This window comes from Liolophura sinensis, chromosome 7 (assembly GCF_032854445.1).
Source record: "Liolophura sinensis isolate JHLJ2023 chromosome 7, CUHK_Ljap_v2, whole genome shotgun sequence".
NCBI lineage: Eukaryota > Metazoa > Mollusca > Polyplacophora > Chitonida > Chitonidae > Liolophura > Liolophura sinensis.
Genome location: NC_088301.1, coordinates 42,682,960 through 42,755,048, shown reverse-complemented (window position 1 = coordinate 42,755,048; position 72,089 = coordinate 42,682,960). Strand labels below are relative to the sequence as shown.

The following is a 72,089-nucleotide window of genomic DNA, read 5'->3' as shown; positions in this document are numbered from 1 at the left end:
TTGACACCGAGTAAAATGTGAGAGCAGTAATGCAGCCCAGTGTAATTTATTACTAATTCTAAGCAGGACCTTCCATGGCCTAGTGGCGAGCGTGCTGGTGCACAGAGCAATCATGGATGACCCAGGAGCATTTCACCAATTATATGTGATCGCTGATAGTTCAAGTCCATGCGGCTCATGCTGGTTTCCTCTTAAGTGAGAAAGTCTTCCAGCAACTTGCTGATGGTCATGGGTTCCCCCCGTGTTCCACCGGATTTCCTCCAACCACAATGCTAGCCACTCTGGTGTAATTGAAGATTTATTTTGTACGGCGTACATCTCCATTCAAATAAATAAATACATAAGTAGCGTTTGGCGATGTATTTTACGTTAACTGACTGAAGCTTATTCTGTTTCTCAGAAGGCAGACTGTGGATGGAGTGATACGAGTGTCTAAGTGTTTCTAATCTTTCTTCAGTCGAAAATTTTTACATTTTATCATAAATGAGACTGCCTTGTATAATGTCTGTCGATGTTCCACTCTATACAGATGAAAAATCCCTCCATATTCAGGTCTATATATATATATATATATATATATATATATATATATATATATATATATATATATATATATATATATATATATATATATTACATCCACTGAAATTTCAAATCTCGCCCTTTCCGCTCATGCATAGGATATTAATTGTAATGTAGGGTTTCACACTTTCACTCATTCCTGGCATTCTCTATCGCTTGCACTTACACAAAGAATATAGCCTTGCATTCTTTTCACGAAAGCGTTCCACTGCATGGTAAGTATAAGCTGATGATCCATTAAATTTAACAAGTATCCATTCACTACCACAGCCGTCTATCTTTACGTCGCTATAGCCTGTATAATGTGTAATTCCCACAAACACAATACCACCATTCGCGGTGATACATCCGCCTTTTGAAAGGTAGCTCAGGTTTTCTGGATTGGCTCCGAAATTTCCATTTCAGATTGAACAGTTGATGGATCATTTTCTTTTTATTTGTAGGCATATATTATATTCATTTCGAAGGCCTATAACCATCATGGTGAAGAATACGTTCTGTATATAAACAAGTGTAAATTTGCCATAGCTGTAGGCGACTTTTCCGCGAGAAGTTGATGTTGTCTTATGTAGGATGTAGGATGATCGACAAACGGACCGACAGTTAGAACAATACAAAGACAGCGCGACTTGAATCGCCGTTTGTTGCATCTGAACATATATTAACTTTCGTTTCGATAAGAGCCTTTTTGTAGGTGAATATGCGTGATCTAAAACATATTTTTGTATTGTCTCTTCAATAAGTTAATGAGGTTAAATGGTGTTGTAAAATAGGAGTTTGTCCTGTTTTATATAAGTTCTTGTCATGTCCCTCCATGCATGAGAGCTTTAGTGCGGGGAGAACAGCTGCGGACTCTCGCCTTGACTCTGATTTCTTACTGATGTTGATTAGATAGTGTCCTATATAATGTGACTCAAGAGGATATATAAATATTTTCAATGATATCAGGTTCATTGTAAATTGAATGGGAGCCAAAGGACAGAACTGGCCTTGTCTCATAAAATAAGCCTCGACATCTTCAAATTAATCGATGCATTCTAATTTTCTATGACAGGCCGGTGATGTCAATTTTTTTTAAAATAGAAAAAATGAATAAAAATTAATAAATAAACTTTTTTAAGAAGAAATAACTTTTTATTCACTGTGAGGAATTTATATGTAAGGGTAGAAGTCACCGCCGATGATACAGATTACATGGCTACGCTGACCCTTTTAGTGATCAGGTGGTTAAGGTACATATGTACTTGCTAGAACCCACCCAGCGCGGGTTCATTCTCGGACTTAGGCAAAGAATTTGATAGAGACAAAAAGCGATCAAGGGCTCTCGTTTGGGTATTTGCAAAGTCTTGAAAACCGCTTGTCTTCAAGCAACTGTGTGGTGTGTATATTTGATCGTCACACGTTTGCCAGTAACTTGCCAGTTTTAAAGTTGGTCGTTTGTCTTGGCCATGTACTTAATCGGTTTTTTTTCAGCTATGAAACTGACTGCCATCTTCTAAGTGATAAACATCCAAAGTATACCTATGGCGTTTAACAACACTCAGATATAAGGTAATCAATCAAACCACACGAAACGCAAACTACTATGAAATCCTTGCGCCATTATTCAAACAAAAGTTTCACCACATACCTTATGTGTATAGACCTATGAAGGCTTTATTTCCAAAATCATGACCTGTGGCTAATCCAGTCATCTTCTGGGTATTCAGTCGTCATGTGGACAATGATACATAGCGCAGACACTCCATGCAGAATCAGCGGGGGCCAGTGATGTGTCCAGACGTGACAGAAGACTCACAAAAGTATACAGTACTCAGAAAACATTTCGTTTTCGCAAACAAATAATGCCAGCGTTTTCCCAGTTCCTTTGCAAGCTGCTAAGTACATGTTCCATATAAAAAGATCGAAAGGCCAACAGTATATAGTGGGACTTTTGGAAAACTAAACCCACATTAAAGGATGTACAGACTACATGGAATGCGTCAAGCCAGTACCATTCAATGCACTATTTATTTTTCCGTTAACACGTTGTTGTTTTGTTTTTCTAGGAAAATAGAGTAAACTATTTTATACATGTGCTGTCGTTAATGCCACATGATAGAGCTATTTTTTATTTATAATTTATGGTGTTTCGATGTGATGGGCCAAATGCCATCTTCTATAGAAACATGAGTAGAGAATATAAGCTTGATGGCGAGAATATAGGATTATCGTTGATTCAAGTGATTTATTGATTTAATGTATTTATTTGTTTAATTGAGATTTAAAAAAATACTAGCACTCCAGAATATACAACTGATTCGAGTATATACATGTATAGGGTCCGCCTCCTCACCTATATCAAAGAGCAATAGGGTGCGGTGAGAGCAATGCTAGCTTTGTCGCTGTCCCTCAAATCAGTGAGCGAAACAAGCATCTGTTCCTGTATCATACTGTTTCATCATAAACATACTTTGCTTTGCCTTAAAACGTCAACTTTTCCAAAATGCAAATTTTGCCGTTCAGGGTTCGATACTGCACCAATTACTCCCTAAATATTTGCGTAGTGAACTGAAACATTTTTATATATGAGAATGGAAATTCTTCTATTACAAACTCTGTGATAACAATCGCAGGGTCGAAAGTGACGGTGCTTTCACAACGTTTATTCCTTTATTGTCTACATCCTGGTTGTAAGAGATACTTCACTGTTGAAGCATTTCAGCATTTCACTGTTGAACACAGCCGCGCACGGACACAAAGGCCAATAGTTGAATGATGAAGTTAAAGCTGAATAAGACCACGTGTATTGCACGAGGTTAAAAGGTGAATCATTTAAAAGGCAATAGTGTTGGGAGGGAAGCGTGCCTTGCGAAGAGTACGACGGTCAGTGGTTCACTCATACACCTGAACATTCGGGGTCATGTAGGAGATAGGCAAACATTTTTCCTTGAAAGATAAAAAGGCAAAAGGCTACCTCGATCGACCTTGTTTGACAAAAACAAAAACTATCGACCAGATGGTCGTCGTTTTTGGACACTTAAAAGCGACAAACACTATTTAGTTAGGAAGGTTCGGGTACCGCGAGATAATTTTTTTCACCTTAGTAAACAGTTTTTTGGTAGGTTCGTTTTACGGATCCGCATTACCAAGATCATGTATAAATCAAATATTCTGGATGCAGAGTACATTCTGAATGAAAGAAACAAATTGCTCTTGGACTATAATAGCAGCTTTTCCAGTGTATAACACGAGTCTAGAGTTCCACTACATCACTTAGTCATTTTGTTAAATTCCTTTCAGAATTACACCTTTTCAAAATAGCACACCTACTCACATCACAGGAGTTATTTCATCACTGCATGGTGACTAAATAATTATCAGCGCTCCCTGTTCACCCATCTCCTCATACACGGTAGACTGACCCTTCTACCAACATAGTGTAAACTTGTTTGAAAGGTGATAATCCCGATTCAGAAAGACTCTCCCTTTTCAAAGAGAGTCCGGTAGAGTGACAGTTCGACTTGAAATCAATAATGGTTTACCTCAAGCTACATGCTTTTGTGTATGACAAGTTGAAATCTGAGACTTTGGACACGGTCACTGGTTATATTTTAGTAAAAACAAAGTTGGACTTGAGTTGGACTTATTAGATTATAAAAACTGTGAAAAAGCACATCTGTTATTGTACACCAAGGAAACAACTGTGATAATGACTAGGACCATATGAGGCGCTTTTATATATACATATGCATGTGTATGCTTATGTTACAAGACAGAAAGTGTAACCTGATTAGTTAGGTTACACTTTCTATCTTGTTACACTGAAACTATTTAGTATGGCCATCATAAGTCACCGCGCACTTTATCTGCTAACATCCTGTAGTATTATCAAATCACAATCGTGCTTTAGGCGCGTTTATATTGATTATTAACTTACTGACTGGTTGGACTGGTTTAACACAATTCTCTAGAATTTTCAGTTATATGATCATCAAACTATCAATCTTCGTCAGGCACCTGAAAATCCTTCTAACGTAAATCCGCAGCCTAAAAACCGAGCTGCATTCGTCTAGGCGACCTCTTTGGCAAAGCACTAAATTCTTACCACTCCATTGATACACACCATACTATGTACTTCATCTGTGATGTATTCATTCGGACAGTTTTTTTCCAGAGATATGAGACGAAATGGTTGAGAAAGCCTCGTAAAACATACACCTTTTTTAATACACTTAAAACTCTCCATAAGGAGAGACGTAGTAAAGCAGCAATACGCTGCAATGATTAACTTAGAGAATACTATAAACTTTGCATAGATAAGCTTGAGTGGCCACACATTGATCTTTCACCAAGTAAATAAGTGGGTCCACCGGTGCTTTGTCCTCTATACCCGAAATCGAACGTCGATTTTATCCAGTCTTAGAAACATTTTTTGAACACCGGGGTCTCAAGTTTTCGCTTGGATGGCATTGAACTTGGATGTGAAAAAGTCGCAGTCTGGACACTTACTTTGTGTGCGTTAAATGAAATCGAACCACGGACAAAAGATCACTAGTTACTGACGAAGGAATAGCTCGAGTACAATGACAAGAAAGCGGGGATTGAGACACTCAGAAGTGTAGAGTTCAGCGTTGTATTAGGCATATTGGTTGAGTTTTCGCGTTTCGCTTACAACCAGTAAATGTAAGCCAACTCGTACATACAGGTGGTCTGAGATAAACGTGCTTTAACTGCGAAAAGAGAAATATCTGTAATCTTCCAAAACAGAAAAGCACGCAAAATATATAGCAGCTTTGCAGATCTGTCTGAAGGGTCAGAGTGCAAGCGACCTCGACTTTCTGCAGCATGCCGCAGCTGCTGTGAATTTGCACGTATGTGCATGCTTATGCATACAGCGCATAAATCTTCATTTTATGCACTTTGTAATCATTCGCACAATGAATACGTTCAGGCCAGGGTCGGGTCTTTCAAATTCGATGCATTGATTGGGATTTTTGCATGACCTCATTCTGCTTTTGTTATTGACTTTGAAATTTAGCTTTCTGTGAAGAAATGGGTTAGTGCTGGCCATCGGCCAATATCCCTTCCCCTAATTAATTTGGGTACCACTCTCAGTTTATGACTTAAAAAGCAATGTTTTATAAGATTATTTTAAATGAGTGTTTTGTGTCAAAAAGCCTGCAGACAGGTTTTGGCTTCGCCATTGACAGTTTTTAGGACTTAAGAATTTGAAATCTCATGGATACCGTCCAGAAACCGTAATGACACATGTAGGTTTCTAGTTTTTTGGTATTCAATGACATGAGCCACTTTTTTAATGACAGACAGATCAGGTCGAAATGTCACAATGACATAGTAGAATTTTGTATAAAATGTCCGAAAGAGAGACATACGTGGTTTGTAAAAAATGTGATAGTGACATAATACACGGTTTCTATAAAATGTCATGACATACATACATGGTATAAAATGTCAAAATGACATACATACGCGGTTTGTATAAAATGTCATAGTGACAGACACACGTGGTTTGTATAAAATGTCGTAATGACAGAATACGCGGTTTGTATAAAATGTCATAATGTCATACATACGAGGTTTGTATAAAAACGACGAGGGCTCAGTGATGAGTGTACATATATTGTGTATCCTTGTGGCAGGACGAGTCCATGCCGGCAAAGAGCAGCCGCCACTGAAGCATCATGTCGAAGACATCAGTCATGACACCCCACCGAGTAACACCGAGTACTGACCAGCTCTAACCTCTCAGTGCTGAGCGCTAAGCAGCAACAAATACCAGTTTTTTAAAGTCTTGGTATGATTTCGAGGCGAACACTTTAACGATTAGGCCACCAAAGCGGTCCGTGGTTTGTATTAAGTGATATGCTAATCTGATGAGCACAACAGAATTGAAGCCTTTATAGTTGAAGTACAAAATCCAGAATTCGGTGCAGTTCGGATGGCATCATACTATATGTTAAAAGAGACGACATTCGAGTAATTCTAGGCCTGTGACATCTAATATATTGTAATTAACATCACTGCATGTTTTAACTAATTCTCATCAATTCTGGTGCTAAGCGATTGTCGAAGTTACTACGAATTAAGCTTTTACATGAACAGTTAAAATAAACCCTAAGATAAATGACGATAAACAACATATTCGTATGTCGTATTCTAAACTTCTATGGCCCAAATGGTGATGAGAAAGGTGTCGGTATCCACCGTTTTCAAATTAGTAAAACATGAAAGAAGCACAGAACTCAGACATGTTGGCCTATATTTGGGGTCCATGCGACAGCTAGACCGTGTGCTACCCCTTTTTCGTCTTTGAAATAATATCTGTTTCAAGGTATAATAAAGGTTATCAACTGCTCTTGATCACCCATTATGCTGTAATGACATTTGACGTAGCACACTCGTGGGATACTTATGACAACTATATACTGATAGCAATTCGTAGCCTAAATATCCAGGTTATCATAATGACATACACGTCCAGTCTAAACTGGAGGCTATGTGGCAACAAACACTGGTCAGAAAATTTATCTGAGCATGTTGTCATTTTTTTCTTCTCCAGAAAGGCTCAAGACAAAAAAATATATTCATAATGTAGATATAGGAACATTGGCAGCCATGCCGGTTACCATGTAGCTCGGACACAAAGTAATTATATCCATAATGCAGAATTATGGGAAATACCAATGAGGTTACCTTGACCAGCTTGGAAATAGGTAAACGTGAGGCGCGACATATCTTTCCTATGTATTTACATCTACAAAAAATTAAAAATCCACCTTTATAGCAAATGTGGTCAATATTGGAACCCCTGAAACAGGGAAATTTGGGGCGAGACACATCATCACCTCTGCATTTATTTAAAACGGAACATGGACTGTTAGCAGACAGTTGAACACACAGACAAAACCGTGGTCTGGTAATACGACGAGCATATGTATGGTAACAAGCATTTATGAAAAATATGTACCATTCCTATTTTTTCAATATGGTACATGACTATGGTACACAGACGAAGTAACATCACTCCAAGCTGATCTGAATGCATTTCGTAAATCTGATATTTCGCGTATTTGCGTTGTCATATAACTTAATGTCTGGAACTGAGGGTGGGGGTTTTGCTCGCCATACTTTGGCTTCACGCCTGCATATACCTGTCGACGTTGATGTTAAAATTAAAAAATAAGCGGATGAAATCCATCAAAATGGATGGACATTCTGAGAATATTTTTTTATTACTCACAATACAAATTTCACGCTGAATATTTGCGTCTTGTACCCTAGATTACCCTGCTTGACTGTACCCTGCTACTAAATTACGGCTATAACTTGTATGAGTATGTACAATTGTACTATTCACTTTGCCTTGTTCACGTCTCCTCATTCTTCTGGGATTCCACCCAGTCTGCTGAGAAAAATTTGAATGATTTTCAGACCTGTTCGTCTGGTTTAGCCGTATTGGGCTGGGTTGTAGGAAAAAGGTGATACGCTCCAGTAGCACTAAAAATAAATAGCTCACAAACTGTAGCTCAGGGTATTTGCTGACTCTTAACCAAATCAAGCAACTTAGTGAATTATACTAATTGCTGAAACCAAATTACAACGCCACTCGTTTGTTAACTTTACCGAGATGTAATGTGTAATTCTGTTACGAATAAGCACTTAAACAAACAAAGATTAATGTGCATACACTGTACAATAGGAACGCAGGAATACAGTTAGCAATAAAACATTACATTGGTAATATACATACTGATCCAATTTTTTGCACAGGGTTATGGCAAGATGTAGGAATGCCAGATATACTTTGGCACAGTATAAACGGAAAGAACAGATCCACATATTTTGTCGATACCTATGCTCTATGTATATCCACAAGAAATATTTCTTCAGTATAAAGGCGCTGATTCAATAACAACGTCAGTAGTTAACATGCAATTTTGAAAATCGACAGATTTTTATTGACAACAAATTTTAACTGTATATAATTTAGTATTCCTGAAGATTATCTGCAATCTGAGTTATTATATTTGCATCGTGAAGAAAATCATCTTTTCGGTGCTACATTTTAAAATTTGGCTTTGAAAAATTAACTGCCTTAAACGTTAAAATGTGACATTCATCTATCTTTTTTTTAATAAACTGCATTAGGAACGCTATACACATTCTACACAATTTTATAGTGCACGAAGTTCAGTTTCTCTGTGTCATTCCAGTGAAAAGTCTTGATTTCATGCACTATATGCTTGTAACACTCAGTAACAATAGGTCAATGTATGACTCATGTATGATTTTATTGTTCTTCTTCATCATTTTACAAATTGCAGCAAGTACAAGTCTATATCTCCAATACAAAAATGTTATGTATCAATGTATGCCACAGAGATGTCATTACATGCAGTTCATATATTATAAATATATATCATCTTATAGGATGAGAAAATATTACCGATTATATATGATCGAAGCAACATTCTGTTGTATGCTTCACATAATGTTGTTTTCTCGTGCATTCCACAAGTTATATACTTCCACCACAAGCTATACCTGAGTGTATTTTTGAGCCGGTACCGCTTTTTCGTGTTCGTGGCTTGTCCACTTTTTGGTGCAGCATTTCGCTGTTATGTCCAATGCGCCAGCATGTCCAGGCGGCATTCCTTTCCTGACAACGGGTTTGTGGACAATGGAGTCGAAGTGCAATGGTCCGTGTCTTATTACATCTCTATAGAGAATCACTGACCACTCAGATCCTGAGGCCAACAAAGGAAATTCATAATTGTTTTCGATATATTCAGTAGTCTCTTTGACCATTGGTTCGACGCGATTGCCTCATGGCCTGGGCAATGTACATAAAGACCGTCAAATTGTCACTGCTCAAATAGGACACTGAGAAATCTTGACAGCGAACCCGCAGTGCTAATCCAGAAGGATTATACTACACATCAGCAGGTAAAGGATGATTTTCAAGTCTCCATGACATTTTGTTTGCTTACTGATACTGACTCTTCATTTGGTTTCTTAGTATATTCTTATACTATAATCTTGAATGCCTTTAACTCGGTTGCCTCAGTTATATGTTTTTTCCCCAAATACCTAAACTAACGCACGTTGCATGCAGCGTATTGGAGATTTGTTACATGAATTACGAGGGTTTAGGGTTAATCCAAATTTATGTTTTCGATTGCTTAGTTAAAAAGATGTTTTTATAATCGTATAATTAATATACATAACGAGATATACTTAGACCATATTTTCGTCTCAATGCCAGTAGAATAAGCCAACATTATTAATATCTAAAAAGAAACTACACAGTTGTGCAGCTAAGCGTCAATTTCAACCTTTGGCTTCATTCAAGCTGCGCAATAGCTATATGTGAGAAGTGCGTTTGGCATACGTACTGCTCACTGTCGTGGTTCTTGGTCACCAGTGTGCCTTTGCCTAATACAATATGACCGAAATATTGCCTAGGTGTAACGTTCAGCATTTATTCACGTATTTATGCCTTACTGTTTTCTTTTGATTTATACCTCAGAAGCTGTTTTGACAGCTGAAAGGTTTGTTGTTTTAACTATAAATGAGGAGAAATTTTGGAAGCCGGATAAAGTCATTATGGTACCATTGCCCGACGATGACACGAAGCGATGGCACGATGATGCAAAGAGATGGCACGATGGCACGAAGCGATAACACGATGGCACGAAGCGATGGTATGATGCTAACATCGTGTCCTCGCTTCGTGCCTTCGTGTCAACGCATCGTGCCATCGCCCTCCCAAGTCTTTATATTCATTTTGCTCTACTGACCAATTATTTTTATTTAGCGTCGAGCATTTACCCCTTAACAAGCTGGAAGCGGAACTAAAGTCTGTTTCTTTTAGCCAGTCGCTTATATTCGGCTATTTTGTAAAAGAAGTCATTCTCGCAACCAAAATTGTCTAGTCAGAGACACGTAACAACACGAGTTCTACACATGGACATATTGGAAATCCCTATTCTTGAACAGAAAATGAAGTTAAAACACTTTCTCTAATCCATGGTGTTAAACTGTATAAGCTCGGTTTCGACGGCAAGAACGCATTGCCTCATTGACGTCATAATTATTCAATATGTTTTCACATATGGTGATACCAGTTACTTAAACTGCTATCGACTTTAAAGGAGAAGAAAACTTAAATATCAAACAAATATTTAAAAGAGTAGTATGCATTTTCACGCTGGTGCATGCCATAACAAAATTCTAATGCGTACTTCAAGTTGATAAATTATAATTTGATTTATAGTTGATTAATTCGCGGTTTACGACTCCATTTTGCCTAAGAACTAGTCTCGAAGTCTTCTGTGTTAGGAGGAGAATTGCCGTCGGAAACCGCCAAAGTGCAGTTCGTAAATTTCCAGTAGAACTCTTCTTCCCAGAAGGTAGCGAACAGTACAGTTCGTTTTCCGATTGACGATCGGGAAACCGGAATGTTGGATGTAGGTTCCGAATTTACACGAACAAGCGGGCAGTTTTAACGACTCTCATGGGCTGAGAGGCAACACACCCCCAACATAAATTACAGGATGTTAAAGATCGAGGACGCGATGGACTCAGCGGTTCATATACTCTTGAAGTATATGATCGCTTATATATCTACTGTATGTAATCTATTCTCTGCGACAGTGGTGTAGGCTGTGTCACTGCGTGGAATTTGTACAAACCGCATGTTGGTGGAGCTATTATGAAGTAAATTACCCACCACGCCCATTACCCAGCATGCGTGTTGTTCTTGAATAATTATGACGTCATCTGAGGCAATGAGTTCTTGGTGTTGAAAACAGACTTGTAGAGTTTAACATTATCAATTAGAAAAAGTATTCTACCTGTGTTTTCCTTTTAATAATACAAAGGTACAACATATCAGTGTGTAGAGTTCGTGGTGTTACGTTTCACTAACGTAAAGCAATTTTGGTAGCGAGTATGACGGATTCTACAGATGGCTGAATATAGGCGACTGGCTAAAAGAAATAGACTATAGTAACAAAATGTATGTAACATGTGCACTACGTCACTTGTTTAAATATAGACACGATACTTGACACTTGATACTTGATCGAACGAAGCAATGACACAATGGTACGAAGCGATGATACGAAGCTACTAGCATCACGTCATCGTGCCATCGCTTCGTGCCATAGTGCCATCGCTTCGTAAGAGCGATGGAACGATGTTACGATGGTTCCTTTAAAGAATAGCATAAACTGCAGGTTATTAATTCATATTTATGTAACTTTCAGAATGATGTACATCGCGCTAGTATTATTTCTGGTGGTTGGGACATATGGTCAGGTGACGGACACTAGCCGATATGTTCTCCCCAGTGCCGCATTGACCAAAGTGGGAGGATGCGAAAGTAAGAAAGCCATTTTGTTTTGTTTCATTTGTCATTCATGCAAATTTACTGTAATTTTTTCTAGTACGAAGCAGTGTACTTCCGATTGATACAATTTTGTCTTGGTATGAACATACTGTTTGACTTTTTTTTTATAAATCTATTGAGAATAACCGCCTACATCATATCGACTGATACATTCTAACATTCATTTTCTTTTGCTTCATTTGGTGCTGGGCCCCAAATTTATCAAACGTCTTAAGATTTAAGTCAAAAATTCACAACCACAATTAAAATTCTTTGCACTAGGAAGTTAAAAATTTGTACCCTGATTCTGTACTGTAGAACAAAGAACTGATCACAGTTTACTTGTCCTGGGGTTTGCTTTTTAAGGACTTGCAATTTGTGATTTATGTCTTTTTTATTTGTTTATTTGATTGGTGTTTTACCCCATGCTCAAGAATATTTCATTTATACGAGGGCGGCCAGAATTATGGTGTGAGGAAACCGGGCAGAACCCGGGGGAAACCCACGACCACGTGCAAGTTGGTGGCAGACTTTCCCACGTGACCACAGTAGTGAGAGGCTCCGCTAAACACCTCCGCCACGGATTCCCCAACTTAAGATACTTTATTTATACTGGCCTTGGTCCCTTTGTCTGAATGGTCCCTTGGTCTGAATGCAAACACAAAATATATTATTCACTGACAATATTTTTAACAGTACATAAACGTCCATAGCTATGCTGAATTCCTGGTAAGATAATAAACGATACTGATATGGATTAAGAGAGAGATTAAAAAAAGTTTATGGCCTGAAATTCTTCATTTTTTTGTGTGATGAACACCTTGAGCTTTATTATTTTCAGACTATGATTTCGTCCAAAAGACACCAGAACTCAATGGGACCCGATTCGTGGACCGAGCTTTTTTTAAGTTAGGTGGAATTACAATTCCATGTGCCACTGGTACACTGTTTTCTCTCAATCCCAAAGTATGCGTGTGTGATCAACGAGACTCCGCCATCCAGTTTTTGAGTAAGTATCTTTATTTATGGCATCTGCTGAAACGTTGCATTTAACTGTACGACAACCTATTTAAATTTAACGAAGTAATTATCATACAGGCTTCAGTTATCAATGATCTATAGGCACCCTGGGCTTGGGCCGTTGTACGCACCTGTTCGGAAGCTGACAAACAGACATCGCTAAGTCTACTTTATGATATGAGTTTTGTCGGGTAGCTGGCAAAGGATTGTGATCTGCATCGAGTGATGCGATTTTCCCTAAACCCATAAACCTGAGGATTTTTGGATACATCGATAAATGCCAATAAAATATATCATTAATAAATAAGTAAATGAGACCGTGTCTTCTGTATTTTTATTGATCTCCGTTGGACTATACTATATTAGAGATTTCATTCATTTTGTTTAATGACGATCTTCTGATTTACGATTTTTTCTGCATAATGTAAACATATCTTAGGATCTATATGAGAAAAAAGTTAATGCCATTACGAAATACACTTTTCTTCTTTAGTATTTACTTCTTTTAGTTTTTACCACAACAATCTGTAAATTTATTATTGTAGGCAATTCCGAACGATGTGTAACGATTAGCGGAAACATGCAGATCGACCAAAACTTTAACATTATCCAGCGTGGGGATCCCAGCACTCACTCTATCTGGGTTGGCGGTTATGAATCAATGGTTGTTGGGGTTAATCAGTGCTTCGCTTCTAACGCCAACAACTTTAGACATATTGACTTCCTAAAGGGAACCAGCATCGCAAGAGAGTCGATGAGTCTTACTTTCGGATTCAGCATCCCCAACGATGCAAATGTCGGACGGCAATATACATTAGCTGGTACAGGTCCATGTGAAGATGACCTAAAACAAGGATCCTTTACTGTCAACTACATCGTCCAAGGGGGCCAAGGAGGCCTGCTTTCGGTTGAAGCTCTCTTGTCGGACAGATTCTCCCGGACTGGAACAGAAAGCTCTCTAACTCTTACTTGCGTTGTCTCCACCACGGTTGCCCCTATCAACCCTGGTCAACCAGTACATGTGTGGGTATGTACCGCTAAAGCTGTAATTTTGCACGGCACGTATTATCGACTTTTTTTGTCTTTCTTCTGGTTTTTCTTCAACACTTGTTTGTATTACAAAACCTGAGGGTGAGCCCTGAGCACTTGAGCAAATCCCACCTTTTATAGCTTTATAGAGTGATCTGGTTTATACACTGGCCACGTGGTAAATATTGAACCTTTAAATATTTATATCTATGTGTATTAATAACCTGTTGGTCTAGAATGCCTAGTTTTGCATCAACATGCCTTCAGTGCCGGATTTCACAGGTAATACATGTGCCCATTTGCCAATCACACTGTCGTCGCTACTCTGGTTTTACTCTGATGTAGTCTGTTTAAATAGAATTTTTAAACCGTGTGTTAAGCCATTAACCACATGTTAGTCAAGTCATGTTACGACTTTACCAGAAGAGATTCGATCGGTAGTTGTCTAAGAGATACAGTTTCCATTCTATCCTGTCCTAAATGTGATAGGTGAATTGTTCGAGTGCCTTTTTGGTCTTGAGGGCGACAATTTAATACTGTAAACTGTAAAGGCCCGATTTCACCGGTGACATGTCCCTATTTGTCAATTATCACACTGTTGATGCTGCCCTGGTTTTACCCTCCGTGATGTATGCTCTTACTTTGTCATCTCTTGCAGGATAGCACCGACTCCACGAATCAACTGACAATTTCGCTGAATTTACTCTCGAACATTGCTATCAGCGTATCACTTACCAACTCTGACATGCGATCGAGGGGGGTACCAGGGGGTGGATTTTGCCAGAACCCTCAAATAAACTCACCTAATGGGCGGGGAAGTAAGTAAATAAGTAAAATGAGTTTATCGTATTTAATTAACAGTGGGTTGACAATGGCAATAATGAGTTAAGAGAACTCAATTAGACTCATTTCAACATTTTGTGAGTTTCATCATTTCGTTAACAGGCTTTAATAGTAAAACTGGATGTAAGCTGGATATGCACATTTAATTAATGTAAGAGATATTACAGCTCTTAAATTTTTATTCAATTTCAGGGAACATGTTGCAGGTTGCACCTCGCAACTGTGCATTGTTTTTCGGAAAGGCTCCACAAGACAGCTTTATGTGCATTAACTCGGTAAGTAATCGGTACACATTACAATTTTTCAGTCATCTTCTTTGGAATGCTTGAAATATCATGTGAAATACATACTCCTGACAATCAGCTACATTAACGCTTCTTTGCATTGTTCTTTACAGATCAACTACGTCAGAGATTGCAATTAAATGCATACCCCAATGTTGCCAACACGACACCAGATCACTTTGTTCACAGCAGAGGTCTTATTATCAGAGCCAGGAAACGTCTGGGCAATGCTCGTGTTTAAATAGCTGTAAACGTCTATCATAGATTTAAACCGATTCAATAGGCGCCTTTTCTGGTTTCGGTTTTAAACGTTTATGAGTCTGTGTTGGTTTTTAATAGTCTAGTAACATAGGTCACAATTCAGGGCAATTACACATGGTTTGTCCAATGTACTTAACTTTACGTTCTTTAATAAAATTGACATGCACGCGTCTTCAACCTGTGTGTTTACCACAAAATTTTCTGTTCTGTGGTGTTGGGTTTATGTCGTTCTTCATCCACGATGTATGCCAGCTGGACGACGAAAAGACCACTTACACCTAAACAGGACTAACTGTGTGAGACTTCTTAATGAAGGGAAGGGAAAGCCTCTTGAGTTTCCGTACTTTTGGTGTTACTTGTGGTCGAAAATGTCATCAATTAAGACAGAGGAGCATCCACCTTACTGAAACCAACAAGTCAGGGTTGCTTCTTAAACTATACGTATTTTCTTAGCAACGAATTGAACTCATGTAAAATATTTTCTAAGCATATTGCTGAGCCGGTGGAAAAGAAACAGCCTTTCAGTGAGAAGCACTTTCAATAGGATGCAACTATCGAGGATATCACTAACCTGTAATGTCTACAGTGTACTCGGAATTTGGGAGCAAATCTTCGACCAAATTCCATCAATTGCGGATGTATAGCCTAAGGACGTGTTTTAGCATGGGTGTGGAAAATAGTCGGATCAAGGACTGCAGACTTCCTCATGATGGTCTGCAGCTCTAAGGAATAAACTGGATTTGTTCACGTGTTCAAGCAATGTGTGCCTTTTTAACAAAATACAACGGCTAGTATTTAACAAGACATCGGTTATATGGGGTCAGGTTAATGGGTGGAAGAAACTGTGCCGAGCTATTGGCCGTATTCATATTCCAGATATCAGATAATACATTCTAACTAAGGGTACTATTTCTACTTTCTTCGTCCGATCTTATGGATATCAGCTTTAAGATACATATCCATCTTGTTCTTGTCGGAATTCTTTCAAAGGTCAACTGGTATTGTAACTCGATCACGTGTAAGCATCATGTAATTCAGAATCGTAATGGTTCGTAGCTGTGCGAGAGAGCTGTCTTCGTCTCGTCTATAGGAGTTCTCGCGATAATTCACTGCACATAATATTGCCCACTCTTCTAGTACGAACATCAGAACGTCTTTGGTTGGTACACTTAAAGGGTTGGCAAATTTTTGAAAAAGCTGTCAAACTATAGCAATTAAAATCATCTTAGGGATGAGTCATTCACATGGATTAAGAATATTTCACTTAATGTGAAGAGAAACCAGTGCTCATTCTCTGGCCTGTGATATGGACGAGCATATGGACATGCCGTTCATCAACACCTGCACTCAGAAGTCCAGACAGTTAAGAAATCCAGATACCTAAAAACTTTCCTATACAGACATATCGTGTCTAGAAAAGAGAACAAGCCCTCGGTGGCTCAGTGGGATGATGCGTTCTTCTCCACGCTGACTATCACCCTCCAGATCAAAATTAGTCCACAAGATCATCTGTTTTCATCAATGATAAATGTATCCACAACCTGGCTTGTGACTGCTAATATAGAGAATCATGGCTTTAAGAATCTCTTTGTGCATGAGGGGTCCTAAATATGGAGGAAAGAAACATGTAAATATAAAATCAAAGAAACAAAAATGACCTTTGACCGTGTTAAAAAGAGGTCAAAGCAGGAGACGTAGATCCTTCAGTACTGGACGATTGGCTTAAACTAGTCAAATAGAAGCTTGTTCTAGCAATCCACTATCCACACATTAATATCTCCTAATTTCAAAACAAATTAATTTAAAACTACCCCGTATTAGAACAGTAATATCCCAAAACGTCCTGCACACAAATTTTAATAATTAAATTTGGTATGTTCCTTTGCGTTATTTTAGCTGAAACAGAATTTACGTTCTCAAGCAATATTTTAACCTGGTTACCGCGACATCAGAAATAACAGTTTTAAAGTGATTACGCAAGTTATATGGCGCATGAAAAGCGTCTTAACCACGTGGCCAGCACCCGACTAAAATTTTAATTTATATATGCACACATATCCAGTATTCATGTATCACTCGTTCAGGTGTGCACCACTTGTTTTGCCGTTAATAGAAGGTAGCTGTAGTTAGAAGTACGCATTCATTCCAACATTTATACTCTAAATTTCCCCCTTAAAGGTAAAATAAAACACCTTTTAAATAATATTATTTGTGTTTTCTTTTATCTTGATTTGCAGGGAAGCCACAAAGGGTCTGTGGTATATATTTACTAATATCAATGATTTTTACGTCGTTTTCATCCCTGATAGGAAAGTGGTTACCTTGAGAAGTATACCTGACAAACCCTCTGACTTACAATCACTATCTAATTGTAAATGCTACCACATTGGTCAAGAGCGAGTAGTTATCAGGGGTAATCCATTATTCGGCTAAGCCATGGAGGTCACGAGCTCGGGAGATATTCAACCTATTGACTGCCTCATGAATTTCTGGCAATTGTATACAGCCCGCCTGCCTTTACATGCAGAAAGGTCTCTGCTGGTATTAGAAAGAGACATTTTACGAGGAGGCGGCCGGCCTTCAACGCACGCTAAAAGAGAAACAAGGATCTAATACTAGAGAAATACCTTTGCGTTCAGGCCGGTCGTTTCCAGAGATGTTTCACTAAGCGCAGACTGCGTTTCATATACATTCCTTTTGGTTTATGGGAGAATTTATATACTTCTACGTGAAGTTTTGTGGTTTCTCCCGCACTCAGGAATAGGCCTTTACTGCATTTCATTTTCAGGATGATTTACCTTGGATATGTTCTATGTCTGATAGCAGGGGCTTACGCTCAAAGATATGTTTTATGGGTAAGGGTAAGACAACAGTCATTTCTGTGTCAAAATGAAACGATCATGTGTGGTAGGCTTCTAATTTTAATCTCGCAATGTTCACATTTTACTGCAATTTTCAGCAACTATCAGCAACTATCGCTTTGCTAGCTATACATCAAGCAGTCATAAAATAGGTCGCACGTATGATAGAAGTATTTCAGTCCGTAAGATATTTACTTATAACGCAATCTTAAAATTGACTGGACTCAGGAGCCTCTCACCAATCGGTGTGAGTTCATGTCCAGCACATGTTGGCTTCCTCTCCTCGCATAAGTGAAATATTCTTGAGTACGGCGTAAAACACCAATCAAATAAATAAATAAAATTGACTGGTACAAGAAACCGGGCAGATTAAGTAAAGTATCATCGAACCTATACGTTGCTACCAGAAAATATCTATGACTTCAATATTGTTTCGAGCTGGCGTTATGAAATATGAGGGGGCGTGACTGATTTCTCTCTCCTGGTTTACAGGTTACGATTTCATCTCGGCTGCTCCATTAGCCAGTGGAATGCGATTTATCGATCGTTCTGTCTGTATGTGGGGCATATGACGAATGCCCTGTACCCGTTGCACCCTGTTTTCTCTCAAATGTAACCTCTATATCTATGACACACCCACCAATTTGCCATTCTTGTGTAAGTATATATTTCATTCCATTAAAGTGTAATTCATAGAAGATATTGAATTGTACTTGCACGTAGTCCCGTCCTGAACATGTATATTTCACCCCAAAGCCGAATTCAGCACCCAATACAGTTGTCCAAAGTCAAAATATAACAGCAGCAGATTTAGTTCACATTGAATATACAGTTTTGCAGTTATTTCTGGGATCAGCCCAAAATTGAAGACTTGGCTTGATGTTTAATCTGGGGTTTAATCTTCAAAGAGTTTTGAACAACTGGGCCCAAAAAGTATGCGTGATAAACATCACTTGATAGGGATAGCCTTAGAATTCAGATTTGTACAGACTTAATACTAGTATTTATAGCTAATACACTTTCGAACAACGGCGTCCAGGGCCTTATTCCGGACTAGGTCTATTTGCAGTGTACGCTTATATATTTCAAGAAGACGTCAACATTCAGATCACATGATGACAACAGGCTATATATTAAGTCTAAGTCTAGAATTAATGTACACAATGCGAGGTTTAGGACAATCACGTGACATATTTAGGATGTTATACTGGAATTTGCCATCCTCAGTTTCTCGTTTGAATTTCGCACTGTACGTCAAATGGAAACGACTGTTACTCCGTTGCGCTAAAGCTGTATTTCATAGCCAAATCCTGCTTTTGTAGCTAAATCGTATATGTAAGCCTGTAGTGACCTTGGGTTTTGTGGGATTAGAATTTAACAATAAACGCATGTTGCCTTACTGTTAGGTAATTGCACTGGATTTTATTCTGTTTAAAATAATTTTTAGGCCTATTTCTATTTCCACAGGTTAGCAACGACTATCCTGTGTACCTATGGCTGGATTTTGTGACAGCCAGTCCTCTACCGTACCACAAGAGACCGGAAGTAAGTTACATCTCCAGATTTAAGCACGTTTAGGCAGAGGTGGCTAGCGTGCCAGCAATGGCCCAGAACCTCTCAACAATGTGGACGCTGTGAATTCAAGTCCAGCTCATGCTGGCTTCATCTCTTGCCGCACGTGGGAACGTTTGCCGTTAACCTGCCCATGTTCGTGGCTTTCCACCGGGCTCTGTCCGTTTTTTCCACACCATAATGCTGGCCGCCGTCGTATAAGGGAAATATACTTGGCTACGGCGTAAACACAAATCAAATAAATAAATTAACTAATTAAAGGAGCTCAGCTATTAGAGGAAAGTCGAAATGTGTTGAAATCTTCGAAAGTGGTAAAATCTTACAAGTTCAGCTCATTTTGACAAATTATAACTGCGATGCCATTACGAATCCAATAGCAAACCTAATCGGTTAAAATTATTTTCTTCTCAGTGACAAACCGCCTGGCATTTCAGCCATAAATTCAGGACAAAACGTTTCTCTCACAATCTTCCTTTGTCGCCTGAACTGTTAGTCAATCCAGTTGGGCGTCCAGTGACTTGTTTCTTTTAGATTATTTCATTGTTCTTCGTTGCCAACAGTCAAATCTTTCAATATCCATCGTTTTTCAGTGACGTCGATGAACTAATACTTGAAGGCATCTTCCAATCCGAAGCCCAAAATATAACATACCTCTGTCAAATTCATTATGGTTGGGGTGAATATCATTTATTTCACTATTGCGAGGTCAAATTCTTTAAAATATTCAAATTCTTTTTTTCTTAAATCTCTTGACTTAAAAGAAGTCTTTGTCTGCTACGTCAACATTTTGAGTTTATATAATCCCATTATGTAAAAATCAGATATGAACTTTAGGACGAAGTTACGAAGTTGTGGGTCCCTGTTCTCTATGCTTCGGAAGAGTTCCTGCTACTACCTGCATGTGTGTGCGTGATTTCAGTATATGGCTTTTCCATGTTTTACTTGAAACCGAAATCTCTTCCCCATTAACTTCTCTACGTATACGTTGAAGGTTTATTACCTGAAGAATTCTGTCTCTAAATCCTTCTTCTTTCCATACAGGCATCCCTCCATATATATATATATATTTAGGCCTGCAGTTCAGTCCTTAAATATCGGACGACCTTTGATGTTTTGCCAGATGTGCATTCTCTTGTAGCCAGGTATTCTCTGTCGTTGTTAATCACAGATGTAATTCGGTTGGTCTGACTCAAAGTCATATAATGTCGATATTATCAATGCAAACATACAATCATATAACAAAGTAGGTTCATTGCGGGCAAAAGCCATGTTTCTACAAACATTATTCAAGTAAGACCATTAACGCTGGACCAATCACCAGCGCGCATTGCCTCAACTGTCGGCTGACCTTATGAGGTTTGTCAGGTGATTTGACGCACAAATTCCGTCTATCAACATGGAGTTCATGATTGATACAGTAAATTCAAGATCTAGGCAATCTCTTCGTTCAGGCCTATTTCTACACTTTACACTAAGATTGTCAATCCTCGTGTTCGCACCACACGTGTGTTTTTTTTTCCTCACAAGAAAACGAACATTTCAGCAATAAAGATTTGCGTTTAACTCGAGGCTCTTGTTGGCCACAATATATTATAGTCCCAGATTCAACATACTACAAAATGAGCAGGGCTTCAGGTGATAAACAGTGCGCAGTCAACTCTTTGATGTTTTGCTGGCGCCATTGACGGCGCCAACATCTTCATTCAGAATAACTTGATTGTTCGAAAAGTCTCTCACCCGTCCTTCACCTTTCCGCTAAACCCACGGCCCTTTTCTCTCTTCAGAACTGTAATCATTTTATTAGACCTTAAAGCGATATTCATCCGCGATATTACTCATACGTGACCATGAAGGTTGAAAGAGTACATATTGTCCGCTCCGAGGCCCTTAATTGAAAAGTGGCAGATTTAATCATTTGATTGGCTCAAGTTCACAGCTGGCCAATGATTCAATGTGCTGAAATGGCGACATGAGAGAGGTAAAGTAAATTTAAGGATGATACAAGGTTTGCATCTACTGTGCCCATGAATATTTGGCTTGAATGGGCTTTATTAACATCGCTTTAAATATTATTTCTGTCATACCACCAGGGGGTCTCCTTGTAGTAGGCCGGATCCAAAACCAAAATGTTTATTCTATGTGCTTCACTTCCAGATCGAAGACACCAGACGCGACGCTCCACCCAGCCTTGTGACACTGACACCGAGCCGACTAGTATTTAGCCTATTCCTATTCTGTTGAGAGCCAAGCAAGGGAGTGCCAATATTCCCGATGTAATAGCCTTAACTATGACTTGACTCAGGACTGAACTCTCAAATCTGCAGTTTACGCTCTTTTCAGGAGGTAGAATGAGTGTCTAAAGAAAGGGTTTGGATTCGGAGTGATTAAAAAGCAGGAGAGACATTCTCCCAAAAGTCAGGTTCTTTTAAATGGAAAGAAATTCGCCAAGAAAAAAATAAAGGGATCGTACAAAGGATAAGTGGATTTCATCAACCACGGAAAAATATTGTAAACATATTTATGTAATATAATTAAAGACGTACTGCATACAGAGTAAGACCAGAGCAACAACGACAGTGTGGTAGCTAGCAAATGGTCACACGTAACAGGTGAAATACGGCCTCTTGTCAATTTACTTCAGTCAAGATATCATTCTAACTCTTCATGTAAATGCATAATAGTAGCCATTTGCTCGCCCGCCTAGCACCATGGTTTAAACGGAATTAGGTAAAAAACATATGCAGTGATTTTGATTCCAACTTATCCGACGTCACTGATCTAGAATGACTCAAAATGCGTTGTCGTCACATTTAACATACAATCACATTAAAACAATGCAAAGGGACCAGGCCTCGGGGATGCTTAGTCCACCAGAAGAATCCTGGTTTATACAGGAATACAATATAATTAAAGACGTACAGCATGGAGAGTAAGACCAGAGCAGCGACCACAGTGTGATAGTTGGCAAATGGTCGCACGCAACCGGTTAAATATGACCGCTCGTTATTCTACTTATACAAATAACATAGCCTACGAGCGCTTTTTGGGACAAAAAATATCATTGAAATAGTACAAAATGCAAGTATAAGCCTAAACTAAACACACAAAGTTCAGGCTGCATAGAGCGGTCCAATGTGCAGTCTGAGCATGAAAGAGGCTGTGAAACCTGGAAACACTAATCGTGATTAAAGAGGATATAGGCCTACAGAAGATATTTGGCGCTCATTTCATGTTCGCAAATCAAATCAATTTTTCTCCACATGACATGAAAAATAGCTAAAAATATTGCCTTTCGAAAAACACCAAAAAACAATAGCAAAAACTTGATTGAATTTGCACCGCTTTAATTACAATACCTTATCAAAATCGACTTCCCCATGCTACACCTTGTTTATCATACCCAAAATACAAATTATAGACAGGCTATAATGATTTCTATGTGTGGACAAATTATCGTTTCATAATGTTTTATTCTAGATCAGCGCTCCCTTTGCAAAAGTGGTCTACCCTGTGGGAGTGATCTCCCCTTCTTGGGGTGAGTCGACTGAGTTCTGATAATCTGTGCACCATCACATGGCAGGATTCATCCCTGTGGTGATATTAGCATATAGAAGACAGCGTGGATTCACTGCGGCTTTTCCAAAATTTTGTCTCTGGGAGGCAAGACTAGGTTTGGGTGAAAGAAATTTCCCACCCTCCTCTTCCCCGGGGGCGTGACGGTTTAAATGTTTGTCTTCAGTTTCCCTCTTTTTTAGCCCCCACCTCTTGCGGATTCTAACTTCATTTCATTTCCAAGTTTTACAATACTAAATTCATCTCTCTTTTTTTCTGTAAATAAATTCTTAATAAATGTCATTTTAAAAAAATGACCTTATTACACAATGAAATTGTTGTGGCACTTGTTTATTGTTCGATCCGCGAGTCTGATCAATTTTGTCTGCATATAAATACACTATACTGTTAAATTTACCCTATTATTTATTTATTTATTTGATTGGTGTTTTACGCCGTACTCAAGAATATTTCACTTATACGACGGCGGCCAGCATTATGGTGGGTGGAAACTGGGCAGAGCCCGGGGGAAACCCACGACCATCTGCAGGTTGCTGCCAGACCTTCCCACGTACAGCCGGAGAGTAAGCCAGCATGAACTCACAGCGACCGCATTGGTGAGAGACTCCAGGGTCATTACGCTGCACCGGCGCGCTAACCAACTGAGCCACGGAGGCCCCTTTAAATTTACCCTAGACGCAATGAAGCTGACTGATATGCACCCAAAACAACCTACTCTATAGAGATATTATCTGTATCAAAAAGATGACGTCAATATCGGCATGAATGTTTCTTGGTTAATGGGGTATTCGGATAGACAGAAATGGAGAGTGGTCTATGCCATTCAAACGTGTAATCCCTGCATGAACGGTGATTCTAAGTAAGCTTTAAAATTAAGTTACATGTATTTGCAGAACAAAACAAATTAGGACAGACATCGCTCATAGAATTATTTTCCTTGTATTTTGTTTTATTTATGAAAATGAACATACACCATGTGTGTTTTAAAAATTCATCCATAATGAATATAAAAAAAGTCCATTTTTCATATTTAACAATATTCTCCTTGACTGTACGAAATGTTTATGGGAAAACAATCCCCTTCGTAGGTAGATTTCAACAGCTCAACCTTGGGGCAAGTCGGGTAATTTTTCAACCAATCAGCCGGAATTACAATTAAAAGTTAATAAAAGCATAACCTCATAACAACAACATTTAATGTGAGAACAACTTGGCGCACATATATCGGGTGAGTCAAAAGAAAAGTATAACCTTTTTAAATTTGCAAATTTATTGGTATCTTAAAAGCAACACATTAACATAAATCTACTTAAAAAATAATTAGGTTTCATAGGAAAAAGCTTCATGTAAAGGTATTAAGCCGCTATTACCTAATGCAAGCTAGAACTAACATCACAACATCTCTTATCTATTAAAAGCTATAGCTTCAATCCCTTGTAAAGAGAATTTGGACAATACAGTTCAATTAGTTTTGTACTAGAGCAAGACAAATATAAAGATTTAAACCCGGCTTAACTTTTAATACACTTCTGAACAACGTTCTTCCACCGATAAAAATGACCTGAATATGGTGTTAAACGACAATCAAATAAATCAATACGAAAGGCTACAATACGTCAAAACATCATACATACAGGTGGTGCATATACGAAGTAATACCTTCTATAATGGGAACATTTCATCATGCTGTTGTAGTCTAGCAGTTTCAACATAGTCAAACCACAGAACTTGTGACCTCAATGAACAAAATTATGTGTAAAGCCATATCACAGGCAAAACAGTAAATAATAAAGAGTAAAATATTTTATGCAAAATAAAACTGAGTACAATGAAAAAATGAAATCAGACTTTGTTTAGAACAAAATCGTTGAGCAATTTCACTCAGACCCGAGTTTCTTTGAAGACAATATCCATTTCTGCCTGAGACATGATTCTGTGCTGTGGAGATATCGCAGAACGGAGAAACCTAAAACAGAAATTACCAGCAGACAGAAAGTGGTATATGAACAATAGAGGAAAATTACACTTGTGCAGATTGGTGCAAATCAGAAGTATTGTAACTTCAAGATCAAATATAAAAAAGAACAATGACTTGGCCATTTGAAGTCCACTGGCCTTGACTAATCAGGGGCATGCTGAACCTTACTGTTTCTTTATTTATTTCCTTGGTGTTTTCCACCGAACTCAAGAACTTAGTTTGCGCAGCAGCATGCAGTACGGTGCGGTACAGACCACACTTAAACTCTCCATGCACAAAGTCAATCAAATGTTCACTCTTTAGGTGCGGCATGTAATGGTACAGAACATTATAATTATGATCTATAGTATTTTAAATTATATGGTACCCAAATGACTCACGACAGCAAGCAAAACCACTCATAAACATTTCATTTATACGATGGCGGTTATTTTAAGGAAAGAAAACAACCGACCTTTGGTAAGAAACTGACGAACATTCCCATATGTGACATATGTATGCATGTACCACACTCCTGTTAAAAAAGTTAAAACCATCGCAGGAGACACCGCTTGGCGATATTAATACCTGCCACGCCTAAGGGCAATGGTAGACAGCATTATGGTAGGAGGAAACCACGCTAACCCATTACCATCCACAGCCAAGATCATCCACTGCTAGTAGACCTGCCCACATACGAAAGGGGAGGAAACCAACATGCACTGGACATGAACTTACAGGGTCCATGGGTTAGCACTAGTTAATGAAGCATGTCCATTCACTTACTTCTCTATAATGTCATCCAGCCATTGTTTGTGGACCAGACCAGTAAGCCAGCCTGATTCCCCCCGTTTGACATCCAGAGCTTGTAGTCCAAGTTTGCAGCCGAGCAGAGCCCCAGCTATAGCTCCATTGGTGTCAGCATCCCCTGCCTGTAAGCAATTGTGAAAAGTATCTGACAAAGGCAAAACATCAGCGATAACCTGGTTTTTCTCAGTTTTTAAACTGCAGCAAGAAATGACAAAAAGTTGGTCATGCTTTTATAAATGAAGAAACTGTTCATATTTATTCCTTGATTTCACATTCTACGCAATAACATCTCGATCATACAATAGTGATCTTCTTTACAGGTGGTGGAAAATGGCAAGAACCTGAAAGAAAACACTGCAGTTGGTCAATAAACCTTAAAATGCTCACAGTTTGATCCAGATTTGAATTTCTGATTTCTCGACTGATATTCATCTCTTAACAGAATCCACTAGATAATGAGGACAAAAGGTTCAACTGGTCACCCTTGTCACTTTTTATACATACAAGGAAATACAAATTGGAAATTATATCCACGCTTTCTAAACACCCCCTGAACAGGACTGTCTAGTCTGTTTCTTATGTAATAAATTACTTTCTTCAAGATTACCTTTCATAATCCATTCCATAACTGAAGCCTATCAGATTATCAGCTGAATGTACCAAAAACAAACAAACTGAAAAGAATTCATTTGTGATAACCAATATGATTTAATTAAGGGGAAAATGTAACTAGCCAAATGATTTTGGCATTACTAACCTCCATAACCAAACTCTGCATTGCTACCTCAAAGTTTTTTTGTCGGAGGGACCAACAACCACTGCCAAGGCATTTGTATGTGTAGCCAATTGAATTGGGAGCACCGAGATGCAAGTCTTTGAGGCGTTTGCTGTCGTGGAAAACATACTTTCTCAACTCCTTTTCTTTTTCTGCTTTGTCATCCAAATCCTTGAAATCAGTACAAAAAGGTACCAAAATTTCACACTTAATGAATTGTACTGATCAATATAACACAAACATGAAAAAAAAGAATTCAAAGTGAATTTACACAGTAAGTGGTAAAATTTCAAGACTTGTATATCCATAGTTACCCATAGTAACCCATAGTCCATAGTACCTTGAACACATGCTGAACTGCATTCTCAAATGCTTCCTTAAGAATTCCTTCGACATCATATTCCTCCTTAGATGCATTAAAATACTTAGTTCTTTGCAGCATGAGGGCAATTGCTGTTGTAGCCACCACACAGGAAGCCTGACACCTAGGAATTTCGATGTAGAAAGAAAATGAAGGCAGATTAAGGACATAGCATATTACTGCCATAAAAATGTCAAAATCCATTGGGGGTATAAATGCTCACCAAAGCCATTATGTATCTTACATTTACTTTTTCGCAGTATTAAAATAAGAATTATAGCATACAGGTGTAAACAACAATGATGGAAGCAAATAAGTCTTCTATATTTTCATGCAGAAGTTATTTTCTTTACAGAAAACTATTTTGCATGAATCTCTCACACTAAGCTTACAAGTGAAGCAATCATCCCACATTCACCTCAGGAATGGCCAGCTTAAATATCCCTGTGTGATTTAAAGTAACTGCAGCTTAAACATATTTACCTGGGATCAAAATGTGTCACCTTGCATACCTCCAGGGTATTCTGTGTGACTTCTTCTAGGTCATAAAAATGGAGGGCACCCAGCACAGATGTCCTCATGATGCCCCCATTGGGAGCGACTTCACACCCTCTCTCTCTCCAAACAGCCTCGGCAGCCTGCAACACAATCAGCAGTGACAAGAAATGTTCTCTGTGAATATGTAAAACCAGAACAGCAATGACTGCGTGATGGCTTGCAAATGGTCATCTGGTATCAGGTAAAATACAGCCTCCAGTTACTTCACCCAGTCAGGATTTTATTCAGACACCTATTTCCATGACCACCTATGTTGTTTACGATGACCACCCATGATGATCACAACCCAGGTGCTGCTCATCACGACCACCCAGATGCTTCTCATTGCAACTCAGAAGCTGTTCACCATGACCACCGCCCAAAATTTGCTCAGAAGCTCTTCATCATGACAAATGCTGATCATTATGACCACCCAGATGGGGTTCATCATGATTGACCATCCAGACAGTGTTCATCATGATTGACCATCCAGACAGTGTTCATCATGATCGACCACCCAGACGGTGTTCATCACGATCGAACAACCAGACAATGCACACCATGTCCACCATTTTCTTATACAGAGATCACAGGTTGTAGATGTCCTGTATCAAGACACACACATTTTCATGACCACCCAGATGGTGTCAATCATGACCACCCAGGTGCTGCTCATCATGATCACCACTCAGAGGCTGCTTATCATGACCACTACTCAGAAGCTGCTCATCATGACCACTGTTCAGAAGCTGCTCACTATGACCACTACTCAGAAGCTGCTCATCATGACCACTACTCAGAAGCTGCTCACCATGACCACTACTCAGAAGCTACTCATCATGACCACTACTCAGAAGCTGCTCATCATGAACACTACTCAGAAGCTACTCATCATGACCACTACTCAGAAGCTACTCACCATGACCACTACACAGAGGCTGCTCATCATTACCACTACCCAGAACCTGCTCACCATGACCACTACTCAGAAGCTACTCACCATGACCACTACTCAGAGGCTGCTCATCATGACCATTACCCAAAATCTGCTCACCATGACCATCGCCCAGAAGCTCCTCATCATGACCATCGCTAATCATGACCAACCAGGCACTAATCATCTTGATCATCCAGAAGCCTCTCATCACAATCACAACTGCTCACCATGACCACCCTCATGCTGCTCATCAAGATCACCACCCAAAATCTGCTTGCCATGACCACCCTCATGCTGCTCATCATGATCACCACCCAAAATCTGCTCACCATGATCACCCACATGCTGCTCATCATGATCACTACCCAAAATCTACTCACCATGACCACCCACATGCTACTCATCATGATCACACTGAATCAACTTATCATGACCACCCACATGCTGCTCATCATGATCAGCACCCAAAATCTGCTCACCATGACCACTGTCAGGAACCTGCTCACCATGACCATCACATATCATGACCACCCAGGCACATCATGATCATCACCTGCAAGCTGCTCACCCACAAAATGCTCACCATGACCACCCTCATGCTGCTCATCAAGATCACTACCCAAAATCTGCTCACCATCGCCACCCACATGCTTCTCATCATGATCAGCACCCAAAATCACCATGACCATCACTGCTCATCATGAAAATCGCCCAGAAGCTCACCATGACCACCCAGGCACTAATCATCATGATCATCACCTGCAAGCTCCTCATCATGATCACCCAGAAACTGCTCATCATGATCACCCAGAAACTGCTCATCATGACCACCAAGAAATTGCTCATCATGACCACCCACATGCTACTCATCATGATCACACGGAATCAACTTATCATGACCACCCACATGCTGCTCATCATGATCAGCACCCAAAATCTGCTCACCATGACCACTGTCAGGAACCTGCTCACCATGACCATCACATATCATGACCACCCAGGCACATCATGATCATCACCTGCAAGCTGCTCACCCACAAAATGCTCACCATGACCACCCTCATGCTGCTCATCATGATCACTACCCAAAATCTGCTCACCATCGCCACCCACATGCTTCTCATCATGATCAGCACCCAAAATCACCATGACCATCACTGCTCATCATGAAAATCGCCCAGAAGCTCACCATGACCACCCAGGCACTAATCATCATGATCATCACCTGCAAGCTCCTCATCATGATCACCCAGAAACTGCTCATCATGATCACCCAGAAACTGCTCATCATGACCACCCAGAAATTGCTCATCATGACCACCCACATGCTGCTCATCATGATCACCACCCAGAAGTTGCTCATTATGACCACTACCCACATGCTGCTCACTGTGATCACCACCCAGATGCTGCTCACCATGGCCACCCACATATTGTTTATCATGACCACTACCCAGATTCTGTTCTCCATGATCACAAATATTCTGTTCTCATTGATCACATACATTCTGCTCTCACTGATCACATAAACTCTGTTCTCATTGATCACATACATTCTGTTCTCATTGATCACATACACTCTGTTCTCCATGATCACAAATATTCTGTTCTCATTGATCACATACATTCTGCTCTCACTGATCACATAAACTCTGTTCTCACTGATCACATACATTCTGTTCTCATTGATCACATACACTCTGTTCTCCATGATCACGTACATTCTGTTCTCATTGATCACATACATTCTATTCTCATTGATCACATACATTCTATTCTCATTGATCACATACATTCTGTTCCGCATGATCACATACATTCTGTTCTCATTGATCACATACATTCTGTTCTCAATGATCACATACACTCTGTTCTCCATGATCATGTACATTCTGTTCTCATTGATCACATACATTCTGTTCTCCATGATCACATACATTCTATTCTCATTGATCGCATACATTCTGTTCTGCATGATCACATACTTTCTGTTCTCATTGATCACATACATTCTGTTCTCAATGATCACATACATTCTGTTCTCAATGATCACATACATTCGGATCTCCACGATCACATACATTCTGTTCTCCATGATCACACACGATTCTGTTCTTTATGACCATACAAAATTCTCTTTAAAAAGTCAAGTTAAGAAAAACTAAATGAATCTTATCTAATACAACAGTTTCTCAATGTCCTCATATTCTTCCAAAACTATTACATTATTAGTGAGTTTCTCAGCAAATTATCAACAAAAGGTCATGATTAGCTGCATCTATGCAGTCAAAATGAGCTTACCACACAGAGGACATGTGCTGGTAACTTTGAACCAAGCTGAGGAGCTCAAAGAATCTGTATGCAGAGGCGAGATAAGTCGCAAGTGACTGCATTTATAGAACTGGAAAACCCTGGATTTACATGTGAGAAGGGCACTGATACTATTTGGATTTTGGTGGAACACACTTCATTGATGACATTTTTGCAGGGCAATCCTTTACAACTATCCATTACATGTAACCTAGACCTACGTGGAAAATATGAGTAAACTGGCTATTGTCTTTTATCTTTAAAAAAGATCTTCTAGCTTAAAGCTCCATGAAAACTTGGCCCTTTTTATCTAGCAGGTAAGCATGTAAGATTAGACGAAACACTAAACAAATATATTTTTAAAGACAACCCACTATTCATCAGCACTAAACAGTACAAAAGACATTTAACACAGCTTTTCACCTTGTGAGGTTCTTTTAAGAAGATGGATTTGTTGATCACTTGACAAGTAGTCATGCCCATTCCCATTCCAGCAAAATCTCCCAACTCCCTAAAGCCTTCCTCCCTCCATTTCTTCAGACGAGAAGCAAAGTCTTGAGCCATTACCTACATGTATTGGATAAAAAGTTGACCTATGACCATTACAACGGGATCAATGTACATGATACGGTCACACATGTGCCACACACCATAAAGATTTCACCATACGCAAATTGGTCAAGTTCGTGTTAATTTGAATTTGTGGAGTTAGTGCAAGTTATAATAACTTAGTAGAAAATACAATGCATTAAACAACTGTTTTACATGATCTAATACGGTACTTCTATAAAGCAGATATATCACTATAAGTTATATTAGTATTATTATATTAATATTTAGTGATATACATGTATATCAAAAAAAAAAATGCAGGCAAAAGCAGTACCATACAAAACAAACATAACTGCAAACAATTAACCACTGCAGGTAAGCATTTACAAAGTGAATGGGAACTAGTCAGACATACATGTAGAGTCAAGATCCTAAGTACCCCGGGAACTAGTCAGACATACATGTAGAGTCAAGATCCTAAGTCCCCCGGGAACTAGTCAGACATACATGTAGTCAAGATCCTAAGTTCCCCAGGAACTAGTCAGACATACATGTAGAGTCGAGATCCTAAGTCCCCCAGGAACTAGTCAGACATACATGTAGAGTCAAGATCCTAAGTCCCCCAGGAACTAGTCAGACATACATGTAGAGTCAAGATCCTAAGTCCTCTGGGAACTAGTCAGACATACATGTAGAGTTAAGATCCTAAGTCCCCTGGGAACTAGTCAGACATACATGTAGAGTCGAGATCCTAAGTCCCCTGGGAACTAGTCAGACATACATGTAGAGTCAAGATCCTAAGTCCCCCAGGAACTAGTCAGACATACATGTAGAGTCAAGATCCTAAGTCCCCTGGGAACTAGTCAGACATACATGTAGAGTCAAGATCCTAAGTCCCCCGGGAACTAGTCAGACATACATGTAGAGTCAAGATCCTAAGTCCCCCAGGAACTAGTCAGACATACATGTAGAGTCAAGATCCTAAGTCCCCTGGGAACTAGTCAGACATACATGTAGTCAAGATCCTAAGTCCCCCGGGAACTAGTCAGACATACATGTAGAGTCGAGATCCTAAGTCCCCCAGGAACTAGTCAGACATACATGTAGAGTCAAGATCCTAAGTCCCTCGGGAACTAGTCAGACATACATGTAGAGTCAAGATCCTGAGTCCCCCGGGAACTAGTCAGACATACATGTAGAGTCAAGATCCTAAGTCCATAAACTTTAAAAAATGCTGTTCTGCAGCATATAAATGTATTTCATACTGGGTGTACAAATTGGCAGAGTGTGTTTGTTAAGCTTCAGCTGAACATAGTGTTTCTTCATTTCTTTGATAATTTTCAAACAAATTTGTGCCAAATAGATTCAAGTTTGAGCCGTAGTCCTCCATTTTTGTTTACAGTGAGACTTTCTGTCAAAGTTACTTCCTTCACACCACATTTAAATCATTGACTGCTCCTGTTATGCAAAGCATGAACTAGGTATGAATGAAGATAAATACCTTAAAAAATCATAAAAAAAATAATAACAAAGTACTTCTGTGACTTGTATTTACTTTTCCTCGGTTGTCAACCGTGGACTGCATAATGAGAATCATTTGGTCAGAGTCATCGGTCCAGTCTCCCACTTTCCACCGCATTCTGTGCATATCTGGAATCTTGTCTGTGTATGCCAAGTTGTTTCCTTTCCCATAGGTCTGCAAACAAAGGCAAATCCAGTTCATTATGAAACTAAAAAGTTGGTGAAATAAAAGCAATATATCTACTTTGTTGTTACTGCAACTGAAAGGAACTAGCAAGCCACATCTTCTGGGTCAGACAATAATCTGTTAGTAATTATCATAATGGTTTTACATACAGCTGTGTAATCTTAATTGAATTGACAAATCACTACAACTTTTTTATATATGGTTACCATTTGATTTTAATCAATCAGCTGGTAATCTGCTAATCTCCTTTTGAAAAAAAAACATCTAATATGGAGCCATAAGTAATCCATGTGAAGCTGCTGTGACAGAGCTAAATATATGACCATGAGTACACCACATATGAAGAGGACTATGATCAGTGGTGTGTCTGGCAATCAATGGCATATATTCTAGACATGAACTTAGTCGTTAAAACTGTGCATACTAGTTTTGTCATAAATGCTCTAAATTAACAATACAATGATGTATTACGACTCTTTTCTGCAAACTGAACTAACATAGTCTATTTTCAAACTTAACTAAATACACTTATCTCTGGGCTATATCTGCAGCACACACCACCTGTCTGACCTATATGGCACAGATAAATGATAAAAGGAGAGACTACATGATAAGCATTGTTATATGTTACGAGACTTCAGTTCATTCACCACTTTATCTTAAACGTACTTCTTGGGCTTCAGCTTTTGACATAAACTCTGTCAACAGTCCCAAAGCATCTCCAATGCAGTTTCCATAGATAACAGCTCTGATCTGCTCCTCTATGGTGCCAAGACTCTGAAGTAATCAATTGATCACAAAGTGATTCACAATGCAAGCAACAGACATTCACTGATTCAATTTTTTTTTCCACTTTTAAAACATATGTGATTACCCCAATTCTTCTAAAATTTGGGACAGATATTAGTAGTGCTGAAAGTGGAATATTACATTTCTTTACCAGCCTTTTGGAAAAGTAAAGATATGAGTATGTTGTTCATTAGATGGTCTAACCATGTGAGAAAAAGAAACTCAATATTCCTGCTACAATTATGTATATATTGGCTAAAATGAGTAGACTAGGTATCCCAAAAATTAGCAGAAATAGGGTAGTTAATCAGGTATATGGGTGGAAAAATCTAGGCAGATCACGTGGGAAATCATCCGACCTTGGTCAGTACCTAACGTTTATAAAGCTAGCTGAGGCTGGATTTGAATCGGCAACCTCATTACCTCTGGTCACAGGTAGGTGAGCTTTTCCCCTTGCCTCGCCTTCCACCTCCCCATACACCAAAAGTACTTAATTGCAGTTCATAATTAAGGCAGCATAGAAAGCCTGTGCCATGTCATTATGGCATTTCAAGGTACATGTGATGATTGCATGTGACAGTTTTGATTGTAGAGTATCTCAGCAACAATGTTTTTGCACTGTGTGACAACCTCATGATGCATCCATGTATCTGTAGTCAGGGACAATATAAGTAGGTGAAACAATTTACTAAACTGACATGCACTGAACGCACTAAATGCACTGAATTTGAAGTAAAGGACAATCACAGTCTTCATTTCTGCTACACTGATGACACCATATGGAGAACAATAATCTTGTCTAACATGAATGAGTTACTCAGACAGTAACAGCCATTCCACACATTCCCCTACCAAGGACATGTGAGTATCACTGGACAAATATGGAAAAAGTTGTGATGACAAACAAAAGCTACTGAGATACCCCAGTCCTGTATAGTTTCCAGTATATCCAGAAGAATAAACCCTGTTAACTGATACATGTACTGAACAATCTGATACCAACTTCCATTTTCCAGGCAGTGTGGGATGATGATGAATGTTTTTTCATTATACAATACAGCATGTGTGTGGGAGTGTCCATGTTTGATGTGTGGAAGATGGACAGGCGATGTAACTACTCACAACTGATTAATTTCCTTTATTTATTTGTTTATTTGATTGGTGTTTTACGCCATACTCAGGAATATTTCACTTATACGACAGCAGCCAGCATTATGGTGGGAGGAAACTGGGCAGAGCCCTGGGAAAACCCACGACCATCTACAGGTTGTTGGAAGACCTTCCCACTTACGCACAATTGTTCAAAACTACATTCACATATAAGTATAAAGCTATGCATGGTGCCATCTGTCATGGAGTATCCTATTAGTTATTCACCACAGTTTCAATATAGGCCTACTCCTAACATTTATGCTCCACATAAGGTAAGCTTCTCAAAGAAAAGCCAACCATACTGGAACTACCTTATAGCCTTACACTCGATAATTTCATTAGCTCTGAATTTGTAGCTCTTTGTCCATCAATATACAAAATAGGAGAGCTGCAGCTGTATCTAATAGTCTTTCTCGCACAGAGGATGGCAGCTAGATTTGCTGACAATCAGCTGGATGTGAAGTAAGGATAGCTCTTTAATGTACAAGGTACTTTAAGATTTGAATTTCGACAGGCTGCTAGCTGGTTAATAAAGAAAAACAATATAAAATGAAATAAAACTTTTTGAATACCGGTAGGCCTACTTATCTGCGTATTGCCTCCCATATGTAAATAATATGCATCATCCATGTAGGCCTACTGGTATGATAAATTGTCTTGTTTAGGCTATCCTCCTGTCAAGTTTTATCAGAGAGGTACAACAAACCAGCTGCGCAGCGTCTGGCTCTGTGGTTAACTCTTCAACATGGGCATCCGAAACCGATCAAGCTCATGGCCATCGCTATGCTAATGCTATGCTTTAACTACAGACTAGGGTATGGGTATTTCAAAACAGCTGTTCCCACTGATTTCTAGTCTATGCATCAGGAGATTGTTCAATTTTGAGTCTGTTTAGTATTTCCATTAACTTACACCTGTCGAATGCTTGGCCATATCGCTTGGTTAAAGGTGAAACTCCACTGAAGCCCTTTGGCTACATTTAACAACACAGGGTGTCATGAGAAGAGTACTTCCGTTCCCCTGGTGGATGTAGGCTGACGAGTACTGTTGGTACTGTTGGAGAAATGTTATTTTCTGCCATTACTCATTTTGTTGTGACGAGTAGAGCGGCGCGTACACTGGTACATTGCCCGTATAATAGTAGGCCTACGTAGACCCAAGCCTATTGTAAGCCGTTTTGATATTTATTCTCGAATTATAAATATGTGCTGATTCTTCGGTTATTGTGCATATGCAAAGTTTTTTATGCATATGGATAAATTTGTACATATATACAATTCTCTTGTACATATGTGCAAATAAAACTTTTGTGTTTTTATTTATGTTTTTTATATAGTTTTTTTTTGGCCAATAGTTACACATGTAGTTGTCTATATAATTATTTTGCACATATTCATGCAAATAAAACTTTATTTTATATATTACAAAATAGTTCCACATATGAACAAGGAATTGCAAATATATGTGAAATAAACCTTAATTCGTTTGAACATATGTAAAAATCGTTAAATAAAAATGTATTTCACATATATGTAGAAAGGATTTCAACGTATAAATAATTTTACATACAGGCCGGGTATGTCTAAATAAACCGACATATGTACAAATAACTGCACATATGTGCAAAAGATTTGGACATATGTATAATTCAAGCATATAAATAGCAAACGGCTTACCATATCGGCCTCGATAATTTTATTTTATTTATTTATTTATGTTCTTTTTTTTTTTTTTTTTTTTGCCTTTTTTCTGAGTATTTATATCATCTCAGTTAACGTCGCGTAGAATTCACGTGCAGAGCAGGACAAAGCTGTCAAATAACACTTCATATTCCAAATAGCTCAGTTCTCAGTGGGCTAGCTATTGAGCATAGGCCTAGCTAGATCTGATGTGTTCCAGGTAGCTTTCAGAAATAATTTGGAAGCTCAGCTGGAAACATGACATATCCGTCAGTCTACCTCATAAGTGTTCGACAATTTTACAATACTATTGAGCCACGTTATACGTAGTGCGTACATGTAGATCTATCTACTATTAAAAGCATATGGCCTGCTTCCTTGCTAGATATTACAATCCCGTGTCAGTGTTGCTGTACAAATTTTTAAACTCATGAGATTAAAACTTCCACGTAGAATTTCTATGAAAATAAGAACAAAAGAGACCACAAAATTAATTTGATGAAAAATCGGCACATATATAACTGTTCCTCTTAACCTTGTCTCCCAAGGGCTCTGTTCTGTTTCCTCCCACTACCATGCTGGCCTCTGTCGTAAAAATTTAACTTGAGAATTCAAAATTTTACTATGGACTTCTATTCTTAACGTACAGTTACATGCTATAATTTACTTAAAACGGTTATTGTGGGAGTTCTACATCTTTGTGTTCGGTTTTAATCTGCAGCGGATTTTTAAATAATTTAAGTTAGTGATTAAACAAATATATTGTTGTGAATTTCCTAATGTTGCAAAATTTAGTCTCCGCCTCCTCTTGCATGAGTTTAGCTGCAATCAGATTGTACTCTTACCAGATTGTTCTCACACATAGACACATAGTCCATAGACACAGTCCCTTTCCAATTCAGCATCTATATAATTAATTTAGTTAACAAAACACTATAGCCGAGAATGAACCATGTGGCTTCTTTAGTGGCTTGTACAAGGAGGCTTGAGCGAAAAGTGATACACAAAGTGACATTTTGTGTTAACATTTGGCCTTGAGCGTCGAGAGTCGTCGCCATTTTAGTGTAAAAATATATGTCGTGGATCTCTATATCTTCTCGTTCACGGATAAATGGGGCGACTATACGCGACATCAGGATAATTTACAACACAGAACATTCTCTTCCGGCCATTGTCTTACACCTGCGCATAACTGAAAACATTTATGTTATTTAGATACAATATGAAAATCAACATTGCCGTAAGCAATAAGCCAAACTGATGGCCTGAAGGCGACATTTCAAGTGGTGTGGGGTGGATTCGTCGCCTTTTCAAAACCCTTCTGCACACAGCTCGTGCCAAAGTGAGATATTGGCTCATAAACCACACCATTTAAAATTTGATTGGCGCGGTTCTCTGCCTTTCTGCTCTATGACGCAACACCAAAATATTTCATGTACAACGTGATTACGCAAATATAGCGCGAATCAAAGTTTGACGAAAATATTGGGTCGTCGAGTTGCACCTGGTACAGCTGGGCGGAGTGGTTAACGGCGGGATGGGCGCAATGGTCTTAACATGCAGATAGACACATATGGAATATTTAGACACATTATCATAATGTGTGGAACACATTAACGGGGGAACTGAAATATTATTTCAGAAGAGATGCATTTGATCATTATCATGATAATTATTTCAACGGGTTCTGCAATAGCAATTATTTCAACAGAATTGTAGTTGCGACTGTGCATATCCTCTCTCCTAGATATCATCGTTTTCTCGCCGTGCATGGTTCAAACTTGACCAAAAGTTTGACCAACCTTGGCCATAGACGTTATGGTCCAGGGACCCCAGAATCGGCCCCAGAGAGGTACGATAAGAAAGTTCAAATTTCAAAATCCCAGTACAATTCTGTAAATTTCCAAATCAGAAGTATAAATCTTGGTCGAAGCACACATAAACATTATATGGCCATAAAAAAATGATTGTAACCCGCCAAAAATGCACTCTCCATCAAAAACGCCAATGGTTCGTTCAAACGAGACGCTGTGTTTATATAATTTACATAATGAAGATCCGCGTTAACGAGAAAATATCTTTACTGAAACTTTCATGTGTGTATTTCTACGTGTTATCAAAGTTTCGTTTTGGTTAACGTTTGTCTTCATATGTAAAATATGAACTTTATAATCAATTTTATGATCAATTTTGTCAAGTATAAAATGCGTATTTCTGCCTTAGCCTTTCGGACATCCTGCATAGTACAGTGGTCAAACGAAGTCGCAGTAGAGAACAGGTTGCACCTTAAGGAAGAATTCGAATCTTGGCGGCAATCTTTTTCTTTCCTTGGAAACATACTTTTGTGGGAGTAATGATACGGGCCGCTTAGTGTTAGATATGTGTTATCTTCAATTAGAATGATTAAGATACTGTATTACGTAACATTTGGCAACTATAGCGAAATCATACGTGACTGCTGGTTGAGAGCGCGTGATTCTCTGGCTATCATTAACATTAACATGTTAAGCGTAGCGGAAGTATAACGCTGAAAGTTACATTTGTTGTATATTTGTTTAATTGATTGGTTCATAACAAGAATTTGTCGGAAAGTTACATTTGTGGTGCAGTGATTTTCACAATTCTACAGTGTCTAACGTTGAAAAAAATATCTGTCAATGTCACAATTTTTCGATTTTATGACCTGTACATCGTCTCAGTGCATGTTTGGAGCGTTGTAAGTCAGATGCTTGTCAAATAAGAGGAAATAAGAGCAAAACAGAACTGAAAATAAGAAGTAGCCTTAATGAGTGTGTCAGTATCTGTCACTCACAACTACATTCATTTTCACTGCTGGGGCCAATTCCCCGCCTTACCATACCAGGTCCTTTGTAGAATTTTTGCAAATATGTTCTAGCCTAGGATACATCTCCGCATGGAATACACTTTTGAGAAGAACTGTAAGTTATATAGTCGCTGACATTAGATGCAGTTTTCCTCAGAGTTTCAATGTATTATACATTCTGTGCTATATACTTCTCTGCTGTGTAAAATCAGCTCATGCTGACTTCCTTTCCGGCCGCACGTGGCTCTGCCCGGTTTCCACCTACCAATAATGCTGGCCGCCGTCGTATAAGTGAAATATTCTTGAGTACGGCGTAAAACACCAATCAAATAAATAAATAACTTCGCACACGCATACACGTGTTAGGAAATAAGACCATAAGGCGACCAGGCCATAGGATTTCTCAGCCACACACACACACACACATATATATATATATATATATATATATATATATATATATATATATATATATATATATATATATATATATACAAACAGGTTATATTTAAAAGGGTTATAGGTATTATAGCCAATCTGAATAAAGACTAATTTAACTGTCTGATATGTTGTCAAATAATCTTTCGTTCATATCACAAGTAGGACCTGATATAGCTTTTCGGGTCAGTCTTGTCGATGACACAATAAATCGAACGATAACGCATGGCATAGAGAGAGCTTGCATTATAGGAAGGCTTTTAAAAAATCAATGATTAATGCTTCAATGATTAATAGAGGCGCAAATCATTTCTAGCGTATATGTACCGTAAGTACCGTTATTAACTTGTAGTGCTATTCTTGGTGATACAAAGCTAGAATCGACAAAATTTATTTCAGGGGTTATAGCCACGTTCTTTAGATGGGTTGTCGTACTTTGCATAATAGAGCAGGATAATTATACAGATATAAATATAGACAGCAACGCTGACTCGCTGTATGGAATGCACGCCATGTCAAGGACACCAGACACCCACCCCTCCAAGTCATAGTATATGCTGACATCTGGTCGACTAGTTTAGACTGTATTTCCTTGGTTTGTATCCCTTTATGCCCAGAGCCAGGCAAGGGAAGAATCACGATTGTCAAGTTTGACAGAAAAGACAAGAAATAATTTAATCCCTGTTGTTATTTCGGAAGAAGAGTGTAAGCACACCTAAAAGGTGACAGACAATATATTCTGATGGGCTTGGTGCATGTAACTCTGTACATCAGCATTCGACCTGGAATTCTTGCGAGGTCATGGGATATGCCATGATAGAGAAACAGAAAACACGACGTCCCGTGCCCAAGGCACATATGCATGGCTAATATGCAGAACAGGGTTCGGGTTCGCGGGTTATGGAAATAGCACGCGCCCGATTGGTTAAAATTTGTAACATGAGGCGTTTTCAGTATTCTTTCTGAGCCTTATGTAAAAGGTAGTTATGCAAATCGGGCCCTGCATTTCTTCAAATACTAAAAGTATTCAAAGGGATACCCGTAGATGATGTTTACGGGTACCCTCCAGTATCCAGATTGTCTTGATCTCTACTAGTTTTCGGAGCTCACTCCTGATCACCTGACCACCGTTGGTTAAACGAAAAAATCTTTTATGCAAATAATCAGAGTTAATCACATGGCCTGTCAGCTATCTCATGTTCAAATTCCACTTTAAAAAAATTGTCTGTAACCAGTGTGTTAGGCATGACAGGGGGAGCAAATGAAACACCATAGAATGCGCTTGAATTCCATCATCTCTCACTCACTCTCTTGCCCGACTTGCCCCCTACTATGTGTATCTGCTCCACGAAATTTCTTACCCAATCTGTGGTAATTCTCAACGTAAATATTATTAGATTCTTCCGATAAAATTCACAAATAAACATTTTTATGAGTTCTGCGATGCAATTTAAGTTATCCTTTTGTGTTAGAATCTTCAGGTCCCGTAGAGAGGCGAGCGAGCAGGTGAATTCCTGTCCAGCTGATTGCTTTGACAAGGAGTGGAGAGGAACCTCTTGACCAGATTCTTTTCAAACCTAGCAATTATATAAAATCTGAACTGAGAAATCCGTTTCCATTTCACTTAGTTTTGATGTAACAAATTTCCTAATTTTAATCAAGTTTTATGTGATGTAGAGGATTCTTCCTTCATATGAAGGATCATCCTACTTTCAAGTATACTGCACAGGCTTGACTACAAGTATGCTGAGTGAAAGCACCCAGGTGAGCCTCAGCTCATATCACTAGTGTTGACCTAATTCACACTGTCTGTAAAACACTTTGAGAAGGAAGAGAGTCAATATCATGCTGTGTTGCATGATGTTTAACGGATGAAACATTTCGGATTTGTATTTCCATTGGAAATGCACTTTCATTTTCACAACGAAGTGATGGATTTTTCGTTCCACCAAAGTTGTATTAGCAGCAGGCAATGGTGATTCTTAATGTCAGGAAATTATAAAAAAAAAAAAAAAGAAAATCCCAATTACATGCTTTTGGCACACACTTTTGACAGGAGGAAATGTGTAAATACACCTGGCTAACCTTCTAAGATTTTGTGATGTTCTGGACGGTATTTTCCATGCCAACAGAACGGACTCATGTGGAAACCTGTGACACATACCGAATGGGAGGAACACAATGGTCGATGCCAACATAAAATGGGCTCTGTTGAGGATTCTTTAGTAATGTAGGCCTTGTTGCCAGTGACATTAAGATGTACATGAATCAGTTTCAATTTGTCACAGGATTATATCAGTCCAAGACTGAACTAATATATTTATTTTATTAATGCGTTACACCACACTCCAGTATATTTCACTCATACAACGGCGACCAGCATTTTTATGGTAGGCAAAACCGGACAGAGCCCTTGGGTTCGAATGAATGTAATCCACAAATGGTAAACCAGGGTAGATCTAAGTTCACGTAGAGATTCAGCTATACTTGAACTACTTACCTTTGGCATTTATGTCTTTGTTTCGTCTTAATTTTGTTTAAAATTATTCACTATTGAAAGATTGCAAGAGACCTAGCAGGTTGAATGATAAGTCGAATTACAAAAGCATTAAATGCCATCAATCTTTTAATCTATACGCTCACAGCATGCAAATAGTACATCGTTCCAAAATAACGAAAGTTTGAATGGATAAGACCATACGATTGCTGTGCCCGTAATTAAAAGTTAAGGCAGCGACGTTATATGAGATATAGACTGATATCATCTGTATTCATACTATGTTTGAAAACCTTGGGCAGAATCCTGCGTGAGGCGTATCCGTACAGTTAACAAGGTTAAAAACCATGTATAGATTCCAAACGATTTTGTGCAGCCCTCTGTGTAATATTTAGTGAATGGTATATGATCAGTTTGAAAACCTTTTGGGTGTAATCGAAATTGCGAATGAAGAATAAAGGTCTATTCTTTAAAATGCAGTTAGTATCCAGGTGTTTTCATGTGTAAATCTTGTAACTCTTGAAGTATATGTAACTCTATGATGGTTAATTTGAAAACAAAACTATTCAACAACGTTCACTAAAATAATCGTTTTTATGGAGATTTTCTATGTTTTAAAATATCATACTAATCACCTTGCAAAAGCGTTGAATAAAACCTTGGCCATCATCCCATAGCTTTGTGCCATTGTGTCATTTCTTCTTGTCATTGTATCATTTCTTCACGACAGCGCTTTTTGGCATCGTATATATCATCGCTTCTTGACAGCGCTTCCTGGCATCTTGTCATCCATTCTATCCATCGTTCGGCAATACTATGAGTTTAAGATGAGTACTATATCCAGCTTGGATGTATGAATAATCGTTGACATAAATATAGTCTTGAGTTCAATTGAATTTTGTCAAAAAAGGGCTCATTGGACCCTGGTCTTCCAAGCACTGTGATGGATTTGCCTATACAGTACGCATAGCTCACAAGTAGTTGACTAAATGAGGCCACATTATCGAATACGCAATAACATATACAAGGAAAATTGGTTAGCTTGACAATATTCACAACGCAATCTTTCTCCGGGTTCTCTAACATCTCATTCGGGCTCTTTCGAGTCTCTACATGAATGTCTTATTTCTTCCTATTGACGTCTCAGGTTTCCTATTCCCATGACACACAGCGACCACGTCGATTATTCTTCCGTATTCTGTTCAGTGTCAGGAGGAATTTTTTACTCTTTTTTTCTTTCGCTGTATAATTTGGTCTTTAATATTACTAGCACGCAGGGACAAACCATATTTATACCACTAACTCTGCGGTCGTACGTGGAAAGGTCCGTCACCAACCCGCCCATGCTCCTGTGTTTCCCCTGGGCTCTGTCCGAGTTCCTCCCACCCCACTGCTTGCCACCGTCTTATATATGTATGAGTGAAACATTCAAATATATATATATATACAGTGATGTGTGCCATATATGTCTATGTAGATGTATATTTGAATATATAGCCCTCTATATAGCCGACATATCTACATACACACTCATTTATATATGGATGAGTGCACAAAGGGAGAAGATAAATATGGGAAGAGCACCGCATTAGTTGGGTCAGTTGGGCCAGATTTTGTTTAGGTTATCAGTGTCACGAATGTGTGGAAATTATGTTATGTTTTATACCAGTGATGTCAGAGGCTGTTTTATAGCAGATGTTAAATGAATATTACCACCAGCGATTGGGTTTGTTTTTTCTCACTTCAAAAACGTTGAAACAGAACACCCCCTCCGGACACGAAATAATATATCCTGGATCAAGCATGTTGCTCTCCATTCACGGTGACTGTTAAACTCATGAATTGGCGTCAGTTTGTCTGCTGAGGTAAGGTTAAAAGATGAGATCTTTCATATTAGTGACAGACTTCGAAAATTTGCTTCTTGACAGTCTGGTGACTGGTGACGGCGAATACATGAGATTGACTGGATCTTCGCGGCATGAGATGATTTTCTTTTCTGTGAACACATTTAACAGTCGATAATTATGACTTTCCTGAAAATAACACAACATAATTCAGCAATGCTGTTAAACACCAGAGAGGGTAACTACTTTACAATATAGATTTTCATGGTTCTGTGCAGCTTACCCCTTAAAAGGCTTAAGCTTTTCTAGGTTAATTAACGCTTATTCTTTAACTCTTTGACATTTTGTAAAGTGATTCTGCTGTCACGCTGCATGTTTTTGTATTGTATTTTGTCGCAGTCATGCCCATGTGGCACAGGACATAATCTCTGCTGTTCAGGGATCTGCTATCTCAAACCTTGTTTTACATGTGCTCGTTTTACTAAGACGATGTAATTTAAATCAAAGTGAAATATCACAACGACACATTCTGTTATTGACATGTGTCGTTATGGTTCTTTGGTTTCACTCTGCTGCCTGACACGTAACCATGCAATGCCGTGTACATAATCGCCTTTTACTTTTCAGTGCGTTCTTTGACTGATGCTATCAACTCAGAGGGCGTGAAAACAAAGAAACGGTTAGACCAGGGTAAGATTCATAATCACATTCAGTTTATACCTTCTTCAACTCATGCTTCTTATTGTCATTGATAATTTTTTTGGATGCCTGAACAGTCGTGAAACATCTTGAGTATCTGGTGAAAAACACAATGCAATCAAATAAATAAGTAAATAAATCACACTGTATATGCATGCACAAAATGCCGATACTGTTCGAAATGTTTGGACAAGGATTTGTAAAAAAAAAAAAGCTTAATGCATTTGGCTGAATAATCCGGCGATAACATATCACAAAGCTTGTTAAAGTAAAGCAGCAACGACAGCGCAATAGATGATTTCTGATCACACATTGGATTCTTGACTAATTTTTCCTAATCATATTGAAATATATGGTTTTGTCTCTAACGAGCGTTTTATGTATACAATTTCCCGCTATGTGTCGAATGTTCATTTTAGACGCACATTTCGCAAGAACACAATAAGATAAAGGGTTACTGCACAAACCATGACTGACAGATACATTCAGTTCATTTTAGCACAGATCACTGAAGAAGGAGAGTTAACGTTCCCATATTAGAGAAACATCGTTATCTTTTTACATCCACCTCGAAGAAATTAGGGATAGAGTGGGGTGGGGAGCATATTGGAATCACCTGTCTGTCTGTCTATCTCTCTGTAGAAACGATTTTGTACATGTATCTCCTCCCAAACTACTGTCCCGATTTCGATGAAACTTAGCATAAAGTTGTGTGTCATCTGAACTTGTGCTTAGCATACATATTGCATGCCACCTGAAATTAAATTTCACCGCAATCCGGTAATTATGAAATTTAAGACTTTACCTAAAAGTGCTTTGTCATGTGTTTAGATTTTGTCCATGTGTCTCTTCCTAAAGTAATCTATTTCCACGAAACCTTGCACATATTTTCTTTATATTCTAAACCTGGACACGATTAAGTTTATTTACGATTGGGTAATTATTTTCATAGTTCTTCCGTTCCGGTATATAATTCTCATCTCATTTCTCCATTCAAACTGAATGTACCAGTTGTGCAATCTGCACTTCTGCACTCCAGGAAAGCCTCATGACACACTCTATATGAACCCGTACTAAGCAACAACGAGTGTTATTTCTTTTAAGGTTTTGTTAGTGCTCTTTCTTTTATTTTTGGAAATGTTGGGGTGGAAGGGGGGTATTTCAGACACCCGGGTTCTAGCTACAAAATGGCGCCGTAAAGTTTATGCTTTTTGAGGTTCTATTATCATTAAAAAGCGCAGACATTATTTAATCCCAGGGTTGTACGAAAGAAAATAAGCTGATCTAAACCAATAACATTATTGGACACGATTAACAAATAGTGTAAGTTTTTGCATGTCCGTTTGAATGATAAGGTACATTTTAAATTAACTTTAGTTTTTATTTGCTTAAACGTTAGAGGGACATTGTCATTTGAAAACGACGCCGAGAGAATACCGTGGTCTGTCTATTATCTAAGTTGGGCCGTTTGCACCATATACATGTACATACTGTAAGGTAACGGTGAAGATACTGTTCACGATTAATGTTAGCATCCCACTGGAACGAGTTTTCAATATATTTAATACTGTTCTGTACCAGTGAACTGTTATCTTTCCATATGTAGGTTATCACAGAGTGAATCATTTCACTTGCGAATCACTTTCGAATTATAACCTTTAAACCAGTTCAGGTGGCTGAAAGCCACACTAAGGTTACTTTAAAACTGAAGGACACCTGGCATTTATATTTGTTGTATTGCAGCACTCTGAGACTTGTTTATTTCCTGTATGGAAAACAACCCCAAATGTATATATATATAACAAACTGAAAGGTTATAGTGGTGTTCCAGTTTTAGAAGCGCTGAAAACCAGAATCTGGATCAGACCAGATACCACTCACCCAGTTACACAGGAGTGGGACGACTGTTGTAATAGTTGAAATTAAATAACAACTGTAACACCAAGTTCATTTCACCCCCACACGTGTTGCTGATACGTTGCATATATATCTAGCATGTGATCAGAGTTGGATATACTTACGCCACGTGACAGCACAAAAATGTGGAACTGTAAACCAGCAGTTTTGATCCTAAATCCAAGTGATATGCTGAAACAAAGTAAACATCCAGAGCAAGTCGGGTATCTGTCAGTATAGGAAAAACACCCCACCCCAACCCCACAGCAGAACAGAACAGTGAGTGATCCAACATGGTCTTCATACGCGCACCTGTATGGTGCGATAGTGGATATGTAACCGCTCACACAGAACTTGACAGCAGGCCCATGAACAATTGTATTTGCTTAGGTAATATCTGTCGGTGAGCTTTACTGACAGATGTGTTGTTTTTAACTACACATACATATATATGTTTTATATATACACGGACCATGTGATGATTTACCGACCTGTATGCGTGTGTTGGCAGTGTAACAGTCAGTGTCGGCATGATACAGTATTCCGCCTAGCTAATGATTCGGACCACAGTGTCATTCATGTAAGAAGTTAAGACATTTATTTTTTTTTTTGAGATGGCTGTTTATGTGTTCAACCTAGACGTTGCATATGTATACGCGTATTCATATGTGAAACTTTGAATTCTTGTTGTTTTGCTCTTTCCGTGATACATAGTTTTATGGGCGGCTTTTGTTTAGTGCTTGTGTACTGTGGACACCCAAAATTATATCGTCACACATGAGCGTAAGTTCATATCGAATATCTTGATATAGAATTTACCTGTTCATTTGTGAAAGGCCTGAAGGTAGTGAATGTAAGGTAGTTGTTCAGTTCAACGTCATTTCTGAGTCTGCATTTCACTTGTACAAGTCTGCCCGTTATTTGAAGGTTCAAGGTTCATATTTCGAATTTACCTGATTTGATTCAAGGATGCCTTAGTATATTGTTGATATTTGTTTCAGTACTTCCCAAACTTGGCCATCGAGACTGTATATTTGACAAGCATACTCATACATAACTCAAGTGATATCCCAAATATGAAGAACACGACTGCTGAAGAAGGTGAGTTTACTAGTCATTTTGATGGTTTTGACCTGGGGTAGTGGGGAGGCGTGTTAGTGGATATGAGGGGGTTTGATTGTTGTCAGTTGTATCCATTTATATTGGATATTCCTGTTGGGGCGAACTAATCGTAATTTAAAAATATATTTCTTCCTGAAGATACATCCATACATTACGTATTTAAATTTAAGAATAATTGTATATCTGTAGCCTACTGAAAGTGATAATCTCGAGATAACTGTTACTGGGAAATAACTCCTTCAATTCACGGAATGCCAATGAATAGCAATTCGTTATCTTTGAGTCTAGGAAAGTTATTTGTTATTTTCTGTTTGCGTTTCTCTCTTTTTCGTTCTTTTGTCAAAGTTAATTTGTTGTTTTCCAGAGATTGGCAGCCCTCAAGTGAAGCATACTTATCAAACTTTACTTAAACCATTCCCAGAGTTCAACGGGGTCCCCCCTAATAAAGCTGTCGGTAAGTTGTATTTGTGTAAACCTGTAAAGTCTGAATATCATCGCAGGAAACCCTTGCTGCGCAACTGGAAGTCACTTGTTTTTGTCAACACTGGCGAGCTTTCAAATAATTTCTGAGCCATAATTAATGCACATCTCTTACCAGAAGCACACATAAACAAGCTGTTACACTTAGGTCAAATGGCCTAGTAAATGGAACCAGATACTATACAATTCCTGTAGGTATCTAAGTAGTTCGGCACAGAAAATTGCGTACAGAACACGTAATTTTATACTTTAGCTGAAGTGTTTATAACGTAATTTTGATACCCTTATAATTGTTTAGGTGTAAATTAACTATAATGACACTATACAAGTGAGCTCATAACCTCACCTGCGTTGAGATCTAAACTGATTTGTGGCATTAATGAGTTATCATTTACTTTGCAGGTACAGACGTTGTGTGTGTTGAGGATTTTAAAGCCTTTAGTGACATCTGTAAAAACAGGCGACCGTCAACAACAGCAGACATGTACGAAAACTTACTTTGCATAATACGTACCTGGCAAATGAGTTAACCAAAAGCAGCACTTAACTGATTCTGTTACATAGCTACCTATTAGTGCAGTTAAAGTTGCAGACTGAAGTGTGTTATTTTTACTGTGTGTTGTTGTGGTTGTTCATGCCAATACTGAAAACCATTCCTTTGTTAGCATACGCCATTGTTTTTATTTGTTGAAGTACATGTACATTTCATTCACCAGAAAATCTTCTTCTCAAGACATTGCAACTTAATCTTTTTTGTTCGGGTCAAAGAAGTGTGCATTGATGAGCTAATATTACATAAGCACCGTTATCATTCCTCCAGTAGCCTTACGGCATGTCAGCATAGCCAATGTGCAAAAATTAGTGGCACAGTATATAAAGTGATCATTATTTCACCCACAATCGAACAGGGAATTTTTAAGATTCCCTTGCCTCCCTTTTCCCGAGATCTTGTGTCAATAGGTTGTCGTACGGATCGTGTAATCTTACATAAAGTTCCTTTGAAACCGCTTGCCTTGAACCAATATAACGTTCCGATATGTCATAGGTCAGTGGCTTGCTCCTGTCACTCCGATTTTCTCTAACCATAAAACTAACCGTCATAGTAGAAGTGAAAAGTTCCTGAGAATGGTAAAAGTATGAACAACAAATAGATAATACCCTACATTTCTAGCTTATTTTAGCAAAGCTATATATGAAAAGAAAGACTATTTATTTATTTATTTCATTATTGCGTTAAACCATACTCAGGATTTTTTTCACTCATATGAGTTTTATATGAGTTTTATGGGTGGAGGATGGTGGAGAGACAGGCGTAAAAGTCCGACCTTTGTCAAGTCACTGATGAACTTTCCCACATGTGCCATATACTTAAGCATACCATATAAGATGTGTGTGGTCTTCAACGAACATTAGACTCACCAAACGGCTACACGAGCGTTTGTCGATGGCTAATGTCATCAAAATCCCCACAGGTTGTGACAGCGATAAAAAAAAATTCATGTCCAAGACTGGGTTTGAAACCACATCTCGTGTATCTTAACAAATGAAAGGCAAGTAACCAGTAGACCACGGCCCGGTTTTAGAATAAACATGGTGTATTGGTGCTTTTTCACAGTAATAACCCAAGCTGGCAAAGTTATTTTTTTTTTAGTTCTCCGGAATCGCAGTTGAGGTAGCACATTTGAGTTCAAGTTTCATTAAAGCCTGGGGAGTTGTCAGGTACACGGAGAAAAGCGTGGTGTTTTTTCCTGGGTTCTGACCTGTCTCCAGTTATATACCTTATTCCTCCGCTTACACACTCCTATCACTGGTAAATACGGTGCTAAAAGAAGTAAGCAAATACTTAAGTAAGTACCGGTATGACCTTTTTAGTGGAGGGCATTAATTGCTGATGGTGGATGATGAATAATTATACTGTAAAGGGATATTTAGTTGACCTGTTATCATTTTAAACATTTCGCGTTCTTCTTTTTTTTCAGGACTCGATACTTCATGCAGATGCCAGGTGTAATTGTAGTTGGGATACTCATAAACCCTTTGTTTGGACTTCTCTCGTTTCTGACGCATGTCCTCTTGGCTAAGCGCGCCAAACAAACTGAAAAAGCTAGACAGTGGAGACGCATCGCTACTCGTTTGTACTTCACTGGTGTGGTTATTACTGTTGGAATATGGGCAGTTGTGTTGGCTTATAACTACGGATTATATAGTCAAAACGTGGCCAGGGCACAAGAAGAAATGAAGAAGGGCAACGGAAAGATACCCACCAACATTCACCTTACAGTGTTAACTTCCCCTAGCCCGGTTAAAATCTCGTTTTACTCCCAAACAGAGGAAGCAAAGACGACCACAGCAACCACGACCAGCTCAACTGGACCACCAGAGCTGAGGCACAATAAAAAGGCTACTTTTGACGAGTTTCAACTTGAGATTTCGCCTTTCGCGTCTGACCAGAGTGTAAAGGGCATTGATGATACAGATAATAGCGACGGTACATTCCCCTTTAGAAAGTAGCAGTAGCCTGACCAAAGTTTTTGAGTGAAATACATTTATAGCTTGACTTTGCCGGGAAAATTCTAATGATAGAATGACCTATAGAAAGTATATTGGTTGGGAAAACTACCCAAACCAAAGAATTTAGTGTAATATAGTACCGTATAGTATATATTTATAATATGTCGAAATGAGAAACAGAATCCAACGTGAAGTTTACCGGAGAAACATTCTTAGTGAGCAATTCAACCACTGTTATGGTTTTGGCAACGTAATACATGAGAGAAAATCTTTCTAAGTGTTCTTTTTTACAGGGACTGAAATGTATTATCCGTGGAGAAGTTACGAATACTATTTTCGTGACTATAAGAGCATGTACAGCTTGCAGATGTACAACTTTAGTCTCAGGTGTAGGAGAGCGAAATTTGTAATCACATCATTTCATTCCCTCAAACTTACCGTCCGATTCCTGAAAAGGGCATTTTTATGACATGTTTTGTGACCTTCGCTTTATTTATATTTCCATGCAAAGGATAGTAACTTTACAAATTACTGATACTTGTATTTGAATTTTTCATGTCCGTCTCATGCAATGTGTTTTTATAGAGACACCGTTACTCTTGTAACTGTCTGGCATAAATGCAATTTCCTAGACCTATATGGTGGGACATATATAATGTCAAGGGCAATGGGACGAGTCAAAAGACACTGAAGTCAACCTAAATTTCCTTGATAAAATACTCAAATCTTGCCACCGACATTTCATTGTTTCGTTTCTGTCATTTTAAAGTGTTTCATCTGCTGCATATGTCACACACATTGATTTGGTGATCACGCCATAAATCTATAATTATTGTTGACCTCCATTGGACGCGCAAACCCTTCATTGATTGCACATGGAACGAAACTGCTTCGCCGAAATCGAATTATCATAATTAAGGCAATACAAAGACATGTCGCTAAACTACTGTGAGTAAATTTTTTACCTCCTTCTTAAGTCTCAGGTACATAACATGTTGTTGTTTCCATTGTCTATGTAAGGAATGTTGTTGAGGATGTCCATGTAAACTAAATATATATGTACAAGTCATTGTACGTAGTATTACGTAACTGTGGGCAAGACCGTGTATAATTATTGTAGTATATAACTGTAAAAACATAGTTTTTATGTAATGTTGTAGCGAAATACTGCCATGATGACATGTTATTCCCTAGCAGATAAAAATATAGCTCGTATGTATACATAAGTTATTTATTAACAAGTCGTCTTGTTGTTAATGGCTTTGCACTCACCCTATTGAAGAAAATGTAGAATATTGTAGAGTCCTCCATTTTCCTCCAAGCACGAATATAGTGGGGTTGATTCGAACTGTTTATTGGTGCACAAATTAAATGTGTGGAACTTGCATTTGATGGGCGTACACCTCATACTAAGAACAACACCTTGTCCAACGCCTGCCAGACCCTCAGACATGCATGTACAACGAAACCCACTGTGGGGGAGTCGCCATTTTATCCCTTTTGTTAAATTAAGGCGAAGGAACTATACTGTCATCATGACGATCCGTCCGTCCGTGTCGATATGAACGTCACGATCTAGAACCAAGCCAAGCCAGATGAAGATTCCCTATCTGGTATGCCAGTTCATATTGAGTTGAACTAGGGTTGTATATAAACTGGTATGCACTTGTTTATTGAGGTGAACTAGGGTCCTATCTAAACTAGCATGCAGGGTCATTTTGAGGGTTCTATCTAATTTGGTAAGCAGGTTTATATTGAGGTGAACTAGAGTTCTATCTGAAGTGATGTGCAAGTTCTTATTTAGATGAACTACGGTGTTATCTAAACTGGTTTGCCCGTTCATATTGAGGTGAACTAGGATCCTATCTAAACTGTATGCAGATTATTATTGAGGTGAACTAGGGTCCTATCTAAACTTTTGTGCAGGCTCCTATTGAGGTGAACTAGAGTCCTATCTAAACTGGTGTGCAGGTTCACACTGAAGTGAACTAGAATCCTGTGTAAACTGGAACTGTTTCCATTAAATATCCGTTTTCTGTATAGTAACCACTTAGAAACTTCAATAACGTGATCCAGAGGTCAAATCTATTCAGGTAATACAGTTTTTCATATTTGGTATGCAGGTTTGTACTGAGGTAAACTAGCCTTGCTTCCATTTAAAATGGGGCTATTTCGATCAAATGTTTATATCAACTATATGCACAGTAGTTTAGGAATTTGAACATGTTTGATGAGTTGAACATGTTTCTGCTTAACCCCGGAAGGCTTCGATTAAATTTGTGGGAAAGCGGCTAGAAATGGGCAATTTGAATTATATGAACACAATATAGTAGCCGTCCCATTGCACACAGGAATTCAAACTTCAGCTTATCGGGTGAAGGTGCTTGCGTTTCAGTTTCTACGACACCCAAGTTGTAGATCACCAACGTATCACTGAAAACTTTTTTGAGTAAAGTTAAGTCTAATAAATAGATAAATCAAATGAATAAATAAATGATACTGAGGAACACTAGGCTCCTGTTCAAAATGGAGCATGTTTCGATCATATTTCTAGTTTTGTTGCTATGCATGTATGACGGACTAAAAATGAATCAGTTTCAACGCTCATGGCTCATACGGTCTCACAAGGTCTCCGAATTTTGATGTACATCATCATATGGAGATATGGTTTACGTTTGGACTAAGTCTGTCACTTTTCTTTGATCTAAAGCAACCCACATAAAATGTGCAGCAAGTTCCACTTCCTGCGTATCCCTCATATCGGTACACATTTAACTGTTAATCTCGATGGGAATATGTGTGTCAAACTCGCTTTCTCTCTGAACGTTGTGGAAAGAAATTTCATTTGGGAATTGATTTATTTATTTATTTATTTGATTGGTGTTTTACGCCGTACTCAAGAATATTTCACTTATACGACGGCGGCCAGCATTATGGTGGGAAGAAACCAGGCAGAGCCCGGGGAAAACCCACGACAATCCGCAAGTTGCTGACAGACCTTCCCACTTACGGCCCGAGAAGAAGCCAGCATGAGCTGGACTTGAACTCACAGCGACCCATTTGGGAATTGAGGTATGAATACCGGTGTGCTAAATATAAATGCCAATATAGAAATTAAATTTAATCGCTGTGCACATGAAATTTCAAATTTGTTTCAAGTTTGTGCAAATGTTGGAATTAAGCACTTTTGTTGTCTTTTACTTTGGATCAAGGTGATGTGTCACAATGCGCTTCGGTTCATCCATTACGCGTCGACCGTATATATCAGTTCACGCAAGTGCACGCCATATGCAAGCCATGTATATTGTATAGGCTTCACCATCAGTTTGGAAATGGGTTAACGAAGTGACCCGAATCTCTACGATGTAAAACATATATACATGACAAGTATGAAGTCAAAGGTTAAATCTGTCTGTTATTCGAATGTCAAAACTCACTTCCCATGTGAAGCTGGCTGGAAACAAATGGAATGACGGCATATGTGTTTTCATAAGCATCTTTTTTTCACAAATTACCAATATGTCAGCGAGTCAGATTAAACCTCAGCGCACCGAAATGACTTTATTTTGTTTGGGAACATCTAACTTATGTTTTCGGTAAACACAGAACTTTACAAAATATTGATAGTCACGATGATGGGAGAGCACCCAACCATGGTTTCTGAATGCTTGTCTGCACGCAGTTTGACCAATTTGGCCCATAGATTATATGGCTCTGAACCACATGGAGCTGTAAAAGTGACATGGTTAGAAAAAAAATTAAACATAAATATATATTTTAATCAGCCGTGTTCACGAGATAATTGACTAACCCAAAGGCACAATTATATCGTGCGCAAGAGATCTTTTTTAAGTTGTGCACAATAAAGATCTCTTGAGCAGAACTTAACAAAAGATCTCGTTCGCACGACTTCACGAGGATCTCGTTCGCACGACTTAACAGAGATCTCGTGCGCACGACATATAATTCTGCATTTCTATGTTGGTCAATGAGTCGTGCGCACGCCATCCTTCTTCGTAAGTCGCGCAAAGATAAAAAACAAAACTGCAACTTTTTTTTCTAACCGTGTCACTTTTACCTCTCCGAAAATCATTACGTTCAACTTATTTATTTATTTATTTACTTATTTACTTACTTATTTATTTGATTGTTTAATGCCAAATACTCTAGAATATTTTCAATCGTTAGAGGACAATAAGCTTAATGGAAGAAACCAAAGAGTGTGGAGTAAAACTCAGATCACGAGTCGAGTTAGACGTACTGGCAAGCTCTCATAAGTGTAACTGTTAAACCCCAAGCATTCATTCATCCATTCTTAAGTGTGACACATGTGATATTGGGTATGATAGGCAAGATGTCTCCATCGAACTTCATCCAAGACCACGGAATGGGATTGAACTCACATTTCAAGTGTGACCTATAGAGATTGAAAGACAAGCGCCTTATATCTATTTGGTCACGTTTCCTAGACTAGATAGCACCGTCAATACCTAGTACAATGGAATGTGCATTAGTAAAATGGAATACAACACCGTCGCTACGACAATAACACGCTAGCTTCAAAACCGTGTTTAAATAAAACAAAAAAAGAACGTTGTGGATAACAGGAAACATTAATTACACTTCGGAAAGCCTGTTGTCTGAGTTATGCTAGAATGTATTCTGCTATTATAATACGATATGCTGTAATATTCAATATATAATAATCACACAGACAAAAGACTTTCTGTTCAGTTGAACAGTCTATTTTTTAAAGTGTCGATACACATCAACACACGTTATGTATATTGGTCTTTAACATTTGGCAATGTTTCGAATATTATCCCTGTTAAATAAGCATGCACATCAGCTATAAGGCCATTTTTTGCTGATTTCAAATATGGTTTTTATAATTAATTTATACCGTTTTTATATGGAATTGAAAGCAAATGATGATTCGGTTTCAATGTGGACAGTTTAGAGCATATTGAACAAGGTGAGTAACACTGACATCGCCGATTCTTAGCTGCTAAACGTCCTCTGACTGATAACATGAATACACATGTACTATTTCTATATCAGCATTAACTATACAAATATAACAGTTACAGCGTGTTTAGCAGCCAAGAACAGTCCGTGAGGTCACGGAGCATCTGCCTGTTCAATTTGGCCCAAAAAGTCCACGGTACAACCAGATATATTTTGCACTGTAAAAAACAGATTAGGAGGACATGATATTGCCCATGAGATGATGCGTACTTATTTAAGGGAGGTCTTCTCCATCAAGCAATATAGCCTACAGATCGAAGATCCTCAGCAGAAAACATACATTTTGACATTTTCTTCTTAGCGCATGAGGCTTCTGGAAAAATGCCCTTATGACCACACTTGAATTTTCTTTAAATTACCATATTAAGAATTTTTCTGGGATGCCAAGATAATGTTTCCAGAAACAAAAACATTAACAAGGTATAAGCAAGCATCTCCGTCCCCGGAACCATTAATATTTTTGAAGCATTATCTCTGTCTTGGAGAAAGGAAAATAGGCCCACAGTGAATTAAACAAATGTGAAAAAGTACGAAGGCTTCCACAAATGTACGGGATCTAAAATGGACTCTATCAGCCACCATACACAAATATCATCATAGAGGAGGACATCATTCAGTGTGGAGAGTCATCGACCCTTGTTGATTACCACTTTTAATCCATAGAGATAGTTATCAGATTTTGTTAAGTATAGAAGATAAAATTTGGGTGGAAGTAGGCTTCATGGGATTCATCACGGTTAATAAGCGTTGCATGATTCTCGACAAAATAAAAATACCGTTTGGCGATTACAGCAGTTAACAAACTATGGGCGATTTCAAAAGGGCAGAGGAGCGAAGGTTCAGGTCATTTTTTACAGGTAATAAATTTTGGGTGATTAATCCAAGGTAATAAGGTTTTGTGATTATTTTCAAAACGTAATAAAGTTGAACAAATTCTCCACGGGCAATAAGGTTTGGGGGATTCCCCACAAGTACTGTAACGTCTTCTGGTAATTTTCCATATGCAAGTATTAAGGTTGGGGGAAGGGGTCTCCACAGGTGATTCCTCACCTATGTACATGTAATCAAGTTTCTCACAAATAAAAAGACTTTGATGTTTATTGAAACGTATCTGTGATTCCTCCCAGACAGACTGGGTGATTGCCAAATATATGGTTTGACAGTTAATATAAGGTTTGATTATTATTTAAACATAATAAGGTTGCGATGATTCCCAACAGTTACTGAGGATTGCTTGGTTGGTTCCTGGAAATGAATTTTCTCAACTTTATAAACAGGTCTCGTTAAAACCTTTTACAAACTTTAGAAACTTTAACACTATAAATGGTACAGACACGAGTCTGATATTTACTGAAAGGAAATAATTTGAACTCTCCTTGGTAAATACAGAAAATCTGAATCGATGGTAACTATGGATTTTTTACACAAAATCTACTGTACAGCCTTATTCATTATATCCATACTTCCTGTAACGGTAGTATACCTAAGGGTCCTTGTGGCGGGTGTCTTTGCCTTGTATAGCGTGTATTATATCCTTAGTCTAAAAACTAACTAAAGATTATCAAAAAGTCTGTCCTGGTTATTCCATCAAATGCATTAGTTTCTTAAATTTTGAAATGAGTGGTGTAATTGCCTTGTGATTAAATATGGAAGGAGTGTCACAAAATATCTGGCTCTATGCTTCATATTCGTGTCTACTCCCGCTAAGGGCGGCTGCGACGCCGTAAATGAAATCGCCATGACAATCAAAAGCGCAAGTGGGGTACAATTTTTAGTATGAAATACGATTTGGATACAGGTTGTAATTACAGGCCTAAACTATTCCTTGCGTCTTTTCAGCATCATCGAAAACTGTTGACAGGTTATATGCGTTCATCATTGTAGACAGTTGAAATATATATCTGTATAACGACGATTAAATTCATAGAGAGAAAGACAAAACGATAAATTTTTCGGCATAACTTTTTATTTAAAAATCAAATGACAAAAAATTACGGTGAAATTAAACAAATATTGAACAATTTGCGGCGGAAGCTAAGCTGGGATACAGCCAACCGAGCTCTGTGCTAAGTGAAAAAATAATCTATACGTGTACGTCTGTCGTCACCATGGTAAAACAATTTACTAAGTCGAAAGGCCTTATTCTGTATAGAACCCTGATTCATTAAATGAGAATAAAACTGTTTAGTTTAATTGTGACAATACTCAATAGCTGTTTATGGCCTACCCTACGTCCAGACAACAATGCTATTCTATGTTGTACTGCAGTACAATTTCTGCTTCGAAACACTTCCTGTAGACAGGGAGCTGTGCACTTGCGTGTTAATCATATGTGCACACGGTGCACGTTCAAACCCGGCCTTGGACGGGGAATTTATAGACCGTCATCGTATCAGTTAACAATTCCGCCATGGCGTTAAGCAACAATCAAATAATAAATAAATCATCATATGACTAAAATGAACCAAAATGCACATATACATGTAACCGTTCAGACCTGGTAGACCCTATACAAACACCTCCATACCCAGTCTATCTTTCGTAAACAAGACATAATGATCCAAGTAAAACAACAACAATCAATTGCACATATCTAAAATAAGTAAGAATTAAACTCAGCTGGTAAGTCGAAAGGCTGCAGATGCAGGATTCAGTTTTCATCCTCAAGACTTCTGAGCGTAGTAAGTCCTTTCACATTAGACATGTCTCGCCTTTGGAGCCAACTTTCCAGGTATTATATTTGTTTGTACATGGTTCATAACATGGTTTTATGATCCAAAAAATTCATAACCACATGGCAATCTAAAAAATAATAAATGATCTGTGAACACTATGTCAGATTCTAGTGAAAACACTTAGTACAGCTACCTTGTACAATCCAACATCGAATTAGATGGGGATACACAACCACCGCTTGTAGTGTAATAACAGCTATAAAAGTTATGCATATATACATTTCCTTTACCCTGTTTAATTAGAACTAAACGTTAGTTAATATTTTGCATGTAATTAGAATAATGCTAACTGGTATCTGTACAGAATATATCAGATGTAAACAATTCCAAAGCAGTTTGGCTCCCCTATTGACTCAACCCTCTGGTACTGCATTGAGAAAAAGAGTGTCGGTACCTGGGAATATTTGGGTGTGGGCCAACAGAACGGGGAGCAAATAACAGAGACAAATGCCTCAATAAGGACCTAAAATGTCCGACACTAACAATACTAGGGCATGTGTTTATGTCGTATACTATTCTGGGTCTTATTTCCCTTGATCTTGGGGCCTTTCGTCAGTCTTATGTTCCATGTGTCTTTTACTGTTATGGATCCATACAGAAAAAACTTGAATTCCACATCATTTATGGAAAAAGTGAACACTCGTTTAGCGTGAGCACAAGGAACATGTACATGATAAGTAGTCATGTGCATCACTTCTCATATATAAATAAACTCAAAGTAACTTCTGAGCACTGTAAAACTTGCAATTTCAAAGGATCACATAAAAAGGGAGATCGTTTATTTCAACACTGTTTTTATACCTGCAGTTGTGAAATTCATAAATCCAACATAAATTCAACAACATTATGTTTTGTCTAGTACCTGCATTCAATTAAGTAAATAACAATAAATATACGTTTACAGCTGTTTATTTGTTTATTCTTATAAAAGGTTCGTTCTTGGCACTGGTACGCTACGTACAACAGGGTCCTCGTCTGAATGGTATTTACAATATGGAATATCGAGATCACACAAATAATCTGGTAATTTAAGACATCCTCTCGGCAGAATGGTGCACCACTTATCTTGTCTCGGAAATTATTTCATAGTGAGACAAATTACTGTAAAGCCCTGTAGTCCACATACCCTAAATGTTCAACAAGTTTAACAACCAACATTGTGCATTTATGGCATATTAAATTTCTATTTACTGGTCGAATTTGATAAGATTTAGGATAAGTATTTTCTTTCATATTTTAGTCCAGTAAAGATTAGCTTAAACTTCACATAAGCTGAAAGATTAAAATACGCTGCATCAAAACTTGTTCTTTAGCCTTTTTTACACATCACCGAAATGAAATTATTTCTGACTGTCGGTTCTAATCTGCTATTATATCTTTTATCTTCTCTTCACATTAATCCTCCCTAAAAAAATATATACAGCAACTGATTCAACAAGAATGATTCAAATGCTAACAAAAACTGTAGTTTAAGTAAAATGGTCTCTATATGTAGGGTTAATATAAAATTGTCACTAAAAAACCTACAGGAGGGATGGTAATGTTTTTTCTGCATTAAATTCTTAATTTCAGATCATGATGTGCTTGTACATGTACATTGTATTAAAAGATAAAAATTTCATCAGATCACAGGATATTTGAATATACACATATTATCACAAGTTATATATGGACCAATATTAACGTATTTTTAAGTGAAGTTTCTGGTATAAATGTAGCTAAAATTATTATATTAAATATTGCTTATATATGTGAATGCTCTGATGGTTATGTAAGAACGAATCAATCCATTTCAGTATAGGTATCTCTTCCAAGGATATGTATGTCTCCATGATTCACTGTAATAAAACTGTCTGGGGGCAAATTCTGTTCGGTAGCTGCCTCTTTTAGTTTCTCTTTCGGTTCCAGGTAGTGCTGAAATACAAGTACATCATACATTGCAAGTAAGGTCATTTCGGATTGTCTTGACTACATCAGTAGGGTCTATACTATGGGATCAACAAAACTTTTTAACCTTGGTATGGATTTCTTAGATATTCTCATGTGATCTCTGAAATTATTCACCTTAAAAAGGTAAGTTGAACATAACATTTACTGTTGAACAGCATTTGCTGTTTTCCAAACAGCTTCAGAGGCAGGATCAGCTGGATAAAATATCTAACAACCTAAAAATATGTCTGAAATCATGCACTTTTCTAAAGCAAATAAAGGTAATAAAATATTACTTTTGATGCTAAATCTTACATTTTTCATTATACCTTTCAAATAAACCTCAAACACAGAATACCTATAAAAATGTCAGATTCAGGTAAAATGAGTAAATTTCATGGGCACAATTTTAAGCCAATTGAGTTCTTTTATATTTTTATGATGTCACAGCCTTGTGTACTAAATTTTCAAAGAAGTAAAAATAGAGCACATTGTTTGCATATACCTCCACCTTTGGGCAATGTTATTTTTCTCCTCCAACATGCCTAAGGACTTACTACCAGCTTTCCATGTACTCCAAACCTTTCTACATGAACTTTCCACACATGCTCTTTACCTATATCTTTATTTTCAGCCCACTAAGTTTAGCGAATGGGATATAAGTTAAATCCTGACACAAATCAGTTTTCTGGATATTTTTTTGAAATGGTTTCATCCGACTGAATCGAAACTTGGTAGCTGAAACAGCTTATCAACCAAGTTCAAGGCTCAGGACAAAATAATGGTCATTTTTGTCCTGTTTAGAACTTCAGCACCATTCTGGACATTTTTTTTAATAAACAGTCCAAAAGACTGAATTCAGGCTTGGTAAAGAACTTCAATATGACAAGTTACAGTACAAATTCAACAATACAACAAAAGGTTTGCTGTACTGAAGTGAAACATATGTAACTTCACAATGACAACTTACAGATCAAGTCTGAGACTTGAATTTTTTTTTTTTTTTTACCTCCAGTGAAACTACGGACATTTCATCTCTATGAACTCAAGAGTTTTCTGGAGTTTCCCCTCAAAGAGAGTCTATTGTTCTGAACTGAAACAGATACCAGTTACAGACAACCAAGTTTTTTGGTCATTTCATCATTTTTCTACAAAATTATTCTAATGGCAAAAACTGGCACAGGACATGTATAACTATTGCATAAATTACATGTACAGATGTGTCAAACATACTATCCACTAAGACAATAGCTGATATACATGTGCACAAACAATTAAAATTTTCATGAGATAAAAACTCACTTCAGATGTCATTTTGAATGTGCCCCAGTGAATACCAACAGAAGTTTTCGAGCGGATATCTTGGTGTATCTGCACTGCCTCTTCTGGATTCACATGAATAGACTTCATGAACCAGCTGGGAAAACACAGAAAAGTGTAGTACATTATTTTCACGCCAGATCTTGATCAAGAAAGTAGATCTTTAAAATATCTTGATATACAGTATTAATATCCAAGCATCTGGAGCACCAGATACACTTGTCATTCATATTATATAGCTCTTAAATATGTAGAACCTAGAAATATTCATTACAGATCATGAAGTCGTAAAGCAGACTACATGTATATGTTTATCAGGAATTTCTTTTATTTGGTAAGCACACGCAAGGAGATATCCTGCATTATCACTGACTGATACTGACTGCTCTGTGTTCAAAATAATTACAATCTTATCATTTGCTTTCTTATGTTATCAAAGGCTAAAAATCAAAACTGGAGACTTGGAATCTTAATTTTTTCCCCACTTTAACCACATTTCTTCTTCAATTGAACTGCCACGAGCAATTAAAAAAAAGAACTTTTCTTGAACCTCATGATCTTACCGAGGGTAGTATGCTCCAATTGGTATAGCCGAAAGATCAAATGGGCCATACTCATTCCCAATCTCCTTAAAGCCAGTACAGTAGCCCGTATCCCCTCCAAAGAAAAACCTGTGAGACGGACCGATCACTGCCCAGCTGCACCACAACACCTGTAAACACGTCAAATACTCAGTTCTTTAAAGACAATTTACTAGGTCATAGGGAAAATATAATACCTAACTTGAAGCATGGTCTATTCATTGATGCTCAACATAAAATAATGACTGTGCAATGCTGTAAACTACTTGTATTCTGACGGAATTTTTCACCAACCAATTATTCTGCTATACTAAGTTTGTGAAATTTAGTAAAATAACTACAGCTTCAGATACAATGTAATGTCTTGATGTAGACAGCTAAACTGTAGGTAACTCACTCAAGATAACTGATGCAAGTCTTATAATGAAATCCCTGAACCGAATTTCTACATACAAAAAAAAATACTGAAATGAGAATTCCATCAAAATATCATTCTCACTATGTATTTGGAAAATATTTTGTCTTTTTTTTAAGCATACGCACAGTGTCACATGTGTTTATTAAATCTTTTGTTGTATATTGGCCTTGCTAATGTGTTCAATGAAAACATCAGAAACTCACTATTTATAATATAAATACAATGTCAAAGATGTCAACATGAATTGTGTCTGCTGAAATTACCAACAATAACATGTCCAGTCCAGGTGTTAAGTGAAAATTTAAAATTTCTGCATTTCACCATATTGTACATAACGAAATGTACACAGAAGATTGAACAATAAAAACAGACTGATGCAGGTGCTGCCTGATTTGAGTCTAACCATATCAATGACAGACAGTACAGTATGCACGGATGGTAAATTCAGTTATGGGACATAGGGTAATATGAAAACATACATGCACACACATCTGTGCAGAGGCACTTGAATCCAGTCATTCAACCTTGTACACCTAGCATATATTGGGTGGGCCAGAAAAAACCATAACCATCTTTAATTTGCCATTATTCAAATATTTTACACTTAAAACATCATTTAATGGATACTTATTTGCTTGGTGTTTAAAGCCGTATTCAAGAATATTTCACTTATACAACGGCAGCTAGCATTATGGTGGGAGGAAACCAATAATACCAGGTTGCTGACAGTCCTTCACATGTACAGCTGGAGAAAGCCACATGAGCTGGACATGAATTCATAGCGACTAAGTAAGAAATCGCTTTGAGAAAACAGCCTCAGTATCTACTTTTATCCTTTGCAAATATGAGTGATAATTCTATTCATTTGATATGTTAACTGTGGATATGAGGAAAGCTTATTACATTTAATTCATTCATTAGTCTCTCGTGACCTCAGGAAAATGGAGATGCTGAATGTGATAATAATTAATTATCAATTCTGAAGAGTATGTGAAATTCAAGAAAATTCTATTAAAATTCTATTTTAAAATGCCAATTCCTTGTGTGTTTTAATTATTTTGCCTGAAATATTACATGCAAGATGGACATAAAAAAAGAACAATTAACTGGAATCAAATCTCTGTGGATTTATTTTTCCTGGTACCTTGTTCCTGTCAAATAGGCCACGGTTGCACCAGTGGTTCGAGGGAGTGCTCACAAACTTCACCTCCTCTCGCCCCGGAATGCTCCATTTATCCCACCATTCAAGCTCAACAACATTCTTACATCCACAATCTCGCATCCAGGTAGCTAGGCCCATAGGCACCACCCAGTATAAACCTTCTCCATATTTTTTATTGAGGTCTTTGACAGAGTTGACATCAAGATGGTCATAGTGATTATGACTGATAACAACTGCATCGATCACTGGCAGGTCCTCAATTGTACACGGTGGGTCGCGGTACCTCTTTGGACCTGCAAACTGGACAGGACTGCAGTATTGGCTAAAAATGGGATCTGTCAGTACAGTGATGTTATCAAACTGGACTAGTACAGATGCATGACCCAGCCAACACACCCGCACCCCTGATGAAGGCGAAGTGTCAAATTCTCTAAAGTCTGGGGTGATGATTGGCAATGCTTTATCTAGATCCTGAAATATATATACAAAACACATATTCAGTTCATACATAATCGTTTTACCTGAAAAAAAAACCCCACTTTTCACACAATGTAATTTAATTGGTACACTTACATTTTCATGAACAGAAAATATGGGAACAAATGTACTGAAAGTATGAGTGTTTCTACAGCACAAACACATTTACATTGAAATTTAGTTGATATTTCAATAGGCCTTCATGTGCCCGCCTCTTCGTGTCAACGTACAGATTTCGCCTAAAATTAAAACTTCAAGCTTACCTTCTTGGGTGGTATTTTACTGAGATCCTTCGTTCTCATCAGAGAAAAGATGTGTGTAACTGATGGAGTTTGAAAGTTTGGCCAAGGGTTTTCAAATCTACCATTTTTAAAGGGTGCGTGAGTCAGGCCTGGTTTTGATTCAGAAGCTTTTGCCATAGTTAATAAGGGGATACAACTCTCCAGGTGGGAACCTTTAGTCAAACTTTTTTGTTTCTGTTCAGAAGTCACAGTTGGTCTGTTTTGAAGAAGTCTGAGAAGAAAATTAAAATGAAACTGAAATCATTTAGAGAACAATATCTATGATAGAAGACATTCTTATATAATGTACTATTGAATTTGCTCTTCAAAAAGCAGGTTTACCAACATATTTCAGTGGCCTTAAAATGTACTGATCATAAATTACAGTCAAATTATAGTTTTTATGTATATATCCATGTGAATTTCTCAATAAGGCTATATACATGTATGCTTTGACACAATTATTAGAAACATCTTGCTAGACCTGCTGGGCCAACTGTAAGGGTTTACAAACTGTCTTTCAGTAAAGTTTTCCACACACTGAGAATAACAAGTCTATTCATTTTCAATTGTGAGAGTCTACACCACTAAAATTTAAATATCACATGTACAATTCAGCACAAATTTACTTACACACAAGCAGGTAAGATAAATGGCCTAAACCAACTGTTGGGAAACATTCCCTGTGCCTGCAGAAAAGTATGTGTATGTCATCTTGTATGTGCCCTATAAGAAATAGTATGCATGATTATCAAGGATGTATCCCAATTACAAAACCTTGAAAAATAGGCTACATTACAAGTTACGAAAAAATTAATCAAATTTTAATTTTTAAACAATAAAAATATATATATATACATACAATGATGCCTTACTGAGAGAGACCAGTGACAATAATTTCTTTAAAACATTTTGGTGTAGTTATTTAGTGTGTTTTGTCATCAAATACAGTTTCACATACAGTTACATGTAGTTGTTTCCACAGACCTAGTCAGGCCTCAAAGTCATAATGTCTTATTTCCAATTATTCTCCTTTTGTCCCTATCTCCCATGTTAATTTTGTTAGAAAACACTATTAGAATAATATGTTTCATTAGTCAACAGTGAATGTTTATTGCATTAAACAGGATGGCTGAAACCCCAACCCATCTAATAAATGAAGTAGAGAAGTTGAAAACACACGAATCACTCCCCCTGCACCCACAATCCCCAAAATTTCTACACTTTGTCATGATTTTCCACAGAAGGGAATAATGTAACCTGGTGTTAATGCCCCTTATTCTCTGAAGAGGTCAGATATATTTATATATATATATATATATATATATATATATATATATATAAAATCCACACTCACTAATGAAATCTAATTTCTGCTTTTATCTTACAATAGTCCAAATAACTACCTTTCACAAATATCAGCCTCTTCTGTGCACATGTAGCCTAACTATTCAAAATCAGAAATAATTAAAGTTTCTAAAATTTATAAAGCTATATTATAACTTTTTAAACACTGCAATGGTCTTAACACTATAAATAGTACATTTACAAGTCTAATATTTAAAGAAAGACAATAATTTGAGCCAGTAAATTCGGAAAATTTGATTTGATTAGCAAGGAGTAGGCCTACAGGTTTTTGCACAAAAATCTCCAGAACACTGTCTCTTTAAATAAAGACTTACATTGTTGTACAGGTATGACAATACGTAGGAAAACAATGTCACTATATTATGAGATAGTTTGATCACACTGAAAATTTGACACACGATGTCATAATTGATAGGAACAACGATAAGTCAATATCAAAAAAACTTTAGTGAAAATAAAACACTGTATGATTCACTAAAGTATCACAATGCAGGCAAGTGAAATAAGATGAAAACCAGCTTACACAACACTAGAGTGAGTGCGAAAACATACCGTGTATACGGAAATTGACAGGATGATAATTATTGGTAGGGAAAGCTATGTCACTGTCAACATGAAAAGCACAGTGAAATTACACACATGCACTGACTAAGTAGACCGTACTATAGAACAACAAGTCACATGTTCAAATTGACAATGACACTCAGCCTGAATTTCAGGGTTCAAGCATCTGTCAGATCAAAGTTTTTAGAGTGTCAGTAGATGTTAAGAAATGCATTCACTGTAATACAACATACCTTGTGTTTGCTTGTTTTTGTTTTTTTCTTAAATAGCAGCCTTCATGCTAAAATTATGGTAACACTCAATAAACATTCGTTAGGTACATGTATGCCAACAAATCTGCTTAATCACTGCGGCGCTGATTCCTTTACCGGAAGTTTACAAAGTGCTTTCCGCGATCAAAAAACCGCGGCTGCGCAATCGAGCACACTTTTTCACCTTTCCAGCGAACATGGCGACTCGTCTATTAAAAGTCACGACCACTGTGGCAAAAGTTTTGCCTCAGTACCAAAGGGTTTGTAAAGATACTTATTTTTCAATACGTACTGAATATGGAAACGACATTAATTTAAACAGAGACTTCATTTTAAGCTTTGCATTCGATTAACCAGCCCTGTCTAGACCTGAACGTCTCTTGAAGGCTTCATCACGTTTCCAAGGGCATACGCAACACAACAACAACAACATCATTGTAGCAGTCTTACGACTTTATCTTTACATTCATAATACGTTAGTAATACTCAATACATCACTTTTTGGCATTTTTCTTCAAGACATATATATTACTTTCATGTCAAACAGTGTTTTGAATTCAATATTCTTACCGGCATGACTGATTGTTCGAGTTACCGTGCATTCAAGTACAGAGCAGAGGTAGAAGTTATATGTAGTCTGCTTAGCTCCAAACATTATTACGTTTATTAACTGATCTATGAAATGATTGCTATTCCTATTCTGATACTGGGTTTATTTGTTATCAGCCCTGAACATTAATTGTCATTGTGATATATGTCTTATATCTCATATAATAACCTACAAACTGAGAGGCATTCAAGACTTCAAATTTAACTTACCTGCAAGATGCTTTGATGGGTAAAAAAATGTATTTGTTTAATGATACATTGTTGTGAAGTGGAAACAATGGTAGTGACAATAGGAAGGGCAGGTGCATTTTAGATGCAGGAAAGTTTACATACAAAGACAAAGCTAATATGTTCCATACATTAATCTTCATGCAACACAACAAGTGTTTTGGCTCTCTTCTTTGTGTATGAATGTTCTAGACGGTATAAATTAGGTCAAAGCTTGTGATCTGAGCTTAATCTCACATGGGTGCTTACACTCTTCATACTATTAGACAAGCAGGTACATTGAATGATGTGTTGAGGGCTAAATAAATGTTTGATCATTCACATGGAGGAAATTTATGAAAATGAGAACAGATTTCTCCAAACAGATTCTCTTTTACTAGGTGATGAGGTTCCGCTGCACTCCGTCAAAAGTATCAGGTGGACAGGATTTTGGTTATATTTTCACTTGATCGCCCCATCTGTGCGATCACAAAATGCGAGCACAAACTGTTGACTTAAATTGTACTCATAAAAATGCTTAACTAATGTTTACTTGTTAATTTTATTGTAAAGATCTAAGAATATTTTTGACATCCATGAACCCCTGACATTAGTTTTGTTTTGAATAAGCTGATTCTGCATTTCAGGAGTTTAAATAGTTCACATAGGCTTGGACCAGATGAGGTGGGAGACTTTAGACTAACCTGACTAAAAGACACAATGTACAATAGTGGTTAGATTGGAAGGGTCAGCAGAATGGCATCATTAACAACTGCCATAGAATTATGTCTGTCTAGATGCATTAGTTTGACAGAGCCCTTTTGTCTTGCCGAAACATGCCCGAGCAAACAGGACTCGAGAAATACCAATTCAGCTTTGTAAGTTTGATATGCAAAATTTTGATATGAGCCATGTTGAATTCAGTTGTCTAAGATCTTATTAGTGGAACATTGAGCGTATTACATTGGTGAAGACCAACACAACTATGTAACCATTCCTCATAACTAGGTTGGTCCTTTAGTACGCGAGAGTGACAATTGCATGTATGGAAAGTATTTTAAGCATTTTTAAGCAGCTCTCTATTGACTCTACAGTCTCATAGACTGATAGGGCTGTTTAACTGTTTTAATTGCCTCTGGTACTTTCATTTCATGAAGTCATTGGTGCATGCAATGTTGTGAGAAGGTATTTATTCGGACTTTGTCATGTCTTCAGCATAGGTCACTGTGGTAGCTAAAATAAACCTGTACTAAACACAAAAAAGATTGAGCAAGAACAATTATACTTGTGCTTGAGACACAAATATACATGTACTCACCATTATCACCAAGGCAAAGTGTGACATAAAACAAATATTTTATACTGTAGGCCCTCCCGCTAACCTCTGTGACCTGTAAGAGATGGAGATCAACCCAAGCAGCAACTTATGAGCAAGCAATCCTAAATGTCCCAGAAACCAAAGTTTCATTACTAGACAATGGATTGCGGGGTAGCAACTGAAGACTCTGGATTGCCTACATGTACTGTAAGTTCTTTAGATATTCTAGTGGCTCATTTGGTTAGCGCGCTAGCGCAGCATAAAGACCCAGGAGTCTCTCACCAATGCGGTCGCTGTGAGTTCAAGTCCAGCTTATGCTGGCTTCCTCTCCGGCCGTACGTGGGAAGGTCTTGCAGCAACCTGCGGATGGTCTTGGGTTTCCCCCGGGCTCTGCCCGGTTTCCACCCACCATAATGCTGGCCGCCGTTGTATAAGTGAAATATTCTTGAGTACGGCGTAAAACACCAATCAAATAAATAAATAAATAAATTAGATATTCTATAAAAGCTGCAGCAATGTTATGAAATTAATTTGTGTTTTTCTGCTTTTAAAAAGAGTAACTAAAATACTCAGTACATGCTTCCATGTATTTACTCAGTACTTTGATGGAATTTGTATTTTTATTTCTAGGTGGGTTTGTGGATTGATGCTGGAAGCAGATTTGAAAATGCTAAAAACAATGGTACAGCACACTTCCTGGAGCATATGGCTTTCAAGGTATTTAATTTTTTTTTTGTTTTTCATCATTATTTCTTGTCTTTTGTTTCTTCTCTGGCTCATTTTTGAAATGAAAAAGTTTTGAACAATGTTAACAAAAATGAAATACCAAAAAAAAATAATTTAATAAAATGACTGAAATTTTGATAATATAATGTATTGATGTCTTTAATGTACATGTGTATTTACAAACAATCACAGTAGAAATTGCCAGATGGGACATTGTTGTGCTTTAAAATATTCTAGTATAAATTCCAAACAGCATTCAAGGAGTGAAATGACCTGTCAGATAACACACATTTAATGTCTTTTATGGTTCTCTTTGTTGATTTTTGTTTGTGGGATGGGCTGACATGCTGGGAGTAGAAAGGGGTATTTCATACATCCTGATGGTAGTTTCAGTAAGGCTGGAGCAACTGTTGTGTAGGATTTAAAAATTGATTTAGGGGATGACTTCTTTCAGAAATAATACGGTTGTATTTTAATTTATTTAATTTTATCTTACAGCATTACAGCCATAAACCCTAATCATTCATATATCCATTCTATCTTCTAGTGTTGATTGGTTTTTAACCCCAGTTATCCATCTTCTAGTAACTTCCTATTTTTAAATTGAAAAAATTGATTTTAATCCAAGATGCATATACCTGTTGCCCTCCATAAATCAGTCATCTTAGATTGTTATCATCTTATTATTATTATTGAATTGACCTTTTCAGGTGTATATCTTCCCTGTATTTTGTTTTCAGGGAACCTCTAAAAGGTCTCAGACTGACCTGGAATTGGAGGTAGAGAACATGGGTGCTCATCTCAATGCATACACCTCACGGGAACAAACTGTCTACTATGCCAAGTGCTTTTCAAAAGACTTAAAAAATGGTAAGCTGAAGTACTGTCTTTATTTTTTATATAATTGGTATTTAAGAACACTTGGTATGTGTAATAAATTATTGAACATCTTGACAATACTTCTGAAAGATTAAAAATGGAAGGTCATTTTTCTGAACTGTAGAAAAAACTTTTGCACCGTAAGGTCTGGTGAATTTACATATGCTGTTACTATAAGACGTTAGGAAGTATATATAGGTTGGGTACCTGGTATGGTGTCACTCTGAGGTCTGCTGAGTTTCTTCCATCCATAAACCAGATTGCTCTCAGGTAAGGGAAATATTCTTGAAAGTGTGAATTTAAAAGATTGAAATTAATCTATATTTCATCTGTGTGACTTTATGTGTATTATCATTTATTGGAATTTATTGTTGCAGCGGTGGAGATCTTGTCAGATATAATACAGAACAGCACTTTAGGTGAGCAGGAGATCGAAAGGGAGAGAGGTGTTATCTTAAGAGAAATGCAGGTAAGACTGCCTGTTGGATTTTTTTTTTTTTTTTGTTATTGGTCTTTTTTAATTTTTTTTTTTTGTCAAATAGTCATTGTTTTGGAACTGAATGTTTTGTTATTCTACTGATAAATGTTTGCAGAAAGGAACAAGCTATTTATACTGCATTTTTTCTTTCTGCAGGAGGTAGAGACAAACCTCCAGGAAGTTGTGTTTGACCACCTACATGCTACAGCCTTCCAGGGAACACCTCTTGGTAGAACCATCTTAGGACCCACTGAAAATATCAAGTATGTATCAAAACTTGGCTTCTGTTGCTGTGTTGTAAATGTGTATATCAGTTCTTAATATCTGTGAATTGCTATTGAGGTTCCAGTATTACATAACTGGTAGTCTTTTTTTTTTTTTTTTTTGCCATAGTTAGGGACTTTCAGAAAAGCAGAGAGTACCATGTAAATGTATCTTTTTGAGGCAGCCAGTTTATATC

At 37.8% G+C, this 72,089-nt stretch overlaps 4 protein-coding genes and 1 long non-coding RNA gene across 9 annotated transcripts in view; 3 read left to right on the top strand and 2 right to left on the bottom strand.

Moving 5' to 3' along the window:
- Positions 1-14,759: 14,759 nt before the first annotated feature.
- Positions 14,760-15,366, top strand: LOC135470190 (uncharacterized). The gene is made up of 3 exons (XR_010444377.1): positions 14,760-14,844; positions 15,062-15,144; positions 15,267-15,366. It is a non-coding gene; the product is annotated as an uncharacterized LOC135470190 (long non-coding RNA).
- Positions 15,367-24,719: 9,353 nt separating this feature from the next.
- On the bottom strand, positions 24,720-36,380 carry LOC135471129 (uncharacterized). Of its 2 annotated transcripts, XM_064750209.1 has the most exons (9): positions 36,221-36,380; positions 34,037-34,144; positions 33,215-33,355; positions 31,531-31,674; positions 27,807-27,961; positions 27,303-27,447; positions 26,945-27,133; positions 26,164-26,309; positions 24,720-25,386 (listed from the first exon to the last, which is right to left on the bottom strand). In XM_064750209.1, the coding sequence occupies exons 1-9, from the start codon at positions 36,239-36,241 to the stop codon at positions 25,302-25,304; spliced, it is 1,134 nt and encodes a 377-aa protein (XP_064606279.1). In that variant the 5' UTR covers positions 36,242-36,380; the 3' UTR covers positions 24,720-25,301. The 2 variants fall into 2 exon arrangements, with proteins under 2 accessions (XP_064606279.1, XP_064606280.1); XM_064750210.1 differs by lacking the exon at positions 31,531-31,674.
- An 8,124-nt stretch (positions 36,381-44,504) lies between these two features.
- On the top strand, positions 44,505-52,489 carry LOC135471665 (uncharacterized). 4 transcript variants are annotated; one of them, XM_064750976.1, is made up of 6 exons: positions 44,505-44,611; positions 45,218-45,280; positions 48,187-48,286; positions 48,672-48,761; positions 49,190-49,271; positions 50,767-52,489. In XM_064750976.1, exons 3-6 carry the CDS (start codon positions 48,262-48,264, stop codon positions 51,296-51,298), a joined length of 729 nt encoding a protein of 242 aa, XP_064607046.1. In that variant the 5' UTR covers positions 44,505-44,611; positions 45,218-45,280; positions 48,187-48,261; the 3' UTR covers positions 51,299-52,489. The 4 variants fall into 4 exon arrangements, with proteins under 4 accessions (XP_064607046.1, XP_064607045.1, XP_064607047.1 ...); XM_064750975.1 differs by lacking the exon at positions 44,505-44,611 and adding an exon at positions 44,688-44,828; XM_064750977.1 differs by lacking the exons at positions 44,505-44,611; positions 45,218-45,280 and adding an exon at positions 47,390-47,464.
- Positions 52,490-59,902: 7,413 nt separating this feature from the next.
- Positions 59,903-65,957, bottom strand: LOC135469975 (N-acyl-phosphatidylethanolamine-hydrolyzing phospholipase D-like). The gene is made up of 6 exons (XM_064748652.1): positions 65,863-65,957; positions 65,212-65,461; positions 64,454-64,942; positions 62,874-63,022; positions 62,293-62,407; positions 59,903-60,975 (listed from the first exon to the last, which is right to left on the bottom strand). The coding sequence occupies exons 1-6, from the start codon at positions 65,907-65,909 to the stop codon at positions 60,844-60,846; spliced, it is 1,182 nt and encodes a 393-aa protein (XP_064604722.1). The 5' UTR covers positions 65,910-65,957; the 3' UTR covers positions 59,903-60,843.
- A 1,652-nt stretch (positions 65,958-67,609) lies between these two features.
- LOC135470112 (mitochondrial-processing peptidase subunit beta-like) overlaps positions 67,610-72,089 on the top strand; it is a 9,467-nt gene continuing 4,987 nt past the window's right edge. The window contains 7 exon segments of the mRNA XM_064748869.1: positions 67,610-67,672; positions 69,597-69,716; positions 69,718-69,753; positions 70,177-70,263; positions 71,013-71,142; positions 71,529-71,620; positions 71,786-71,892. Of these exon segments, the coding sequence (XP_064604939.1) occupies positions 67,610-67,672; positions 69,597-69,716; positions 69,718-69,753; positions 70,177-70,263; positions 71,013-71,142; positions 71,529-71,620; positions 71,786-71,892 (635 nt within the window).

Bases quoted from the DNA above. Each gene is read 5' to 3' on its own strand.
- LOC135471129 (XM_064750209.1), bottom strand. From the start codon at position 36,241: ATGGCCAAGCATTCGACAGGT. The intron at 31,675-33,214 runs GTAAATACAAGT...CAATACATGTAG, and splicing joins CGGTTGACAACCGAGGAAAA to GTAATGGCTCAAGACTTTGC. The intron at 26,310-26,944 runs GTTAGTAATGCC...AATTGCTTACAG, and splicing joins TGCAGAGTTTGGTTATGGAG to GCAGGGGATGCTGACACCAA.
- LOC135469975 (XM_064748652.1), bottom strand. From the start codon at position 65,909: ATGTTTCCCAACAGTTGGTTTAGGCCATTTATCTTACCTGCTTGTGT. The intron at 65,462-65,862 runs GTAAGTAAATTT...TTTTCTTCTCAG, and splicing joins TTTATCTTACCTGCTTGTGT to ACTTCTTCAAAACAGACCAA. The intron at 60,976-62,292 runs GTGAGTTTTTAT...CTTGTATTTCAG, and splicing joins CATTCAAAATGACATCTGAA to CACTACCTGGAACCGAAAGA.
- LOC135471665 (XM_064750974.1), top strand. The intron at 48,287-48,671 runs GTGAGTTTACTA...GTTGTTTTCCAG, and splicing joins GAACACGACTGCTGAAGAAG to AGATTGGCAGCCCTCAAGTG. The intron at 48,762-49,189 runs GTAAGTTGTATT...TTTACTTTGCAG, and splicing joins CCCCCCTAATAAAGCTGTCG to GTACAGACGTTGTGTGTGTT.